This window comes from Taudactylus pleione, unplaced genomic scaffold, assembly GCF_031769625.1.
Source record: "Taudactylus pleione unplaced genomic scaffold, aTauple2 ptg000407l, whole genome shotgun sequence".
NCBI classification, from domain to species: domain Eukaryota; kingdom Metazoa; phylum Chordata; class Amphibia; order Anura; family Myobatrachidae; genus Taudactylus; species Taudactylus pleione.
The window spans coordinates 4,240,579-4,312,667 of record NW_028284809.1 but is presented as its reverse complement, the minus strand read 5'-3'; the positions used below and the strand labels follow the sequence as shown (position 1 = coordinate 4,312,667).

Sequence of the window (72,089 nt, the reverse complement as noted above, 5' to 3'; positions counted from 1 at the left end):
GGACTCGCTGGAGTACCCGGCGTTGCCCGGGATTTTAAGAATGTTTAACACATCATCCTCAAACCAACCTCTCCTTAGGCAGGCCTCACGAAAAGTGTGACAAACTTCCCCATCAACAGTCCTAAGGTCTTCGAAGGAAGTAGGACCTGTAACGGTGTAAAGCAAATTTCGGAGATAGAAGCATTCAAAATTTGTTGGATGTACAGTGTAAACACGGCCAAGAGCTTCTGTTGCTCTGATACCAGGATGACCATCTACAGCGACTCCCTGTTCTCTGCGCAGAAAAACTTTGGGAGAAGCATTCCAGGTGTAATATTTTGGCAGCTCAGAGTACAGCAGGGTCCTTGCAAAGTCATCATTTTGACACAGTTGGAAGAAAGAAGTCAATATTGTTGCGTAATTTGGTATAGTCAGAGAGCTGAGAATGCTGGCAAAGCCTGCTAAAGCTCTCTTTGATAATAAACATTAAGATCATGAAAAAACATGACAACACAAAACGCTTGCTCAGAAGCCCTACCCATATGCTGTGAAAAAAATAGTAGATAAGCTAAATCCTTTTCTAATTCCGTACCTGACCTGTAGAGGGCGAACGCTATGCAAAAATTGTGTTTTTTAATTAATTAAAAATGAACAGTAATTCATTTCGATTTCAAATTTTTTTAGTTGCCTCCACCGTGTTTTAATACGCTCGTATGTAAAATTTCACGATCCTGGCTTGTAAACTGTGGATTTGTATAGAAAGACAGAATGACAGAAGGACAACTGTATCCAGGGCTTACTCTGTGCAGCTATTTTCCACGTACTTCACCAGTTCTATAGTGCAGGACCCGTATATCTAATTTGTTTGCCATTTTAAATGACAGCACAAGGTGGGAGTGGATGGAAGGACCAATCAGTAGCCACCTACTTTGATTGATAGCTCTTCTGCCAATCATGGTTAGGTGGATCTCAGTCTGGGTGAAGTGTTTGTTAAAATGCCAGCAGGGTCCATCATCTCCCAAGACAAAATGGTTCCCCAACATTAGACCCTCACAGTTCCATGGTTAGATGGAGGAGTTTGCACTATTATGCAGAGATCAACGTCAGGTGATGTTGCCCCTTTGCAGCTTGGGAATTCAGAAGTATAAATATGGCTACAATGGTGGCTAGCATTTCTCCATAATCACAGACAGATACCACAGAGGTCGTTACCTGGGCCACCTCCTTCTCCTTGCTGAAGTGTTCCCAGTAGGTGGTGAGCACGAATGCTCCATAGGCTCCGGTCAGCGCGGCCACCAGACTCTCTTCATTGTCCAGATCTGCGGACACGACCTCTGCTCCGGCCTCCCTCAGCTTCACAGCTGCTGGTTTGCTGGTGTCCCGAGTCACTGCCCTGACCGCAAAGACGCCATCTTGTAGTAGAGAGGCAGCCACCGATCCGCCCTGAGCTCCTGCCGGAGAGGGTTATAAGCAAACAGTTTAGTACGGACAATAGATTGTATTTACATCACTTTTCAGTTGGCAGTGTAAGATTTAGTAGACCTTCAAATGTCTGAAGAAATACAGGAAACAGAAAGCAATAAGGGATAAACAGGGCCGGCTCCAGGGGTAGCCGCACCTTATGCCGCCCGGGTGATTGTCCTTCCCCTAGCCCAGTGTTGGCTAACCTTGACACTCCAGCTGTTATGGAACTACATAACCCAGCATGCACTGCTACAGTTTTGCTATTAGGGCATGCTAAAACTGTGGCAGGGCATGCTGGGATATATAGTTCCACAACAGCTGGAGTGTCAAGGTTAGCCAACACTGCCCTAGCCTGTAAATGGGAGTGTGGCCTAATTACCATAGGTCATGCCCCTAAATGACGTTATTTGGTCAGGCTGGGGGGGAGCCCAGCACTCCGTCACTAGCTGGGCTTCCCCAAGCCCTCTCCCGGCACTGAAGGGATGCCGCGCACATGCGCACAGCATCCATTGAAATTCCGGAGACCGGCACCGTCGCACAGCTGCTACGGTGGGGGTACCCAACCTCCCTACCAGACCACCCGCAGGCCATTTCGGCCCACGGGTGGAAAAGCGCCCTCTATGGGGTGGCGGACCCTGTTTGACCGCACTGGTTGAACACCCCAAGAGCTGGCCCTGCGGATAAACAATAAGGAAGCGACAGGATGAATATATCAATTTAGCTGTGAGGTTTAGGCCGCCTATGATAATGCCCACATGCTGTAATCTACAAACCCCAACAATACTTCACAAACTCTGCCTGTGACTACAGTACTTACACTATACCTCTACCCACTGACTGTCCTGCAATTACACTAAACCTCTATTACCCCCTGACTGCCCTGCAATTACACTATACTTCTACTACCCCGACTGCCCTGCAATTACACTATACCTCTACCACCCCCTGACTGCCCTGCAATTACACTATACCTCTACCACCCCCTGACTGCCCTGCAATTACACTATACCTCTACCACCCCCGGACTGCCCTGCAATTACACTATACCTCTACCACCCCCTGACTGCCCTGCAATTACACTATACCTCTACTACCCCCTGACTGCCCTACAATTACACTATGCCTCTACTACCCCGACTGCCCTGCAATTACACTATGCCTCTACTACCCCCTGACTGCCCTGCAATTACACTATACCTCTACCACCCCCTGACTGCCCTGCAATTACACTATACCTCTACTACCCCCTGACTGCCCTGCAATTACTCTATGCCTCTACTACCCCCTGACTGCCCTGCAATTACATTATACCTCTACTACCCCTGACTTCCCTGCAATTACACTATACCTCTACTACCCCGACTGTCCTGCAATTACACTATACCTCTAACCCCTGACTGTCCTGTAATTACACTATACCTCTACTACCCCGACTGTCCTGCAATTACACTATACCTCTACTACCCCCTGACTGCCCTGCAATTACACTATACCTCTACTACCCCCTGACTGCCCTGCAATTACACTATACATCTACCCCGACTGTCCTGCAATTACACTATACCTCTACTACCCCCTGACTGCCCTGCAATTACACTATACCTCTACCACCCCCTGACTGCCCTGCAATTACACTATACCTCTACCACCCCCTGACTGCCCTGCAATTACACTATACCTCTACCACCCCGACTGCCCTGCAATTACACTATACCTCTACCACCCCGACTGCCCTGCAATTACACTATACCTCTACTACCCCCTGACTGCCCTGCAATTACACTATACCTCTACCACCCCCTGACTGCCCTGCAATTACACTATACCTCTACCACCCCCTGACTGCCCTGCAATTACACTATACCTCTACCACCCCGACTGCCCTGCAATTACACTATACCTCTACTACCCCCTGACTGCCCTGCAATTACACTATACCTCTACTACCCCCTGACTGCCCTACATACACTATGCCTCTACTACCCCGACTGCCCTGCAATTACACTATGCCTCTACTACCCCCTGACTGCCCTGCAATTACACTATACCTCTACCACCCCCTGACTGCCCTGCAATTACACTATACCTCTACCACCCCCTGACTGCCCTGCAATTACTTTATGCCTCTACTACCCCCTGACTGCCCTGCAATTACACTATACCTCTACTACCCCGACTGCCCTGCAATTACACTATACCTCTACTACCCCCTGACTGCCCTGCAATTACACTATACCTCTTCTACCCCCTGACTGCCCAGCAATTACATTATACCTCTACTACCCCCTGACTGCCCTGCAATTACACTATACCTCTACTACCCCAACTGCCTTGCAATTACACTACACCTCTACTACCCCCTTACTGCCCTGCAATTACACCATACCTCTACTGCTTCCTGAATGCTCAGTAATTACACTATACCTCTACTACCTCTTGAATACACAGTAATTACACTATACCTCTACTACCCCCTGACTGCCCTGCAATTACACTATACCTCTACTACCCCCTGAATGCCCTGCAATTACACTATATTTCTACTACCCCCTGACTGCCCTGCAATTACACTATACCTCTACTACCCCCTGACTTTCCTGCAATTACACTATACCTCTTCTACCCCCTGACTGCCCTGCAATTACACTATACCTCTACTACCCCCTGAATGCCCTGCAATTACACTATTTCTACTTCAGGGTCCATAGGGGGTCCACAGGGTTGACCTTGGGGTATAGGTTGGGAACCAAATCCGGGCACCACGCAGTTAAAGCTTTTAGCTCCCAGGATGCACTGGGTCCACTCTCCCTATAACCCCACCCCCAAGCCAGAGGCACCTCAGTTTAAGTTGGTGCCCGGCCGGAGTCGGGTCACCGTTAGCGCAGGGGGAGCTGATTAGCAGCCCCTAAGCTTATTTTATTTTTTTAGGGACAAAGTTTTTTTCATAGACTTTGGACTCTTCAGAGCGGCAGCGTCGGACTGTCCATAGGACGTCTAAGCTGCCGCTCCGTCACCCCGCTGGCGCTGAGACGCCAGTACAGATCTGGGGATCTCAGCGGGACCCCAGAGTCTGTACTAGCCGGACTCTGCGGGCGCCCAGGACTGCTGCCGGATCCACGGGGAGCAGGTAAGGTCGCGGATCACCGCTTGCGGTGATCCGCGCATTTCAAATGCAGTCCTGTGCCTCCGGTCTCAGGGGACAGACCGGAGGCGCCGGCAGTGGCGGCGGGCCCCCCATACCCCGTGTGTCCACTAGACCACCAGGGACTTAACGATCGGTGCAGGGAGCCGGCGTCCCGGGGGTTAATAGCCGGCCAGGGGAGGCAGCCTTCCCTGTTACAGCGGCTCCTCCCCTCAGCTCAGCGCGCCTTTCAGTATCCATAGTCTGGCGTCGCTGAGCTGCTTCCTCCGCGGGCCACGCTTCTTCTGAGGTCTCCAGCGGCCATTTTATCTCTGTGGTGCAGCAGAAATCTCTGGAGATGGCAGTGAGTCCAGTCCCCCTGCGTACCTCACCATCAGGTCAGTGTACACAGCGCTGTAGCCTTCCCAGACACTGAATCTGGGCAGTTGAATGCAGTGTAATAGTGCAGTATATTATATGACATGTTTATGTATATATGTATATATCTGCATTGTATGTGACTTATGCTAGTGCTGACTGTACTTTATTCTCTCACCTGTCAGTGTATATCTATCCCTTTTCTTTATCTGCCCTAATACAGCTGTACTTAGGGTGGTTCTGAGACCTCACATTTATATACTTGTTAATATTTGTGTGGTTTGTCACATACTGTTGCGTGCTGCACGTTGCCATATTTTAGATGGAATTGTGTGTTGCATACGCTGAAAATGGGTCCCTGCAGCTATTTTTGGCATCAGTCAGGACCAGTATAGTGCTGCTTAATATTTCCGCCAAGATGGGTCAGATATGTCTGACCAGGAGATAGAGCGTTATACTGCACCCATTTTTACTATCCTGCAAGTCATGTGCTGCAGGTGTTAGTGCGGAGGATTTGACTCATAAAGGGTTCTGTATGTGGCGTCATCTGGTGCCGGCCTCTTTCACGACCCCCTTGGGCGGTTTGTTTTCTCGGGATCCTCTCAATTGCGGATCGCCGGGCGGGCCCCATTGTTGTACCTCACTTGGGGTTACTTCACCATACTGCCCTTTTCATCTCAGGGTATCTCGCAGCTTCTTGCACTCTTCCCCTGTGACACAGACTACCGCTCCCTGCAGGGTTTTTTTTTGCAGTATATGAATTCCCCCTGGTGCCACAATAGTCTGTCATTCCCCTTGCAGGGATTACCACAACAGCCACCCTGGGTGGATGTCGTTTTCTACGAAACGCTAATTGGCGTGGTTGACGCCCTGTGGTTACTTCCCAGTTGGCTCTGCCGTGAACTGGGTACTGTTCGGGGCTCTTTCCCTCTTACACGGGGGGAAGCCTATTTCAGGTATTATTATCCCTGCTTTAGGGCTGGTAGCAGGTCCATTCTGGTTAGAGTGAATGTTGACCTGCACCTGTATCATACACCCTCAGTATTGCGTGCCTTCGGGTTACCTGTTGCTGACTAGCGGGTGGATCGCATAGCGGGACTCTGGCTGTTGCCAGATAGGAGGTGTTACAACAGTGTTTGGCCTCCTGTCCCAAATTCCCTGAGGGCATCACGAGCCCCTCCTGGGGGGGATGGGCGTGTTACTCGTCTGATTACAGACGTTACTACGCCTCCCATTCCTGCGTGGTCGGATTCTTCGGATCCGTAGGTGGTAACTCTGCCTGAAATCAGTATACTTGCTTTCGGGAGTTGTTACCCATCCTACCATGGCTATAGCATGGTTGGTTGATACTATTGCATATTGGGTTGATGCATTTGTAACGTTTTTTCCCCTCCAACACGTCGGGGGTTCAAATGTATTTGGTCGCTCATGTAATATATGCAGTTGTCATAGGTGGACATGCCTATATTGGATACCAGTCTCCTAACTTTCAGAGTTCCGGCTGCGACTGTATCCTCCGTAATACCCTATGGCTGCGCTCTGAGAATGCAGAGGTGCAGATACCATCTTTAGGGTTGATATTGTTTGGTCCTGACCTTGACAAGATTGTAGTAACATTGGCAGTATTACTAACGACAAGTTTACCGCTTTCAGCTATGCACACTACAAGGCCTCAGACTAAGTCTGTTAAGTCTTTTTTGTCCTCTCGGTCAGCCTAAAGGTCTGTTTCTTCGTAGACTGTCGGCATCTACAAGGGCCGACATATCCAGTACCGAGCAGGCCTGGACTGCCAGCCGATCCTGCTTCTGAACCTACGGATATCTCTTCAGTCTGACGGGACAGGCCTACAACTGGGAGATACCGATTTTCTCAGTTCGCCCGGTATTAGTGTCAAGTTGCCGCGGCTACGTGGGTAGGAGGGTACGCCCTCTTTACAAGGGCCTTACAGATCCAGAAAGCTATGCAGTTGTTGCGGTAAGCGGAGCTAATTGGGCCATCCCCACTATCTCAGTGAGGGACTGGTTGTTCTGTTTTCTTTCTGGTGCGGTGGCTGAATGGTCCTCTTTGGCCTGTTCTCTGTCTCAATTCCCTGAACCAGTTCCTAAAGCTACCTGGGCTCAGGAGGAAATCCCTATGCTCCATCATACGATGTTTGGAACCTGGGGACTTTAGGGTATCACTGGATATACAGGACGCGTGCCTACGGGTACTTACAGAGACCTTTCCTCAGCATGGGCTGAGGTTTGCTGTATCACAGCAACACTTACAATTTTTCGGGCTCTGCCTGTTGGGACTGTCCTCAGCCCCACAGGGGTTTACCAGCGTTTTGGATTTTCTGACAGTTCTTCTGTTCAGTATATCCCAATGCTCCTGTACCTGGACGGCCTCCTGCTCTTAGCGGGATCACCGGGGTACTTTACGGCCAGGTCAGGATGACTGTGGCTTCTTCAGGGTGCAGACGTTTAATCAACGGGGAAAAAGTCCTCCCTGCATCCCTCTCTGGGTATTCTTCATCTAGGATCCCTGCTGGGTTCTCAGAATCTGAGAATTCTTCTGGCGTAAGACGGAATCTCCTCTCTTCCATTAGGAGTACATGGTTGTCTGCGCAGTCGACAGATGTCTTTACACTCTGGGATGCATGGTGGAATGGGCTCAGTTCCATTCCAGGCCTTTCCATAATTGGCTCATCTCCAGATGGAATGAGTTTTTTCTGTCGGATAACTGTTCAAACGATGATGCTCTCTCCGGAGGCAAGTCGGTCCCTGTCCGGGTGGCTATGGCCATCTCGTCCAGGGTTTTCTTTGCTAGGGACAGTGTCTGGACCGAATCCTTTTCAGTGCAGTTGGACGTCTGTCGATTCCACCCTGTCAATTAACTTACTCTGGCATAACTCTTGTTTCCCGGTGAACCTGAAAAGGTTCAGTCCGACAGGGTCAGGACAGTGGCTTCCTTTTTAGCAACACTGTTCGTTGGGTGGCAATGACAGGTATGTCACATATTCGGACATAGTCCGAGGGTCTCCTCCCGACCATCTCGGCAGCGTTCATTTCAGGAGCTCTCCATTGGGAAGCGGGAGTCCTCAGCCGTCACGACGTGCATCCCGGGGACTAGTCTCTTCCCCAAGAGAGGTTTCATCTCCTGGTGAGCAGGGGGGGCCCCCCTGAGGTGACCCTCATGGCCTTCTGACTTTATCACACTAGGGTGTTACAGTTCAGCTCTGGGGATTCTGAAGCAAACTTCAGCGACTCTTTGTCGGTGAAGTGGTCCTTCCACTTTGTGTACCTGTGTTCTCCGGTCTCCCTTCTTCCTCGAGGTCTTTGGAAGTGTTTTCAATCGAGACGGAGATGCTTTCCTGCTGGTGGTTCCTGCTTGCCCCAGATGTCAGGGGTACTTGGATCTTCGGAGTCTCTACATCGATACTCCATCCCTGATGCTTCACTGCCCGGACCTGTTGTCTCAGGGTCCTTGGTTTTGCCTTGGACCTGGGTCGTTTGTCTTTGACTGTGTCCTTACAGTGGTCTTACGGCTTCCCTGGCTTTGTCATCGTTGGAATGATTAGAGCACATGGATCAGCTTTTGCTGGGACCTACCACAAACTGTGGCAGCCATAAATCTTATGGTATTGTACCTGTCGATACAATCCTCCGGTGTCCAGGATTTCCAGATATTCTGGCATTCCTTCCGGCTGGCTTGGGTTTCACACTTGGCCTGGTCTTCCTGACAGTGCGGATCTCTACACTGTCAGTATGGTTAAGATATGGAATTGCTTCACTCTGGTATCCAGTTCATCCTTTGGAGTGTTTTCTTGATTATGCCTCCATTTGTCCTCCCTAGGGACTCCTTGGGAGTAAGTAGTGGTTCTTCGTTACCTCCGGGGACAGTCAATGGAACCGCTGGTTGTGATAGCCATTACATGGTCTATTGCTTAGGCTCTCTCTTTCTCTCAGGGTGTTTATATCAACCAGGAGAGTGTCTGAATTGGGAGCGTTCTCATGTAGCTCCCTCTTCTGGAGGGCATCATGTCAGGGTGGGAGTTGCTCTCGCCCTGTGTTTCTTCTTAGTGGTTTTCAGGTTCCATATTATTCTGGAACTTATGGTACGGCCATTCTGTCCCCAGTCCTCTCGGCTGGTGTGGCCTCATTGACTGTGGTCTGGCCTCTTTGGATTTATGTGATCCGTTCAGGTTCCTTACGGAAATCGGACTCCTTATTGGTGGTCTGAGATTTCTGGTTTTCACAGGAAAGGATGGCCGGCCTATAACCAAATGTTGACTTGGATGGCCTCGTAGGTCTTCCTCAGGGGCCTACCCATGGGTAGGCCTTCCTGTTGTTGATGCTTGTTTTTTCTCGGGCCATGTGACCCTCGTGTGCGGCTCGCTGTGGCACCTCGGCTGTTTTGCCTTACTAGGTGGCCACGTGGTCTTCTGTCCACACCTTTTTAAGGTTCTAGGCATTGGTTTCCTTTGCCTCTCAGGATGCTTCCTTTTTGGCGACGGATTCTCCTCTCAGCACAGGAGCGTCCCCACCCTTGGTTGAACTGCTTTGGGACATCCCCAAGGTCAACCCTGTGGACCCCCTATGGACCCTGAAGTAGAAAACAAGAGATATGGTAAGAACTTACCTTTGTTATCTCTGTTTCTACGAAGTCCATAGGGTCCACAGGGCGCCCGCCCTGACGCACCTGGCTTCATATGGGCTGTGTGGCTGGTCACCGGTTTTCCGTCTCCCATTTCGGTGAGTATGGTTATTGAGTGTTCCAGTTTTCTCTCTCTTTTTCTCTCCTCCTCCGGCCTTTGGCTACTTACAAACTGAGGTGCCTCTGGCTTGGGGGTGGGGTTATAGGGAGAGTGGACCCAGTGCATCCTGGGAGCTAAAAGCTTTAACTGCGTGGTGCCCGGATTTGGTTCCCAACCTATACCCCAAGGTCAACCCTGTGGACCCTATGGACTTCGTAGAAACAGAGATAACAAAGGTAAGTTCTTACCATATCTCTTGTTATTTCTACTACCCCCTGACTGCCCTGCAATTACACTATACCTCTACCACCCCCTGACTGCCCTGCAATTACACTATACCTCTACCACCCCCTGACTGCCCTGCAATTACACTATACCTCTACTACCCCGACTGCCCTGCAATTACACTATACCTCTACTACCCCTGACTGTCCTGCAATTACACTATACCTCTAACCCCTGACTGTCCTGTAATTACACTATACCTCTACTACCCCCTGACTGTCCTGCAATTACACTATACCTCTACTACCCCCTGACTGCCCTGCAATTACACTATACCTCTACTACCCCCTGACTGCCCTGCAGTTACACTATACATCTACCCCGACTGTCCTGCAATTACACTATACCTCTACTACCCCCTGACTGCCCTGCAATTACACTATACCTCTACCACCCCCTGACTGCCCTGCAATTACACTATACCTCTACCACCCCCTGACTGCCCTGCAATTACACTATACCTCTACCACCCCGACTGCCCTGCAATTACACTATACCTCTACTACCCCGACTGCCCTGCAATTACACTATACCTCTACTACCCCCTGACTGCCCTGCAATTACACTATACCTCTACCACCCCCTGACTGCCCTGCAATTACACTATACCTCTACCACCCCCTGACTGCCCTGCAATTACACTATACCTCTACCACCCCGACTGCCCTGCAATTACACTATACCTCTACTACCCCCTGACTGCCCTGCAATTACACTATACCTCTACTACCCCCTGACTGCCCTACAATTACACTATGCCTCTACTACCCCGACTGCCCTGCAATTACACTATGCCTCTACTACCCCCTGACTGCCCTGCAATTACACTATACCTCTACCACCCCCTGACTGCCCTGCAATTACACTATACCTCTACTACCCCCTGACTGCCCTGCAATTACTTTATGCCTCTACTACCCCCTGACTGCCCTGCAATTACACTATACCTCTACTACCCCGACTGCCCTGCAATTACACTATACCTCTACTACCCCCTGACTGCCCTGCAATTACACTATACCTCTTCTACCCCGTGACTGCCCAGCAATTACACTAAACCTCTACTATCCCCTGACTGCCCAGCAATTACATTATACCTCTACTACCCCCTGACTGCCCTGCAATTACACTATACCTCTACTACCCCAACTGCCTTGCAATTACACTACACCTCTACTACCCCCTTACTGCCCTGCAATTACACCATACCTCTACTGCTTCCTGAATGCTCAGTAATTACACTATACCTCTACTACCTCTTGAATACACAGTAATTACACTATACCTCTACTACCCCCTGACTGCCCTGCAATTACACTATACCTCTACTACCCCCTGAATGCCCTGCAATTACACTATATTTCTACTACCCCGACTGCCCTGCAATTACACTATACCTCTACTACCCCCTGACTTTCCTGCAATTACACTATACCTCTTCTACCCCCTGACTGCCCTGCAATTACACTATACCTCTACTACCCCCTGAATGCCCTGCAATTACACTATATTTCTACTACCCCCTGACTGCCCTGCAATTACACTATACCTCTACCACCCCCTGACTGCCCTGCAATTACACTATACCTCTACCACCCCCTGACTGCCCTGCAATTACACTATACCTCTACTACCCCCTGACTGCCCTGCAATTACACTATACCTCTACTACCCCCTGACTGTCCTGCAATTACACTATACCTCTTCTACCCCGACTGCCCTGCAATTACACTATACCTCTACTACCCCCTGAATGCCCTGCAATTACACTATATTTCTACTACCCCCTGACTGCCCTGCAATTACACTATACCTCTACCCCCTGACTGCCCTGCAATTACACTATACCTCTACTACCCCCTGACTGCCCTGCAATTACACTATACCTCTACTACCCCCTGACTGCCCTGCAATTACACTATACCTCTACTACCCCCTGACTGCCCTGCAATTACACTATACCTCTACTACCCCCTGACTGCCCTGCAATTACACTATACCTCTACCCCCTGACTGCCCTGCAATTACACTATACCTCTACCCCCTGACTGTCCTGCAATTACACTATACCTCTACTACCCCCTGACTGTCCTGCAATTACACTATTCCTCTACCCCCTGACTGTCCTGCAATTACACTATACCTCTACTACCCCCTGACTGTCCTGCAATTACACTATACCTCTACTACCCCCTGACTGTCCTGCAATTACACTATACCTCTACTACCCCCTGACTGCCCAGCAATTACACTATACCTCTACTACCCCCTGACTGCCCTGCAATTACACTATACCTCTACTACCCCCTGACTGCCCAGCAATTACACTATACCTCTACTACCCCCTGACTGCCATGCAGGCTGTGCTATCCCTTTACCTCCACTCACCTGTGGCTCCAAAGACAACAATCACCTTTTTCTCAGACATGGTGGGCGAGGGTGAGGCTTAGTATTCCCAGAGGTAGCTTTATTCCTGAGCAGCAGACACTGCAGGAATAAAGCAGAGGAACAGGTTATATAAAAGAGCCCAGGTCACCCCCTTCCCTCACTCTCAGCTGCAGCCCAGTCTCATTGTGACTCAGCAATGGCTGCTGGCAGGGGGGAGGGGGGCAGAGCATGGGGAGATAAGGAGACCAGGAAACCAGCCCTTGGCCCCAAGACCTAGCGAGTCCCTGGCACCTCACATGCAGATCAGTCAGCAGCCAGTCACGTTGTCCTGGCAGGAGGAGTCTCATTCCTGAGAAGCTGTGTTGTTCTCCCTTGGCTTATATGTATCCAGTGCATACTTGCTTACTTTAGAAAAAGCATGTCAGGGAGAGTGTGAAAGCAGCACTTATGGGCGCAGCGGTAAAGTGGGCCTGTACTGCTACATCTGAGGGGCGTGTCCTAAACCTGACTTACATCCAAATGTAAATGAGCCCTAAAGCAGTCAGTAAGATCTATTTGTTGATAAAAACACCCTAAAACTTTTCAGAAAATACATGTAACCATAGGGATCATTGTGCCTTATACCCAATGCAGGGAAATTATACCAATGATCCCATTTGAATGTATATACAGTATCTGTTTTTTTGATTATAAAAGTTACATAATGGGGGTAAGGTGCAATCAGGGAGTTTGCTACTATTTCAGGGGGTGTCCCTGACAATGAGGGAGAGTTGGCAAGCGAGATCCAGAGAGGTCAGAGGGCCCTGCTCGCAAGCTTATAGACTTATCAAAGCTTGGGGAGAGATACAGTTGATGGAGATAAAGTACCAACCAATCAGCTCCTGTCAGTTATCTCCCTCGATCATATATGATCCTAAAAGTCATGCTAAGAGATTTATAAAAGTCTGGAGAGAGATAATGGGGTAGGTGTACTTAGGGGACTTTGTAACAAAACAAAACGAAAATCACAAAAAAAAAAAAAAAAAAAAAGCGCCGCTTTTCACTTTGTAATTATCGTATTTATTTATTTTGAAGCCCAGGGATAGCCCTTGCTGTAAAGGGCTGTCCCGACGAGGAGAACTCAAACATATTTTGCATTTGTGCAATAATCGGCATCGGTGTGAGCCGGCCAGGGGGAACAGAGGAGTGTGAGCCGGCCAGGGGGAGCAGAGGAGTGTGAGCCAGCCAGGGGGAGCAGAGGAGTGTGAGCTGGCCAGGGGGAGCAGAGGATTGTGAGCCGGATGGGGGAAACAGGGGAGTGTGAGCTGGCCAGGGGGAGCAGAGGAGTGTGAGCCGGCCAGGGGGAGCAGAGGATTGTGAGCCGGATGGGGGAAACGGGAGTGTGAGCCGGCCAGGGGGAGCAGTGGAGTGTGAGCCGGCCAGGGGGAGCAGTGGAGTGTGAGCCGGCCAGGGGGAGCAGTGGAGTGTGAGCCGGATGGGGGAAACAGGGGAGTGTGATCCGGCCAGGGGGAGCAAAGGAGTGTGATCCGGCCAGGGGGAGCAAAGGAGTGTGAGCCGGCCAGGGGGAGTAAGGGAGTGTGAGCCTGCCAGGGGGAGCAGAGGAGTGTGAGCCGGCCAGGGGGAGCAGAGGAGTGTGAGCCGGCCAGGGGGAGCAAAGGAGTGTGATCCGGCCAGGGGGAGCAAAGGAGTGAGCCGGCCAGGGGGAGTAAGGGAGTGTGAGCCTGCCAGGGGGAGCAGAGGAGTGTGAGCCGGCCAGGGGGAGCAGAGGAGTGTGAGCCGGCCAGGGGGAGCAGAGGAGTGTGAGCCGGACAGGGAGAGCAGAGGAGTGTGAGCCGGACAGGGGGAGCAGAGGAGTGTGAGCCGGACAGGGGGAGCAGAGGAGTGTGAGCCGGCCAGGGGGAGCAGAGGAGTGTGAGCCGGCCAGGGGGAGCAGAGGAGTGTGAGCCGGCCAGGGGGAGCAGAGGAGTGTGAGCCGGACAGGGGGAACAGAGGAGTGTGAGCCGGACAGGGAGAGCAGAGGAGTGTGAGCCGGACAGGGGGAGCAAAGGAGTGTGAGCCTGCCAGGGGGAGCAGAGGAGTGTGAGCCGGCCAGGGGGAGCAGAGGAGTGTGAGCCGGCCAGGGGGAGCAGAGGAGTGTGAGCCGGACAGGGGGAACAGAGGAGTGTGAGCCGGACAGGGGGAGCAAAGGAGTGTGAGCTGGCCAGGGGGAGCAGAGGATTGTGAGCCATATGGGGGAAACAGGGGAGTGTGAGCCGGCCAGGGGGAGCAGAGGAGTGTGAGCCGGACAGGGGGAGCAGAGGAGTGTGAGCCGGACAGGGGGAGCAAAGGAGTGTGAGCTGGCCAGGGGGAGCAGAGGATGTGAGCCGGATGGCAGCTACCTGATGGAGTGGAGAATGTGCAGCCAGTCAGTGCAGCAGAGGAAAGCAGGGAGAGAACATCTCTGGAGAGATCTGAAAATGGCTGTGCACCGACGCTTCCCATCCAACCTGATGGAGCTTGAGAGGTGCTGCAAAGAGGAATGGGCGAAACTGCCCAAAGATAGGTGTGCCAAGCTTGTGGCATCATATTCAAAAAGACTTGAGGCTGTAATTGCTGCCAAAGGTGCATCAACAAAGTATTGAGCAAAGGCTGTGACTACTTATGTACATGTGATTTTTTAGTTGTTGTTTGTTTGTTTGTTTTTATTACATTTGCAAAAATAGCAAAAAAACTTTTTACACGTTGTCATTATGGGGTATTGTGTGTAGAATTTTGAGGACAAAAATGAATTTATTCCATTTTGAAATAAGGCTGTAACATAACAAAATGTGGAAAATGTGAAGCGCTGTGAATACTTTCCAGATGCGGTAAAGTGGACGTGTCCTGCTACATCTGAGGGGCGTGTCATAATATTTACTTAAATCTAAATGTAAACGAGGCCCAATGAAGTTAGTAAGATCTATTTGTTCATGAAAACACACTGATACTTTTTAGAAAATGCATGTAGCCATAGGGATCATTCGGGGCGATTCAATTCAACGCAAATTTAATAGCGCCGGGAGCGAGCTCCTGGAGCTATTCAATTCAGTGCAGTGTGGTCGGAGAATGCCGGTTCTCATGCCTTAACAAGGGTGTTAAGGCGTGGTAACTGGCATTCTCAGACCAAAGTGCCGGGCGCACGGCTGTTAGCGCCGCGTTATGCAGAAAGACAGCCGCGCGCCCGGCCTTTGGTCGGATTTCTCCTCGCATCCCTAGGGGGGCACGAGAAGAAATCCTTAGCCCGCCCAAACAGCGCACTGAATTGAATAACTTCGGGAGCTCGCTCCCGGCCTTATTCAATTCGCGTTGAATTGAAATCGCCCCCAATAACCAATGCAGGGACATTATACTAATAATATAATTTGAATGTATAGATCTCTGTTTTTTGTTTTTGTTTTTAAATATAGCAGCTTCATAATGGGGGTAACGTGCAATCAGGGAGATATCTGGAATCTTTAGGGAGAGACTGTGGATAACCTAAGGTACAGCATACAGTATATTAAACAGGACAGTCAGAGGGTGGTAATTATTATGTATTGTGTGTGTGTGTGTGTGTGTGTGTGTGTGTGTGTGTGTGTGTTTATTGTTACATTGCCGGTTCCCAAGTATATGACAAGAGCCAATGTCTTCCGGGTGTAAACTTAAAATGTCTTTACAGCCCTTCCTCAAAGCCAGCAACGCCATCTTAAGAACACCATTTTCACTCCTGTATCTCCCTCCGCAACACGGAACCTCCTTTCTGTACTACCGCACCTGGGTGCGCCTGCTCCACACTTTATACCAGTCAACCCAACCTCTCCTCCTCTTCTATCACTGTGTGTCCTGCCAGAAAACTAGGACCACAGTGCAGAGCCGGCCCTAACCGGTTTGATGCCCTAGGCAAGATTTTGGGTGGTGCCCCCTAGCACCATCGCTAGTTCTGCCTCTGACCCAGCAACCCCTCTCCCAGCACAGCACCCATCAACCAGCAGTACAGATCACAGCAGCAGCCAGCAACATCCATCACCCCTCACCCATTGTAATCCTCATCCACAGAGATGTAACTAGTCATTTTAGTGTCCTGTGCCAGCAAGAGCATTGGCACACCCAACCCCCTGTTTGTCTCCATGCACGCAGGCCCAAACTACTGGACTCCGCAAAGGTCCATGCCCAGCAGCCCTCCTCCAGTGGTGATTTTTGTTACTGCCCGCTGCCCCCACTGTCTCTGCTCCCCAGTGCCACTGCTGCCGGCTGTATGAGCTGCCGCCCAATCAGAGCTGAGCTAAGAGCTCCGATTGCTTTAGGACAGCTAGAGCAGAGGTGCGTCTGCCTGTCCCAGTCCCATCATTGCTCGCTGTCAAGCCGAGTTGGTCCTAGGCTTAGAATAAATGCCCTAGGCATTTGCCTAATTTGTCTATGCCTAGGGCCTGCTCTTCCACAGTGACTACAACGCCGTTCTGTGCAGTGGATGTACCACTCGGACATGTCATACCCAATATACACAGTAATCAAGAATGCCAGCTTTGTACACTAAGGGGTAAATTGACTAACGGTCAGGTTTGGTTCTAAACCAAACGACAAGGACAGGTATCGACGTCGTGCTTGTGTCTAAAAAATAAATTAATTCACTGTCAGTTTTCAGCGTCAATTGAAAACAGGCGGTGATGTCAGTCGACTTTTTCTGCTCCAAATGGCGTCAGTTCTGATCTTTCAGATCAAAGCCGACGGCAATTAGAATTACAAACACAACGGCAAAGCCGGAAGCTGTCATGAACTCCTCAGGTGCAGTTGAACAATAAGTCACAGAATGTAAAAGCATATTCTGAATGATATTTATTGGGGGGATGACTCAATGGAGGTAAGCTTAATAATGCAGGTACACTTTTAATCACTGGTAACTGGACACTGCAGGAATACTAGGAATGCAGGTTACCCAGGAGTCTTGCAGTAAAACTAGCAGAATCACACAGGGAGACTTTGCAGGTATAAGCGCAGGGTTGTGTATAGATCCCCTTCAGCGACTATATCGGACGTGACATGGAGTGAGGGCGGAAGTGCGGCTTCATGCCCTGCCAGCGCTGTTATTGGTCTGAACTGTAGTATCTGGCCACCAACAGTATAGATTTGTACCCTCGCCACAGGTTACTATTCCCATTCTATGTCCACGTGGATAGTAACTGATGACGTCAGGGTACATCTACTGAAGGGGAACTATCCACAACCATAAGGCGCTGATCGGAGCATGCAGGACAGTGCCTGAAACCACTAATTGGCGTGCTGCAGATCCTTTGCCTTCATCAGTGTTGCCGGTATATCCTTACAGACCTGGACAGCTTGTATCTATTTCATCACACTAACCATTTCTGCATCATGGACTCGGATTACTAATTGTAGATGTGTAACACTGTGGTTGTCGGAAGAGATCTTTGCACCAACCAGCCTTTGCCCCAGAATCCTCCTGATGGCCCTGTTGTTTGTTTAGTTATCTATTAGTTCTTACTTCTTACGCAGTAAAGACACGCTGCTGTCTACAGGGGTTGTGGTTAGATTACCGGGGACGGAATGCCAGCCGTCGGAATCCTGACAAGGGAAGCCCTACCCAGGACTAAAGATAGGCGTCCAAATCCTGATGCCTATTTTTAGCACCATGCCGAAATCCCGACAGCCGGCATCTCGAACAAAGGTAAGCAGGTTTTCTTAGGTCTTAGCCGTGAAGGGGGGAGGGGACGGGGAGGGCTAGGCTATGGGGAGGAGGGGTTAGAGTCCACCCCCCCTCAGGAGAGTTAGGTTTAGGGTGCGGGAAAGGGGAGTTAGGGTTAGACAACACCGGGGGGAGGTTAGGGTTAGACACTAGGGGGGAGGCTAGGGTTTGGCACCACTAAGGCAATGTTAGGGGGCAGAGAGGGGTAGGGATAACATACTTACCACCCCTGTCGGGGTCTTCAGAGATCAGGATTCCGTCTACACTAATCCCCACCAATTGCACTGTGGGTTTCTACTCACAAAATTAGGGACTGTGGGGGCCTTATTCACTAGTGTACACAGCTGCGGATGAAATAGCGATTACGCGCGCAGTTCAACTGCTAATTCATTGCGATTGCTATTCCCTCGCAGCACTACACAGGGACGCCCACTTTACTTACCACACATCCGTCACGTTTAGCAAGACTGCAAAACCATCGGCACAATCGAGTCCCGTCGCAGCCTCACGCACACTCGCACAGGCTCTTACTCAAAAAGAACCTGTCTCAGAAACCGCTAACAACCATGCACCGTATGAGGCCTCAGACTGCGTACGCCATCGCAGTGGATAATTTATGCACTCCCCTGCAATGGCATTGAAACGCACTGGCACACCTGCGTTCGCCTGGCCAATCCCCCCCCGTCAATCACTCTGCGATGGGTCTGCGCAGTCACTGAGATGGCAGTCCCGGTCGCAATGGCTATTTTAAGCACGTGCACTGCGATGCATTCGCAGGACACAACAATCGGGTGACTGCGTGCGTGATGGCAGTTGCATACGGCAGTGTATCAGTCGCTGTTTCTCCTGCCTGTGAGTTCCTTACTGACTCCCAATGGTTGATCAGATACAGTATGAGAAATGTTGTGTCTGCTTTATCTGATCACACCGGCCAGAGAGGACGCTACCAGCTGTGCAATCACTACGTAATACAAGGCATTATAGAGGAACGATAGTCACTGTATATTGATCCTTCTGGCTGTACATACTACCAAGGTGATATTGCTGCTCATCGTTAACCACGGCACATGATGACCATCGCAGGGCCTGATTCAACAGCGTACGCCATGGCATCTGAATTCGCACAGAACGCAGCTGTGAAAATATGCAAATGCCTGCCAAAGCTCAGCCGGCATAAATACGCCCACTGCGGCTTTCTCATTCCGTCCAATGACACTTTTCTGCGTAAACATCGGTAATATCGGCGCCCGTTCGGCAGCATTTACAGCAGGTCTCCTCCTCGCATGCTGAGGGCGCTCATGCTGTGTATGCAGTCGTAGGGGCCAATTTATGCACGCCCATGAAACGGCGTTCAAAACGGACACACGCCTGCGTTTTTTCTTACCACCCCCCTCGTCACCACCCCCAAAACGCTGACAGCCTGTCAATTTCTTCTGTGCATCCGTAATTGCTAGGTGACCGCTGCGCACGCACAGTGCCGCTTATACGCAAGCGTGATGGCAAACAACCGCTCAATGTGCGTCCCTGATCACAATTGCTGCTAAATGAATATACTGTATTTTTTATTTTTTTTCAGTGTGAAATGTATTATTGCATTATGATTTTATTTTTTAATTTACTGCTGTTTAAACTGTTAAATTATCTGTGCATTAGTAGATTTCCATCAGTTCTGTGTAGGCTTCCAACAGGTGCTGCCCGTATTTGTTAATAGGGGAGGCTGGGAGTTGTTGTTCCACAGCCTCGGGAGAGTCACAGGTTGCCTGCTGCCGGGATGGGATACATACGTTATGTCAGCGGTTAAAATGACGACATACAGTATGTCGACGTTCTCTTTATGTCGACAGGGTACATACTGGCATTGCCATAATGTAAACAAATTCACAATGTCAGCATGTAACCCTAATGGTAACGTCGACATTTTAACCCTGTCGACAATAGAACATTTGACATTCTGATGTCGACATAATAAATGTTAACTTACTGAATGCACACCTCTGGGATATAGCATGCCCACTAATTATTATGGAAATGTGTTTCCTCTACGCCCAGCAGTCACTATGTTAATAGCTCCAGTAATGGCTGACACAACTAAGCTATTGTACATAAGGTTGCCGGCTTCTTCCTCAGGGTACCACTAAGCAAAGTGTCCTTCTACAGTACTTCTCACATTGCGTGGTAACAGACAGGGTTTGTGGTGAAGAGTGGGGCTGTTACCTAGGTCTCTTATCTATGTGCCCTATTAATACACTGGCAACGAGTCTTGGGGTGTTTTTTTTTTTTGTTTTACCAGTCATACCAATAGATCCAAACTCTTGCCTGCTCCAGTGAAGGAGAACACTGTGTAATACATACCATGCCAAGCTATAACATACTAATATCTCCCTTTGTCAAGCGTGATATATCTTTCTTAAAGCATCCACCACTAGGTGGCGATAGCACTGCTTATAAAAAGAGGCACAAATTTATTAAAGTTATAATTATCCTTTATTATATACAGTAGCACCAACAAGATTTAGCGCTTTCTCTAGTATTGAGATGAAAAACACACAGCGAACATTGTATACTCTGTAATAATTTGTAACATGGAATTTCAGGCTTGTTCAATATGTTCAGTTTTCTTACCCATTGCTGTGGTTTACATTTTTTACAAGCTTACAGAAAACACAATTTACAGGTCTTTAAAGCCGTCCTTGTTCGCCTCCATCCACTGCTGGAATGTTTTGACATTGGGGTTGAGTTTACGCGTGAGCGCCACATCCCGGTCGGGTTTCATCAGATAGAAACGGAACATATTGGCCATTTCCAGCGCTCCTGGGAAGCCCCGTTTCTCGTACTCCTCAGGGGAAATCTGTAGGCAAAGCAGGCGCAAGAAACAGGGTTAGCAACGGCACAATTTCTGTAGTTCAAGACAGGGACCCTTCATTCTGAGGAACAAGGGCGTATGCTGCGAAATGCGTTGGGTTTGGAAAAGATCCTTTATATGCATATAAATAAATCCTTATCCAGTTTATATCTTGGATATTCTATCTACCTCTCATAGCTACAACATTTCAGGGCAATGGAAAAGTCCCATGATGGAGAAGCCCGGTCCCCAGAGCTTACAATCTAAAGTCAGGTGAGGTGTGGTGGCCTCACTGAACAAGAAGATAGTGTGTCCCAGTAGCTTGCAATCCTTGGGTATAGTCCGACATTAAATTATGTCCAGTATGCAGTTAGTAGCTTTCCATTTTTTTTCTTACCCCTCTTTTAATCTACAGGAGAAATGGGAACAACATGGGACAGTGATGACCGAATGCGGTCCTCGTCCAACACAAAAAGAACTGGATGATGCAAACGTTTGCGCAGAGGAGATAGAGGGCATCAGACAGGGTATAGTTGGGTATAAGTCTTTTTAGTCTAATAACCAGTTTATGATGGAGAATAAGAGCTGTGCAAAGTGACGGTGACAAAAACACGACCAAACTGGGGGGACCCCTTTGTAGGACAGAGACCCTGATAAGTGACAGTACAGTGGCCCCCAGGAATCCAGTAAAACCTATACTCTGAGCACAGGGGGACCCGCTAATAACAACCACACATACAGAAGGTCAGGATTGTCCCAAAGCTGAATATATTGGAGATAAATGGTGCCATCATGGGGAAGATTATTTGCTATACACACACCGTAGACTTCCCAATGGTAACCATGTGGAAAGACAGTGCAGTCTCTTCTAGCCCTGCTGTTGACCAGCCAGGCACTACCTGAGGTCCTGTGTTAGAATCCCCAGTCAGGGCCGCGCACCCGGCTGGTGTTTATTCATTTTCTCTTCCTCAAAGATTTTCTTTACCAGTTTTTTTTCTGCACCCGACACCAGGGTGAGAGGTGGGAATTACTCATTGGGCGGGAATTGAAATTAGCTGCCATGCGCCTGTCTGTACAGAGAAGTGGGCGTGGAGCTCACAGGCCCGATCATTTAATAATTATACTCGCAAGGTCGCCACTGAGCTCTTTCCCGCTCACTGCTGTAGTTCTTCTCAGACAGAGACTGAGCCACAGGTTCTAAACCAGGTAAGTATATATATTTTTGAATGGATCTCCACCCTTTATCATTATTAAAGTCATGATATATCGCATTATGTAATAAGCCTAAAATGTGCACAGACAATGCCGGAGCGGCCTGTTTTATCTATAGCAGCAGCGGGGATCGCCGTGCCGGGTGTCCACCGCTGCGCATGTGCCGGACCTGGGAACTCGCATTCAGCCGGGGAACGGTCTGGTAATAAGATACCCAGTGTGTATTTCTCCGGAACTGAACACTAATTTATATAGCGGCTATTTTTCTTGCTTGGACCTTCAGTTCCATAAATATTCCTTAGTGCGCACCTGGAGCTGCAACTTATTATACAGTATGAACAAGCTCTGTGTCTGGTTTAAACTCTGGACATCGTTACAACGCCAAAAATGACTAATGGCCATTTTTAATATCTGCAGCTTCGTTATATATATTTTAAAGCGCTATACAGATATATACATTTTATAATCTTGTTTATGTTTATATACGTTGTGCGTTTTTTGCTGTTTTATATAGAATCTTTTTATTACATATATAATGTGAATCCAGCGTGTCGTGATGTTCGTTTGAGTATCTGCCATATCACCTTATTACTATTATTATTGTTTGGTTATTTTACATGTTTATGCGATTAAAGTGTTTATTGTGGCCCCTTCAATGAGGGTGATCACCCAGTGCCGCCCTCAGACTGGACAATGTTGGTGTGGACAATGTGCGACTGAAGACAGAACAATAGCTATTATTCAGAGAACCTGCATCAGAGGACGCAGCCACTGGCTTCGGTACGGACAGAGAATGGGGCCGGCACTCTCCCGTTTTCTGGAACGATTGCCGTTGACGTACCCAGAACGCTTGCAGCTCGCCAATCAGGCCATGGCCAACAGGGCACTGCAACCGGAGCCGCAGCACCACCACGAGACATGCACACGGCGGCTCCGGCAGTCTGGTAATAGTGTTACTTATTACCATGCAGCCTGTTGGCCCGCTCCATCCCCTCTACCTAGCGCTGAGATCCATGGTCGCCTCTTCTCTATTTTGTATCAGAGCTGCACTATATGCAACCCCTGCATATTACATACAGCACAACACAATGAAGGATTCCTAGGGCTCTATGCACATTAGAAACAGAAAAATATTTGACATTTATCAGCCACCTAAATTCCGTTACCCCAGCGTCAGGGAGCAGGACACTCACCTTGGTGGCTTTGATGGTCTTGCCAGTGACTTTGGACATTATCGCTGCATATTGTTGCATTGGTAATTTATCTGCACTAAGTCCGATGTTCTTCCCAATGTATTCAGATGGACTCTTCAGGATGCTGAGGACTGCGGGACCCACATCCTCCACTGAGAACCCATCCATCGGCACGTCACACATGGGAATGTCTGGGATGAATAAGACACGCATTACATGAGGAACTGGAATCTGTTCTACTGTACTTATTTCACCCATTAACAAGATCTGGTTATTATATGGCATTTTCACCTTTTGCTAAAAGCCATGAGCCATGAGTAGTCACAGGCTACAACCACTGCACTAGTATCAGCCCTCAATAAGCATCCTCCATTAATGAAGCACTCTGCCTGGGCACCACAGAATTACACTGGGGCAACTAGGTGCTTCTACCCTCCGATACCCTCCGGCTATCCAATGAGCGCAAATGGAGTCCTATTTTAATCACTAACCTGACCTCCTCCAGCATAGACCTGGGGCAAAATTCAAAATGTATTTGCACAAATACTCCCAGGTAGGAATATCCTAAATGTTCTCCTCCACTACCTCTATAACACAACTGAATCATCTCGCTCTGCAAAATTAAATCTCTTTCTTGGGAGGCTGTGCCTATCTAGGAGCCCTGGTGCACCTACACCATACTTATCAAGAAATGACCTTGCTTTGCCCAAACTCTACTGTAAACATCTGTGCCTCCACAAAAACTCAGACACCTTGCTCTCTATACCCATGTACTTTGGAATAGGGTTGGCCATGGACCATCAATGGTTAGCAATTCTCAATGGTTTGATGGTTTAACCATTGATGACGGACCACCAATGGTGTTCATCTTTGGTAGAGGTCCAATGGCGGATGCGTGGCCGTTGACCCTCGATGGTTCAAATGTTTATAGTTTCTTAAGAATGGTCAAAAACTATCGATGCCCCCAATTTTTTTGTTTTGTTTTTTAGCCCTAATCTTCACCCTGACCCTAACCCTCCCCTTGGTGCCTAACCCTAACCGTCTGGGTAAGTGCCTAACCCTCCAGCAAGTGCCTAACCCTAAAAAAAAAAAAAAAAAGTGTTGACCATTTTTGTGTCGATCTTTTTCATGTTGAACTTTTGACCCTGTCGATCTTTTGTACATGGAAAAAAGGGGAAAAGTACTCTCTAGTGTCGGGGCACAATATCTGCCTAAGTGAGTTAAAACTTAACTTTTAATATATATATCGTAAGACTGGGACTAACAAGACATGACAACATAAAACATATAAATCCATTGTTAACAGGAACAGGTAATCAAGTATTATCCTGTGTAGGTAATGCAACAATTAGATATTAATAAAGAGCATTAACAGCATAAAAAATAGATTTCAGACAGACTAGTCATTAATATATGCTGTTATCCTTGCTAAATATAATAGGATAGGTGCATATATAATAGAAAATAAGATAAATCAGCAGATAGATCCTGAAATAAAAACCGGACCAAAACACAGCTATATCAGTATTAGTAACCAGACATTAATGTACATATATGGTATCAGCCCTATCAGCAGTATTGACTGGTACTAATGAGCACGTCACACACAAGAGAAATAAGAGGTGGTACAAAATTAAGTACAATAAATAAAATAGGCAAGCACTGACTTCCTCACTGTGAATAAGAACAAAAAATGTGAGTAAATCATATACACGTATATATGTGCATTGTATGGGAGTCCATCAAATAGGTCCCATGGTACAGAAAAACACAAATGCAGTCGTAGTCAAGGAAAAGGATATCAAATACTCAGATGAGACACAATTATGTAAAATAAGGATAACCAGGTATTAGTGTGTGCAATTATGCACACCATATGAGGTTAATGCACAGAACGTCCACACTTGGGTCTGAGTGATAATGACCCTTTAGAGCACAGTGCAATGTGAAGCAAAATATAGTCAACAGAACACATAAGTGGTTAATATTGTGTCCATCATATATGGCAATGAAAACAGAAGTAAAGATACCACTCACTTAAGGTAAGGGGATGAGTAGCTTCTGTATCCCATGTACCAAGGTATTGAATGGGATATGAGCGAACTCTCCACATATACCATGAGGGTATGAAAAAATGTGTGATAGAGAATGGGCTCTAATTACCTCATTTATGCACCCAGGCTTGATTGCCAGAGGAAATAGAGAAATCTCCAATAAAGTTATAGAAAGCAGTAAATAAGACAGTGTATGTGTCCAATTCCAATTAGGTCTGAAAAAATAATAATAATTATTCTAAGTTGCTGTGAAGTATGGTGTCAGCATCTACAACTATGAGAGGTAAAGGAGAGACAGCGCCGGTGTCTGCAATGTGCGCACCTCACCCCACTGTTATCGGAGACAGCGCAGTGGGAACAATACATGAAGTGGTGCAGCACCGGATGTCCCTAGAAGTGAGACAGGACAGATACCTGTGTGTGTATTGCGGCGGTGGGTCCAGAAAGCGGGAGTCTCCTCGTGCACTCCGGTGGCTCCCTGCTGTCAAGCAGACGCGCGTTTCACCTATGGCTTCGTCAGTCTTACGATATATATATTAAAAGTTAAGTTTTAACTTACTTAGGCAGATATTGTGCCCCGACACTAGAGAGTACTTTTCCCCTTTTTTCCATATAGCTTTATCTTACTCTCAAGGGTGCGCAGCCCTCCTTTCTATTATATTTGAGGATATTCAATCATTGTAACCAGTTCTTCTTATTAGTGGAGTTATATCTGCCTTTGATATGCATCCATAATATTTACTAGTACCAGTGCTTAGAGTTTCCCGTTACCTTTTTCCCTTCACATGCACGATCTTTTGTACATGTCTAACTTTAGTGTGTCTGACTTTTGTCAGTATCGAACTTTTATGCTTGTCTAACTATTAACTGTCTAACATTTGGGGCCAAATGTAATAGGGTGAGAGTTTAGAAAATGTGAGAGTTTACAATAGATAGGCAAAAGAAGAGCAAAGTATTCCTATAACGGGGCACACACGGACTATTCTAACTGAAAAAACAGTAATAAATGACCCATCAAGAGAAATTATATGAATAAATTCAAATATAACTTTTATTTAATACTTATAAAATATATAGGCGAAAATATAATATGTATATAAAATTACAATACATATGTTGTTTACCACTAAACCTTAATGTGTCAGAATGATTGACGTTAAATTCCACACACGTCACTATCCCTTATTATATGTGGGTCGATCTACACCCTATCCACTGTGATACTGGATTGTATTGGTATAGTATACATAGAACATAATGACAATCAATCAAGTGTGAACCACCCTATAGTTCGTGATACCATGGTCTCATTTTGGCTAAGTGAATAGATATATGTACCATGTCACTGTATGCATTTCATATGTTATTCATCCGGATACAGATTGTCGCTGAACATCATCAAGATTGAACTTGATGGATTATCCACATTGTTGCAAGAGTAGGTATTGGGATGTATATTGAACTAGTTAACAACGTTACAATTAGCAGTCTGACGCCAAATAGCGCTCAGAGTAAATATTAAAGCTATAATTATAGCTAGTATGTAATGTCACAAATGATGTTCTAATGCCACATAGCACTCAGAATAAATATTAAAGCTGTGTAAGTAGTTAGCAAACAATGTCACAATTGACACTTTGACGCCAATCAGCGCTCAAAGTAAATGTTAAAGCTGTATATGTAACTCGCTGACAATGTTACTATTATCACTCTAACGCCGTACAGCGCTTAGAGTGTATAATAACATATATAATTGTGCAATCCCCTATTCTTATTAAGAGACATAAAAGTATCTCTCATATTGTAACACATGCAGTAGTTATCAATTATCTCATCCCTTTATGGTTGTTAAATCACCTAAATAGTTACTACATAGGCAGTGTAACTTTGCCCAAACAGTTCATTTATTATCAAGGGATATTCTCTCTCATTCCACTACCCTTGTAATCAATTATGACTTCCTCGTTAGTCTCTGCTGCTAATATTTACAGCCTTATTCTGCCAGGTTCAGTATCTCTTTAATAAGCAGTCACCTCTGTCAACTATGCTAATAAATCTTATCCGCGATTCACATTTTTTTCATGATGTTCACACAAATTTATCACTTTCAGTAGTTTAGTGTGGGGACAGCTGTGTTGATGAATGGTATTAATCTGTCATCTCTTAGGTAATTAACAAACCCCATACATGATTACCACGTCTACTCTTATAGGCAGTGTAATTCTGCCCAAACTATACACTATTCTGATGAGAATAATCTCTCTTGTGTCACTCGTTTTATGTAGTGAAGTGTGATCACCCTGCTAACCTCCACTGTTATAACAGCCGAAGTTGCTCTGCTGGGACCGGCATTCCTCTATTATGCATTCACTCATTTAGCTATGCGCCCCGCAGTTAACACAACACATCGGCGGTTAGTATCACAGTTAATATTCACAGAGGTTCTATTTTAGTTTAACGTGGAAACATACACATTGAATTAAAATTAACAGAGCACGCTATGCATCGCGTGTCTGTACATTCCTAACGCGCGTTTCGCCCATCGGCTTAGTCATAGGAGCTCCTGAGCGCTATTTGGCGTCAGACTGCTAATTGTAACGTTGTTAACTAGTTTATTATACACCCCAATACCTACTCTTGCAACAATGTGGATAATCCATCAAGTTCAATCTTGATGCTGTTCAGCGAAACAATCTGTATCCGGATGAATAACATATGAAATGCATACAGTGACATGGTACATATATCTATTCACTTAGCCAAAATGAGATCATGGTATCACGAACTATAGGGTGGTTCACACTTGATTGATTGTCATTATGTTCTATGTATACTATACCAATACAATCCAGTATCACAGTGGATAGGGTGTAGATCGACCCACATATAATAAGGGATAGTGACGTGTGTGGAATTTAACGTCAATCATTCTGACACATTAAGGTTTAGTGGTAAACAACATATGTATTGTAATTTTATATACATATTATATTTTCGCCTATATATTTTATAAGTATTAAATAAAAGTTATATTTTAATTTATTCATATAATTTCTCTTGATGGGTCATTTATTACTGTTTTTTCAGTTAGAATAGTCCGTGTGTGCCCCGTTATAGGAATACTTTGCTCTTCTTTTGCCTATCTATTGTGATGTTTTATTCCTGGGAGCACCTCCCAATAAATATAAAGATAAGGATGTCAGATATCTAATTTATGATTTGGGAAGGACAATTATAACAATTAGTCTGTGCGGCTATTTTTCTATTGCTATTTAAAATGTGAGAGTTTAGCAGTAAACTCTCACATTGGTTGAGTTTTATCTTCAAAATGGGAAAACATCTGAATGAGATTTTAAATTGTGAGAGTTTTTTAAGTCTAAAAAAACATGCAAGTTCGCTCTGTTACTTTGTTTTTGGACTCTATTACATTGGCAAAGTTTAAAAAGTGTCAGAAACTCTCACTTTTCTAAACTCTCACCCTATTACATTTGGCCCTTGGTGTCAATCTAGACATTGTCAAACTAATTACTGTCTGTCTATAGTCCGGAACCCGTCATCAGGAGTATCAGGCCCATTGTCTTTTCCATGCGGAGCTCACAATCTGCGGCACCAGTATAATATAGTGAACTTTGTGCCATATTTGGTGCTTAGCGCGCACATTGGCCTAATCACTTTGCACGTCATGGCTGCATTAGTACAATACACCGTCCCCATCAATTCTGTCTATTACAAGGCTAACAATTGCCTGTGCTGGTCCTATTCCTACCCGCACACCACCACACGGCAGAATGAATTATCAGTCATTGTTCCAGCTCTATTTGGGGTCTATATAAGCTTAGCAAAATAAATAGCCACAGCGGAACTTGATGATTGTGTCAGACTGTCAATTTTTAATGCTCTACATGCACAAAATACTTCCAAGACGCCTTACCCAGCTCATAGGTCTTCCCGTCCTTGGATTTCTGTGGTCTGCAATTGGTTAGCAGATTCTCGAAGTAGAAGGAGAGTCTCACGCTGGTCATCGGGCAGCAGATGGCTCTAAAATACTCCTCCACCTCTCCTTTACCGTCAAAATGCAGAACCTCCAGCTTCCCTCCCGTCAGCTTCTTTACATCCTCCAAACCACTGTAGACAACGTGCTGGAGGCCCGACTGCTTGCATTGGTCTGCGATCCCCTTGCCCTGGAGCACCAGATGCAGATATAAGTTACTGATCCAGTTAATTTTTTAGTTGCAGACACTGATAGAAATATGCAAACAAAAAGTATGGTGGTCGCTCACATCAGCTTAATGACATTGCACAGGTGCTTGTAAAGGGCGGGGTTTACACTGAACCACAGAAAAAAAGGGAGATTCCCTCCAGCAATATCAACAAAAATACTTGAATCCTACAGGATAATATATATTCAGAGGTATTAGTTACATACATTTGCAAAGATATGAATAAGCGCCAGGCCAGTGTCAAGGCTCCTCTATATTGGCGAAAGTATAGACTAGCCTTGACATTGGCCTGGCGCTTATTCATATATTTGCAAATGTATGTAACTAATACCTCTGAATATATATTATCATGTAGGATTCAAGTATTTTTGTGGATATTGCTGCAGTGTGCTGGAGGGCAAATTCCCTTTTTTTTCTGTGGTTCACTGATAGAAATATGGTCAGGAGGGGAGTTGTGCAGAAGTAAAACCAGGGAGAAAACAGTCCTGTGTATTTTTTTTTGGGGGGGGGGAGATACATATCAGACACGCCAACCTGCCCCAACCTGGCAGATATCATAAAAAAAAAAAAAAAAATTGTAAATGGCTACTGATAACCAAAAGTTCCCCTCAGAATTGGGTAACCCCCTCAACTCTCTACCGACTAACTCAATTTCCTAGTAACAAACAGCGGGAATGGTGGGATCGCAGCAAGTATTGGAGAAATCAGCTGTAATCCCTCCTTCATACATCTGAGGCAAACCTAATATTTGCGCTTAATACCTGAAAACATAAGCTGCAAATATACAATGATAAATGGGCCACTAAGGTTCACCCAGTAAGTAGACACTGGACCTGCAACATGACGTCCTTGGAAATTCTATTTAAATGTTAAAGACAATATAGAATGAAAGCAGCCCCCAGAGCTTCCTCCCGGCGAACTGTGCCAATGATTATGGGTGCCACCAGTGACTGCTCTCTGCTTGAGGGTGCCCTTGGAAAGTGGAGGGGGGTTCACCTAGGCTGACCACTCACTTTTTGTTAATACAATAAATCTCCCCCAGCAAAGGAAAGGGTTGTCTGATGAGGCACAACAATGTTTAATGTTGCATAAAATGTGTTGGGTAGGAAATGTCTACATGTTCAGAAAGCAACCTGCAAATATGGACAGACGGGTTTTTTTTGTTGAAAACTAACCCTAATCACAGCCTAACTCCATATGTCAACATGGTTACTGACAATATTTTGAACAGGTCAACATTGTGGATGTTGACATAGTATTTGTCAACATCTTAAAAGCGTTGACATCCTGAATGCCGACAATCAGAACATTCTGGTGTTGAAATTTTGATAGTAGACATGTTGACGGTAGTCTGCATAAAGGGCCCGATTTAGAGGCTAGCCCGCATAAAGGGCCCGATTTAGAGGCTAGCCCGCATAAAGGGCCCGATTTAGAGGCTAGCCCGCATAAAGGGCCCGATTTAGAGGCTAGCCCGCATAAAGGGCCTGATTTAGAGGCGCACACACTGCCACAGTTGAGAGGTTTTACCGCTAATGTGCAAAAGTCTAGGAAACCCTAAGTGTAAATGCGCTAACCAAGGTGTGCTATTGCGTACACCAATTGCGCAGTTGCACAGTCTACGGTGCCTGAAAGTGGTCTCGTCAGCACTTTTACTCCCCGTCGCACGCTGCTGCACAAGGGGAAGGCTGAGATTAGCATTTGCATATTTCCGCAACCCCTGCTGAGGCAGCTGTTGTACTAACGAATGCATTAGTGCCCATCTCTCTCCCTGAATCAGGCCCAAAATCCCCTCCAAGATAGAACAACCGAGTACTGAGTTTTGGCTCTAGAATACAGCCCTGTAGAAGAGTTATGGGGTGTGTGATCTGGCACCCGGCTTTAAGAAACAGTTGCAGACAGCTGCCCTGTTTGCTATATAGAAGGAGTGTGCTATTAAACAGGAGGACAGTACACTTTAAAGAGGTGGAAAAAAAAAAATCTGAACTAAAATTGGGTCTGTGCAATTATGCTGCCAATCGGATGGTAACGAAGATTTATTCTCAGTGTCTTCATTTAGCAAAAACTCCTCTTATACATTTACAATGGTTCTACTCCTATTGACGTTGCCTTTGGGTGGGCAATTAAAGGATTGGACACGGTAGTAAGTTTTGGCAACCCCAAAAAAAAAAAAAAAAAGTCTCACTTCTGACCGCAGTGCTTACCTGGATCACCTCCTTCTCCTTGCTGAAGTGTTCCCAGAAGTTGGTGACCACAAATGCTCCATGGGCTCCGGTCAATGCAGCCGCCAGACTTTTTTGATTGTCCAGATCTGCGGACACGACCTCCGCTCCGGCCTGTTTCAGCTTCGCAGCTGCGGGTTTGCTGGTGTCCCGAGTCACCGCCCTGACCGCAAAGACGCCATCTTGTAGTAGAGCAGCAGCCACTGATCCGCCCTGAGCTCCTGTGAAAAGGTAACCGGATTCAGGTGAGGGAGAGGAGACCTTCACAGCAGGAGAAGCCAATTCCGAAAATATAAACACATTAAAGTGGACACATCTATGCATGGAGGCAGCCAGTTCATTATTCAGTCTATTTACTAGTTCCTAAAGAGTAGACAGGCTGCATTCTAAAGGCCCCCATACAATCGTGCAATCTGCAATCGATTGAAAAAGGGAAAGATTTTTATACACAATCGATTAGCAATTGATTACAGCAATCGTGCAATTTGCAATGTATGGGGGCCTTTATTACAGTTGACTCTGCTCCCAAAATGGGCCAACCAAGTGTGTTTTTTTTGGCTTACGAGTTCCCTGACATGCATGCCATATGGGACTTAGTAGTAGCTGGCTGGTCACCATGTAGTGTGTCCATCTCCCCATCATCTGCATGATGTACAGGCATAAATTAATAATTTACATATCCTTACCCACAATTCATAGAGATAATGTGTATTTCCTTTACATTTTGGTTTTGTATAGGCATTTCTTGCTTTTTAGGAGGTTGAGAAACTTGTGCCTTTTTTAATATATATATATATATATATATATATATATATATATATATATATATATATATATATATATATATATATATTAGGGGTGTGCACCGGCCACTTTTCGTGTTTTGTGTTTTGGTTTTGGATCTGGATCTTTCTTCGTGTTTTGGATCTGGATTGGTTTTGCCAAAACCACCCTTCCGTGTTTTGGGTTCTGGGTTTTGTGTTTTGGATCTGTATTTTTTTGAAAAAAAGCATAAAAACAGCTAAAATCACAGAATTTGTAGGTTTTTCTGCTCCTATGCTATTATTAACCTCAATAACCTTAATTTCCACTCATTTCCAGTCTATTCTGAACACCTCACACCTCACAATAGTGTTTTTATGTCCAAAAGGTTGCACCGAGGTAGCTGGATGACTATGCTAAGCGACACGAGTGGGCGGCACAAACACGTGACCCATCTAGGAGTGACACTGCAGTGGCAGACAGGATGGCAGTTAGAAAAACTAGGCCCCAAACTGTACATAATGCAAAGAAAAAAAGAGGTGCAAGATGGAATTGTCCTTGGGCCCTCCCACCCACCCTTATGTTGTATAAACAGGACATGCACACTTTAACAAATCAATCATTTCAGCGCCAGGGTCTGCCACACAACTGTGGCTGAAATGATTGGTTCGTTTGGGCCCCCACAAAACAAGCTGGCAATTAATGTGTCCCTGCACAAACTGGCTCTACGGAGGCAAGATGTCATCCTCATCCTCCTCATCCACCGATTCCTCACCCTCTTCAGTGTGTACATCCTCATCCTCACAAAGTATTAACTCGTCCCCACTTGAATCCACCACCACAGGTCCCTCTGTACGTTCTGGAGGCTGGTCTCCCTGGAAGAGCTGATAATTCATTTTGATGAACATCATCTTCTCCACATTCTGTGGAAGCAACCTCCTACGCCTTTCGCTGACAAGGTTCCCGGCTGCACTAAACACTCTTTCGGAGTACACACTGGAGGGGGGGCAACTCAGGTAAAATAGAGCCAGTTTGTACAGGGGCCTCCAAATTGCCTCTTTTTCCTGCCAGTACAGGTATGGACTGTCTGACATGCCTACTTGGATGCTGTCACCGATGTAATCCTCCACCATTCTGTCAATGGTGACAGTATCATATGCAGTGACAGTAGACATGTCAGAAATTGTTGCCAGGTCCTTCAGTCCGGACCAGATGTCCAAACTTGGTCCTGCCTGCCCTGCATCACCGCCAGCGGGTTGCTTAGGATACCTAAGTTTTTTCCTGGCAGCCCCAGTTGCGGGAGAAAATGAAGAAGGAGCCGTTGACGTGTCACGTTCCGCTTCAGCTGACAGTGTGTTCACCAGCAGGTCTTTGCACCTCTGCAGGCTTGTGTCGGCCGGAAAGAGAGACACCACATAGGCTTTAAACCTAGGATCGAGCACGGTGGCCAAAATGTAGTGGTCTGATTTCAACAGATTGACCACCCTGGAATCCTGGCAAAGCGAATGAAGGGCTTCATCCACAAGTCCCACATGCCGAGCGGAATCGCTCCGTCTTAGCTCCTCCTTCACTTTCTCCAGCTGCTTCTGCAAAAGCCTGATGAGGGGAATGACCTGACTCAAGCTGGCAGTGTCTGAACTGACTTCACGTGTGGCAAGTTCGAAGGGCTGAAGAACCTTGCACAACACGGAAATCATTCTCCACTGCGCTTGAGTCAGGTGCATACCCCCTCCTTTGCCTATGTCATAGGTGGATGTATAGGCTTGTATGGCCTTTTGCTGCTCCTCCATCCTCTGAAGCATATAGAGGGTTGAGTTCCACCGCGTCACAACCTCTTGCTTCAGGTGATGGCGGGGCAGGTTCAAGAGTGTTTGCTGGCGCTCCAGTCTTCGGCACGCAGTCGCTGAATGGCGAAAGTGGCCAGAAATTTTTCGGGCCACCCAAAGCGTCTCCTGCACGCCCCTGTCGCTTTTCAGAAAATTCTGCACCACCAAGTTTATTGTGTGAGCAAAACATGGGACGTGCTGGAATTTGCCCAGATGTAATGCCCGCACAATATTGGTGGCGTTGTCAGATATCACAAATCCCCAGGAGAGTCTAAGTGGGGTAAGCCACTGGGCGATGATTTCCCTCAGTTTCTCTAAGAGGTTGTCGGCGGTGTGCCTCTTACTGAAACCGGTGATACACAGCGTAGCCTGCCTTGTAACGAGCTGGCGTTTCTGAGATGCTGCTACTGGTGACGCTGCTGCTGTTGCTGCGTAAGGTGATACATCTACCCAGTGGGCTGTCACAGTCATATAGTCCTTAGTCTGCCCTGTTCCACTTGTCCACATGTCCGTGGTTAAGTGGACATTGTGTACAACGGCATTTTTCAGGACACTGAGGACACTTTTTCTGACGTTTCTGTACAGTCTCGGTATCGCCTGCCTAGTGAAGTGGAATCTAGACGGGATTTGGAACCGGGGACACACTACCTCCATCAATTGTCTAAATCCCACTGCACTAATGGCGGATACCGGACGCACGTCTAACACCAACATAGCAGTCAAGGCCTCAGTTATACGTTTTGCTTCAGGATGACTGCTGTCGTACTTCATCCTCCTCGCTAAGGACTGTTGGAGGGTCAATTGTTTAGTAAAAGTAGTGGTGTTCCTACTTCCTCTCTGGGATGATGAACGACTCCCAGCAGCAGCAGCAACAGCAGCAGCGGCAGCAGTAGGCGTAGCAATGCAGGATCCTCCGGAGGAATCCCGGATAGGAGAGTCAGTCATGCCAGTGATATGGCCTGCAGGACTACTTCCGATCCTGACTAAGGAGGAAATTGACGAGGAGGGAGTTGACGGTGTGGTTTGCAGGCGCTTGGATACAACAGGACAACGGGATTTAGGTGTCCCTGGACTGCTTACGGTCTGAGCCAAAGTTTCTGAACTTGACAGTAACTTTTTATGAACGCGCTGCAGGTGCCGTATAAGGGAGGATGTTCCTAGGTGGTTGACGTCCCTACCCCTACTTATTTCACCTTTACATATGGTACATATGGCAAGACAGTTGTTGTCCGGATTTGGATAGAAATATTGCCAGACCAAAGAGGTGGAATGTTTGGTCTTCTGCCCAGGCATGACCGTGATGGGCTTTTTCATCCCACGGACAACAACTGTCTCCCCCGGAGCCTGATTTAAACAAACCACATCACCATCAGAATCCTCCTCGCCAACTTCCTCCTCAGCGCCAGCTACACCAGTATCCTCATCCTGTTGTACTTCAACAGTGACATCTTCAATTTGCATATCAGCAAGTGGACTGTGGGTGCTCCTTTCAGCACTTGCAGGGGGCGTGCAAATGGTGGAAAGAGCCACCTCTTCCCGTCCAGTGCTGGGAAGGTCAGGCATCGCAACCACCACCACACTTGGACTCTCCTTGGGGATTTGTGATATCTTCTTAGAAAGCACAGTTCTTCGCTGTGCTTTTGCCAGCTTAACTCTTTTGATTTTTTTAGTGGGAGGAGTGCTTCCATCGTCATGTGAAGCTGAACCACTAGTCATGAACATACTAGGGATCGACCTTAGCCGTTCCTTGCCACTCCGTGTCGTAAATGGCATATTGGCAAGTTTACGTTTCTCTTCAGCTGATTTAAATGTCTTTTTCAAGGTCATTTTCCTGAACTTTGCCATTTGGGATTGTATGTGCCCTCTACTATGACATTGGGCATCGGCCTTGGCAGACGACGTTGATGGCATGTTATCGTCTATGTCATGACTAGTGGCAGCAGCTTCAGCACTAGGAGGAAGTGGTTCTTGATCTTTCTCTATTTTATTTTTATCGGAGAAAGTTTGGTCCTCCATTTATGTTATATCGATTTGATATATACGTGCGGCTAAACACAGAAAATAATTTTTTTTTTGGTTTGGACTGGAGTGTACTTTGTGGGTTACAGCACCCTTTAACGGTCAAGCCAGCCGGCCCTTTACTTATGACACAGGCGCACTCTTGGCACTACTTTGTTGATGCACGTGCGGCTACTGCGCACACAATTCACAAACACAGAAAATAATTTTTTTTTGGTTTGGACTGGAGTGTACTTTGGGGGTTACAGCACCCTTTAACGGTCAAGCCAGCCGGCCCTTTACTTATGACACAGGCGCACGCTTGGCACTACTTTGTTGATGCACGTGCGGCTACTGCGCACACAATTCACAAACACAGAAAATAATTTTTTTTTGGTTTGGACTGGAGTGTACTTTCGGGGGTTACAGCACCCTTTAACGGTCAAGCCAGCCGGCCCTTTACTTATGACACAGGCGCACTCTTGGCACTACTTTGTTGATGCACGTGCGGCTACTGCGCACACAATTCACAAACACAGAAAATAATTTTTTTTTAGGTTTGGACTGGAGTGTACTTTCGGGGGTTACAGCACCCTTAACGGTCAAGCCAGCCGGCCCTTTACTTATGACACAGGCGCACGCTTGGCACTACTTTGTTGATGCACGTGCGGCTACTGCGCACACAATTCACAAACACAGAAAATAATTTTTTTTTGGTTTGGACTGGAGTGTACTTTCGGAGGTTACAGCACCCTTTAACGGTCAAGCCAGCCGGCCCTTTACTTATGACACAGGCGCACGCTTGGCACTACTTTGTTGATGCACGTGCGGCTACTGCGCACACAATTCACAAACACAGAAAATAATTTTTTTTTAGGTTTGGACTGGAGTGTACTTTCGGGGGTTACAGCACCCTTAACGGTCAAGCCAGCCGGCCCTTTACTTATGACACAGGCGCACGCTTGGCACTACTTTGTTGATGCACGTGCGGCTACTGCGCACACAATTCACAAACACAGAAAATAATTTTTTTTTTGGTTTGGACTGGAGTGTACTTTCGGGGGTTACAGCACCCTTAACGGTCAAGCCAGCCGGCCCTTTACTTATGACACAGGCGCACGCTTGGCACTACTTTGTTGATGCACGTGCGGCTACTGCGCACACAATTCACAAACACAGAAAATAATTTTTTTTTAGGTTTGGACTGGAGTGTACTTTCGGGGGTTACAGCACCCTTAACGGTCAAGCCAGCCGGCCCTTTACTTATGACACAGGCGCACGCTTGGCACTACTTTGTTGATGCACGTGCGGCTACTGCGCACACAATTCACAAACACAGAAAATAATTTTTTTTTTGGTTTGGACTGGAGTGTACTTTCGGGGGTTACAGCACCCTTAACGGTCAAGCCAGCCGGCCCTTTACTTATGACACAGGCGCACGCTTGGCACTACTTTGTTGATGCACGTGCGGCTACTGCGCACACAATTCACAAACACAGAAAATAATTTTTTTTTGGTTTGGACTGGAGTGTACTTTCAGGGGTTACAGCACCCTTTAACGGTCAAGCCAGCCGGCCCTTTACTTATGACACAGGCGCACGCTTGGCACTACTTTGTTGATGCACGTGCGGCTACTGCGCACACAATTCACAAACACAGAAAATAATTTTTTTTTGGTTTGGACTGGAGTGTACTTTCGGGGGTTACAGCACCCTTTAACGGTCAAGCCAGCCGGCCCTTTACTTATGACACAGGCGCACTCTTGGCACTACTTTGTTGATGCACGTGCGGCTACTGCGCACACAATTCACAAACACAGAAAATAATTTTTTTTTAGGTTTGGACTGGAGTGTACTTTCGGGGGTTACAGCACCCTTAACGGTCAAGCCAGCCGGCCCTTTACTTATGACACAGGCGCACGCTTGGCACTACTTTGTTGATGCACGTGCGGCTACTGCGCACACAATTCACAAACACAGAAAATAATTTTTTTTTGGTTTGGACTGGAGTGTACTTTCGGAGGTTACAGCACCCTTTAACGGTCAAGCCAGCCGGCCCTTTACTTATGACACAGGCGCACGCTTGGCACTACTTTGTTGATGCACGTGCGGCTACTGCGCACACAATTCACAAACACAGAAAATAATTTTTTTTTAGGTTTGGACTGGAGTGTGCTTTCGGGGGTTACAGCACCCTTAACGGTCAAGCCAGCCGGCCCTTTACTTATGACACAGGCGCACGCTTGGCACTACTTTGTTGATGCACGTGCGGCTACTGCGCACACAATTCACAAACACAGAAAATAATTTTTTTTTTGGTTTGGACTGGAGTGTACTTTCGGGGGTTACAGCACCCTTAACGGTCAAGCCAGCCGGCCCTTTACTTATGACACAGGCGCACGTTTGGCACTACTTTGTTGATGCACGTGCGGCTACTGCGCACACAATTCACAAACACAGAAAATAATTTTTTTTTTGGTTTGGACTGGAGTGTACTTTCGGGGGTTACAGCACCCTTAACGGTCAAGCCAGCCGGCCCTTTACTTATGACACAGGCGCACGTTTGGCACTACTTTGTTGATGCACGTGCGGCTACTGCGCACACAATTCACAAACACAGAAAATAATTTTTTTTTTGGTTTGGACTGGAGTGTACTTTCGGGGGTTACAGCACCCTTAACGGTCAAGCCAGCCGGCCCTTTACTTATGACACAGGCGCACGCTTGGCACTACTTTGTTGATGCACGTGCGGCTACTGCGCACACAATTCACAAACACAGAAAATAATTTTTTTTTGGTTTGGACTGGAGTGTACTTTCGGGGGTTACAGCACCCTTTAACGGTCAAGCCAGCCGGCCCTTTACTTATGACACAGGCGCACGCTTGGCACTACTTTGTTGATGCACGTGCGGCTACTGCGCACACAATTCACAAACACAGAAAATATATTATTTTTTTAGCACTTGGGGGGAGCACCCCTGATGGACAGAGCACCCCCTGGACAACACTACAGCACCCCTTTAGGACTGGGACACTGCACAGGACTTTGGAGTGGACACAGCCCCTATGGAGAACTGACTGCACAACACAGTCCAGCCAGCCCCTATGGACTTTGAAGTAGTGGACACAGCCCCTATTAACAACAGCAGCACAGCACAACACAGCCAGCCCCTATGGACTTTGAAGTAGTGGACAACAGCAGCACTACACTACACTACACTACACAGCACTAACTCCCACCCTCCCTCTTCACTGTCCACAGCCGAGTGAGAAAATGGCGCCGACGCGGGTACCTTATATAGGATCCAAAACCCGCGAGACTCGGAAGGCGGGATGATGACGTTTTGCCTCGATGTCAGATCCGAGTCAGGCGGGAAAAGTCGAGCCTGACTCGGATCGGACTCGGATCGGGGGGGCTCGGGGGGGTTCGGATTTCAGAAATCCGAACCCGCTCACCCCTAATATATATATATATATATATATATATATATATGAACATACACACACACAGGTTCAAGCGACTAGCGTGTTAGAAGACGTGCGTGATCTTGTGACCACTCTTATGCGTATAAAGTGCAAACGTGCAGATTCAATTAGTTACAGTGCTAATATAAATAACTATAATTTACGTAAATCAAACCAATGTGTGGAAAGTGCTTCCGATGCGGTGAATCAAATAAAAAATTAATATGTGAATATAAAAGTAAAATAACAATTTATTCCTACACTTGATTAACAATATAAAAAGGACACAAGAAAATATACCTATAATGTTCTCAATTCTATATTAACCCTCCATGGGATGCAATCTATTTCTCATTCAAGATGTAGCAAAGTGCCGTGCAAAAGATGCCATGAAAAAAAAACCCCAAAAAACACATACAATAGTCTTTAGAAATGTACACATGCACTTAATTAAGCAGCAATGGATAAAAGCAAATTAATGAAGGAAGTAGACTAAAACCGGTCTACTTCCGTTCCGTTTGGCATGGGCGCCGCCATCTTGCCTCCAGCCATGTGATTTGCTCGCCCAATCCTAGTTTGTCACATGCTCTCTCTGGCCAGTCACTGCACAGCACTTGGTATTTAGGGAGGTTCAGAGCCTCACTTCATTGCCAGTGCAACGTGTTTCCCAGCAAGCATAGCTGAGAGAGAGTTCCCTGTGCTCACCACCTGTTACCTGTGATACGCTACCTGCTTGTCTGCTCCAACCCTGCTGGACTACCCTGCACCCTCCATTACCTTCCCCTTGCCTGAGTACCTGAGTCTGCTGTTCACCCTGCACCTTGCCTCCACTGACACTCTGCTGGATATTTCTTCCTCAGTCAGCACTCTTCATTAATCAGTCACTACCTGGACAGTTCCCCTTGTCTGCCACTACCTGGACATTTTCTATTAACCAGTCACTACTTGGACATTTTCCATTGCCTGTCACTAATTGGACTTTTTCCTGTTTGCCTCACTACAGCTCCCAAGTGCACTTTAGTGCTATACCCGGACTTTCTGTTTTACCACATTCATGGCTGTTAAGCCACTCATTAAAAACTCCACATTTACTTTTAAACCTGCTTCAGTGTCTGCTCCTGTTACCACCCCAAAACCAGAACCTCACACAACCAGAACTCCTAATGAGAAAAATAAAACAAATGTTGGCAGAAGTGATTTCATCGTGGGCGAAGCCGCAGGCAACAGCTAGTAGACCAATAAGCCTGGTTAAGTTATCTGCCATGTGGGCTGACCTCCATCGCACATCGGCACCATAGATTCTGCCAATAAGATGTCCATATAGAGCCAATATAGCGATAACTACAGGTCCTAGTAGGAAACCTAGATGTAGAACCATTATTGAAACTTTGAATAAGAATGCAGCCTAATCACCAGGTGCCAGCCGTGACATCGGTGAGGTATGAGGCACAGGCTCTGTGTAGGATTCTGATGTAGTTAAATAGGAAACAATCTGTGAACACAGAGCATGATGGGAGTCACATTTCCTGTTTTCAAAAATCATAAATGTCAGTAGCAATCAGCCCCCCCCCCCAGACATTGTAATAAGACACACAAGTGTCACACCAATGATTATGAGATTGTGTAGGGCAGTTGTATAGCCACCCAAGGTGTGTTATGCTGCACTGTGTTCCCTGCATCCAAAACACTGATCTGCACGAACTCTAATTGCACTTTATTATTCTATTGTTGCTGGTACATCATTAAGAGAACAAGCCAAGTAATACCTTTTTTCGTAGGGGCATCTTACACTTTTCCATTTAAAAAAAGAAGAGGTATCTATGCATTAAAATTATGGACTTCTTTAGGGTCAGACATTTCAAGGGCCAGATCTTTAAGAACTGGGATTGTGCTGAGAATTAGGGACAGTTGTCATTAATGCCTCCACCACAGAAGTGAAGTGTGTAATGGTTAGCATTACTGCCTCACAGCACTGGGGTCGTGGGTTCAATTCCCACTTCGGCCCTAACTGTGTGGAGTTTGTATATTCTCCCCCCCCAAAAAAAAATTTTTTTTATACTGGTAGGTTAATTGGCTCCTAACAATAATTAACCCTAGTGTGTATGTGTGTGCGCATGTGGTAGGGAATATAGATTGTAAGCTCTGCTCAGGGCAGGGACTGATGTGAATGGGCAAATATTCTCTCTGCAAAGCGCTGCGGAATATGTGTGCGCTATATAAATAACTGGTAATAATAATAAATAAAGTAACTGTATTAAGAGTGTGGAGAATTTAAACAAACAGACAAAGATCCCACTGAGCTCTGTGCAGTCTGTATGTCGCTCACCTGTCGCTCCAAAGACCACGATCACTTTCCTTGCAGCCATGTTGAAGAAGTAGCTGTGAGGAGAACAGAGGAGAAGTTTATATAAAGCGTCTCAGTTTTCTCTATAACCCCGCCTTATCCCGGTGACTCACAGAAGGAGCGAGGGCCTACTCTGGGCAGTTTTGACAGAACAAAAAGGAAAAAAAAAAAGGGAGGAGGCTATTTAGGGGTCTATTTACTAAGCAGTGTTAGAGACAGAGTGAAAAGTGATAAGGTACCAGCCAATCAGCTCCCAACTGTCATTTTGCAAACACAGCCTGTGAGATGGCAGCTAGGAGCTGATTGGCTGGTACCTTATCTTTTTACTTTGTCTCCTAACACTGCTTAGTAAATAGACTCCTCTATTTGGTTTGCAGTAAGTGCTTTCTCCAGGCCCGTACATGCCCCATTGGGTGTAGCCCTTGTTAGGAGGCAGAGCAGCCAATTCAAGTTTTTTCTTCCTTCATTAACCACTTAATGAAAGTGGTTTTTCCAGAAAAAAAAAAAGTAAAAATTGTCAGATCGGATTAAGGGCCTGGTTCAGCAAGGATCGCAGATGCGATTGTGTACGCAGTCAGCCGATTGTTGCGCACTGCGCATGCGTCAAAGCCGCAGTGCGCGAAGGTCCACTGCGATCGCAGTGGCTACGCAGACCCATCGCAGAGTGACTGACAGGAAGTACAGTTTGTGGGTGGTGACGGGGGGGTGGGCGGAGAAACGCAGGCGCGCCAGCATGCTTGAACGCCATTACAGGGGCGTGCATAACTAAGCTCCTGTGATGGCGTATGGAGCCTGAACTCTAGATACCGACAGGAAGTTTAGCAGCTTGTGAGTGAGGCCAGCTCAATCATAACTGTGCGTATGGGTCCGATGTTACCGATGTTTTCATAGACTTGCAAAGGTATTGCGGACGTAAGTAATGGGACGTGGGCGGCTTTATACACTGGTGGGCGGCTTAGTATAGTGCTGCCATTTCATTGCATAATTTCGCAGCGGCTGGGTGTATGCCTGTGCAATCCTTGCTGAATCAGGTCCTAAATTAATAATCGCTATTTAATCCCGTTTTGATAGAATTTTATTAACAAATATGCAGATTTGTTAATAAAAAAATTATACAGAATAAGGGATAAATAGCTATTATTAACATAATTTGGTACTTCCGTATCATTGCGGCCCCCTGCTGGATGTGTGTTGAAGATACAAAAGTAGCGTAAACGTCAGGAAATACTATTCGGACCCTTGCGGGCTCACTGCGCTCGCCACACTGCGGGCGTGGTGGCTTGCTTCGCTCGCCACATGGATTTATTCCCCCTCCATGCCCACTTGGATGGTAGGGAATGACGTTTGACACAAGTTTATAAGCCAGTGTCCAACGTCATTCCCTACCATCCAACGTCATTCCCTACCATCCAAGTGGGCATGGAGGGGGAATAAATCCATGTGGCGAGCGAAGCAAGCCACCACGCCCGCAGCGTGGCGAGCGCAGCGAGCCCACAAGGGTCCGAATAGTATTTCCTGAAGTTTACGATACTTCCGTATATTCACTGAATAGTGAAGATACGCAAGTAGGGTAACCAGGGGCCGCAAAGATACGGAAGTACCCATAATTCGATAATTTAAAATAAAAAAACATTTTGGTTAAAAATAGTTGAATACAATTAAGAAAAATTAAAAAAAACAACCTTTACAGCGCGACGGTGCATTACCATCGTACAGGAACAATCAGGGCCAGATTAACAATGGGGCGGATGGAGCTACAGCTCCAGGCCTCCACATAAAAATAGGCCCATTGTCATGACAACATGATGATGACTGGCCATCTGCTCTCCACACGCTCAGCTATAAATCATAAGTAGTAAAATTGTATTTCTATTTACCTCACAAAATGAAGCATTTTTTTATTTTACATATTTAGGGAGACATTGGGGCTGAGAGTATAGCGGTGTACACGCCCACACGGCACTGGCCACACCCACACAGCACTGGTCACGCCTCCTCTGATTCTCATAATAGGCCTTTGTTCATTTTCAGCTCCAGGCCCATGTGGCCCTCAATCCGGCTCTGGGAACAATCCAGTGGTTCCGCATGCGCCAGTAGGACATTAGCACAGCCACTGCTGGGCCAGCAAGGAGGGCGGGTGGCTGCATATGTGTCCCGAATTATAAGGATAATATGGCAAATATATATATATATATATATATATATATAGTGACTGATGCCATGCTTTATGTGTGGCTATGACAGCAGCATGTATAATAAATGTAATATTATATTACACAGTGTTTTTTTCCCTATAAATAAAAGTAGCGGTTCTCACCTACACTGCAGAGGGTCCGGGTGGCCGAGCTAGAGCCTCTCTGCTGTATAAAGTAGCAGGAACAGGAGAGCCTGGGGATACAAGTTCCAGGTCAGAGGGTTTAGGAGGTATAACTAACAATGAGCTACACTAATGGGAAACACTTAGGAATAAATGGGGGGAGGGGCTGGGCTGGGCTGAGGTGAGTCCAGTCACAGACCTCACAGTGCTGCATAGGGGAAATGTAGGAGGATTTAGGGCTCTCACACCCATATCTGTAGAATGTATGGAAAGATATCGCTGCTGTGTCTGATATAACATAATGCAGGCTTAGGGCCTGATTCACTGGGGGCCGCAGCAGCGATGTTGGATGGAAGCGGCCGATGTTTTCAGTCTGCGCGTGAGTCTGATAGTGACCGCACAAAGATCCAGGCAATTTTGGTGATCGCTTCTGGGAAATAACAGGGAGGTGGCTAGCCAGTTGCAGTCTAGCAGTGGTCAAAAGACGTGGTTGCACCGACCCCGGCAGCCATGTTCAGATGGAGAAATTACACCTGTCATAGTGAAAGATGCAATCTCTAAATGTGCGACCTATGGTCTTAATACGCACAGCGGTGGATTAGCGCTGCAGCCGTTCGGTGTCTGTGTAGGAAGCTGCAATCGTGCGCACCTGGTAACCCCGCCCCCCTGCTTTACAATGGCGGTAATCTCGCCATTGTATAGCGGGAGGTGGGGCTGCAATGGCATAGATCGGGCTGTCACACCCCCGCACCACCAATAATCGATGCCGCAATGCCGCATGCTGCTCCGACCTGGCTGCCCCCTCTCCTAGAACAATTCCGACCTTCCAAAACCATCCTGAAAACAGCACGTGTGGCGCGTACACACTACACAATACTCGTTTTATTCCAAACCATCCTCTCAACTCCAAACCGTCTGTTTAATACAATATTCCAGGGGAACCATCCGCCGGCTAAATCTGCAATGTGTAGCCCATAGGCTGCAGCCGGTTACCTCCATCTTTGGATGGCGGTAGCTATGGGAGCCGATATGTTGGTAAATATGGCAGCATCACATCCCCCATAGAAACCTATGGCGGACGCGGCTGCCAGCGGGAATGAAGGGATCGCAGCAGGAATTGGAGATAGCTGCCGCAGTCCCTTTGTCATACATTCGGGAGATGCTAAATATTTGCGGTTACCCCCAGAAAAACTGGTGTTTTCAGGGGATAAGCCATAAATATTTATTGATAACGGGCCGTATAGCCTTGTACAGGCCGAGTATTGTATAGTGTGTGCCCAGCTTAAGAATAGAGCTACATATAGGTTCATCAAATAATGATTAGTGTTAGCTGCCTGCTAGGGTCTAAGGAGGGAACAGGGGGCTGCGATTGTGTGAGAACTCAGACTGTTATCATTTCATAGTCACTTGATACATATCTGCAACAATATCCGTCCCACAAGTAGATGGGCTGGGTTGGGAGTAACTTTCAGCCATGAGTTGCTTTCTCACAAGGCGGCATAATAATGCGTACATATGTTTGCAGCGGTTATATGGGAAAAAGCGCAATGAAACTGACATGCACTTAAGCAACGCTTTAGTGATTTGTTTTAGGATGACGTTAACCCTGCGCATTTCACATGTTCCTCATTAGGGTGTGAGAAATAGGTTTTGCCGCGTTTTACAATTTTATTATCTAGATTTATGCTGGTACAGTAAGTCTTTGCTGTGTGTAGGGATCGTTCTATCGGTTGCCTCTGTCCCTTCCTTATACATGAGAATATATCTCCGCAATATATATAATCTGCTGACTTCTGCAGTAAGATTGTGCAGGGTCCATGGGTTATGGGTTAAACACTAAAGTCTTCAGGTGACTTGAAGTTGGCTGTTTGCGAATGCACTGCTGATGCTGACAGGTGCTCTCGCGTACGTATTAAGGGTTTGTTTATGTGTTTTATCAGTATTATTATGTAGAAATTATAATTTTGAAGTCACAGGTTTAGGTTTATGAGATGACTGACATGATCATTTTAAGTAAATATTAATATTTTCTGCAAACAGCCAGATACACATATACAGATACAACAAGTGCTAAATATAACACGAGGACAGACTGGTGAATGGGATTTTCACTTCTATCCAGGGATCCTTAATGAACACCCCTGCAATGATCTTTAATGTCCACTAGGGGGTCTACTTGTCCACCAACTGCATTTCATGGCGAATGCCCCCTTCACAATCTTTGGACATTGTCCTACCCATAGTATAAGCATTCCTCACGTATGGGGGAGATGTTTGAGACCATCTAGAGAGGATAAGTGGAGGTGTTGACCATAGCAACCAATCAGCTTCTAGCTATAATTTATCTAGTACATGCTATAAAATGACAGAATCTGATTGGTTAATATGGACACACCTCCACTTGTCCTCTTAAGAAGGTTTGATAATTCTGTCCCATTGTTCTTTGGGTCAGAAAAGATGCAGGTTGGTCACAGTACAACTTCCAACCACTGTATTCATTTACAGTAGGCATCATGGGAACAAGGGCAGGGGCGTAACAATAGCCCCGCAGACCCCGGGGAGTGGTGGCTTGGGGGCAGTGTTTATGCAGATTCCATGCGGTCTAGCAGATAAAAAAATGTCCCTCCAAAAATGGAGGTCACCTAGGAGGAGACATATGCTAAAGGTCCAAGTTGACCTGTCATGGAAATACAGCGCCTAGTGTTACCCGGAATTGCTGGGAACGCTGGCGCCGCCAGGAAAGATGCAGAAAGCTGCATCTTCTGCCATGAAATCCCTGACAATGAGCAGGTAATTTAAATGTAATTAGAAGCCTTAGTGTGGGGCATAAAATGGTGTCAGGGGCATAACTGTATGTGACATAATGTGTAATGGGCATTACAGTGTGTGGCCCGCAGGCTGATGCCCCTCTCCCCACAAAACCAGACACTCCTGCACAACTTAGATGCGGTACTTAGAGAGTTTGCACATTTATGGGTCATAAATCCCCTTTTCTGTGTCACATTTCTCCCCATCCTAAAATAGAATTACTGCAGAAATGTGAGAGGTTTTATAGAATATTCAAAAATGAAAGATGAGGCCGCTGAGATTATGTTATATCTCTGTTCTCGGTTTGCATCAATGTGTATCCTGGTGAGTCTGCTGCCAGCTGCAGAACTGGTTGTAGGAGTCTTGCAATAGTAATTTGTTCAGTTTAAGTTACCATGAAATATCCAGCATCGGGGCCACATCCTCCACCGTGAACCTGAAATGGATTCAGTATGATTGACTGCATGGCCGGCGGTTCAAATCCCGACAGCGGCATCCCGGCGTCAGTGAAAATCCTGATCGTCCCAAGGTAAGTATTTCCTACCCTATTCTACCCCCTAACCCTCCCTTAGGGGTGCCTAACCCTAACCTCCCCCCCAAGTGTCTAACCCTAATCCCCCCTCTATGTGCCTAAACCTAACCCCACCTTCCTTGCCGCCTAAACCTAAGTCCCCCGGGGGGGTGCCTAACCCTAACCTCCCCCCGGGGGTGCCTAACCCTAAACCTCCCTTCCCCTAGCCTATCCCTAAACTCCCGGGTGGGTGCCTAACCCTAAGTCCCCCCCGGGAACCCTAAACCTAACCGGACAGCCCCCCCGCGGCTGTCCGTGCCCGGCGCCCGGCTTACCTTTGATCGGTAAGCCGGGTGTCGGGCTCCCGGCGTAGGTAAAATGACAAGCGTCGGGATTTTGATGCCTGTCAGTTAACCCCTTGCCGGGATTAGTCAGGAAGCCGACGGTCGGGATTCCGTCCTTCGGCTTCCCGACTGCATCCCCCTGAAATATTGGCTGAGTAAAGTCATGGACAAGGAGTATAGGTGGCAAAGGAAGCATGGTAAAAAGATGTAATTTTTAATTTTAGTTGCAAAATCGGTTATTACAAAAAAATCATTTGGTATTTAGAGTATAAATGTGGAAAGTCATATAACACAACACTTTATGTAGCTTCTCCATCGTCTACAGAAGGGTGTCCACCAGTCACAGGCATTTAAATTTGTCCTTGTTCTCCTCCATCCACTGCTGGAACTTCTTGACTTTGGGGTTGAGTTTGTGGGTGATCTCCACGTCCCGGTCGGGTTTCATCATGTAGAATCGGAACATATTGGCCAATTCCTTCGCTCCTGGGATATCGCATTTCTCAAAGTCATCAGGATGGATCTGAAGACACAAAACCATATGAGGATAAATTAGTTTGCTCTTGTGAAGGATACTAAGAAATAATATATGTCGGCACAAAAAAAGTTTTTCTTGATGTTCGGCCTCTGTATCATCATCCAATTTGGCCACAAAGAAAGTTGAACAAGATCTGCTCCTTTGAAGCTTGTGTGGAAGACAAATGTATACACAGGCCCACAGTGGTCATCTTCCAACTGCATTTACCAACATATCCAATGACGATCTGGACAATTTCAGCTGATCATTATTGGGCAGTTTAAAGAGACTGCAAACTAACTCTTCATGGCCTCCATAAATGTTTATTAGGCCAAATCTATTTAACTGAGACTTTAACAGAGGACACGACCAAGCAACAAGCACAAGACCAAGCAACTAGGATAGATAACGCAACAGGACACTCACCTTGCCGTCTTTGATGGTCTTCCCGGTGACCTTGGACATTATTGCTGCATATTGTTCTGCCGTCAGCTTCTCTGCGCTAAGCCCAATGTTCTTCCCTTTGTAGTGTGATGGAGACTTTAAGATGGTGACAATGGCAGGGCCCAGATCTGCCACAGATATTCCATCCAGGGGTACATCGCCCACTGGCAGGCCTTTAAACAAGACATGATGAACGAATGAGAAACCTTTATACAACATACAATACTGGTTTAACAGATTCTAAGTATTATCCTGTCTTGGCACTATTCCTGAAGTTCATCTAACTTTCCGCCTCACTCCTCTATAGGTGCATGTCTACATTCTGCACTTGGGATCTTCCCTTGAAAATAGGGATCACAGGATCTGCTGAAATTGTGCATTGTGTAATATGTATAAAGTCCTATCACTTTAGGAATATTAATTTCGGTCATATTTGTTTTTATCCTAAAAGGCTGCTCGGTTTAGCCTCATGTATGTCATGAATTAATCTTGAGAGTGAGGGGGCATCAATACTGTCTATTACATGTGTCACTGTTGTGTGCTTCAATATATGTGTATTACTGCACATATATGTGCGCGTGTATCCGCATTAAATGCGCCTGGTTGATGCAAACAGTCATCCCATTGAGAGCTACGGGATCAAAGTCTGACTTGGCCACACACGAAGCCAAGCAAAATGGAATTACAATCACAAAAACAAATAAAACATATCTAAAAGGAGTGCAGTATAAATATTGGAAATCATAGTGACAAAAACACACAAAGATATTGAGTAATATGGAGTTTGGATCACTCGCAACAATAACTAACACGTTCACTGCCATATAACACAATGTCTGCACAAGATAATAACCAAACACAAAGCCTTGGGAAGAATATTGACTTTTACAGGTTTACATTTGTTTACAGTGTTGAAAACCATTATAGGAAAGAGGTATCAAACCTTGAAGGTGTTACCCATGGCAACCAATCAGATTCTAGCTATTCTTTTACATAATGCACTAGATAAATGATAGATTGAATCTGATTGGCCTCTATGGCCAATAGCTCTACTGGTCTTCTCCCTTAGAAGGTTTGATAAATCTCCCTCTTCGTTCTCTGTGTATACGTAACTACTGAAAGATTTGTCACTTTCTTGGACAGTTTTATTAATATTGTTTGTAGAATTCATCTTCATTATTGTTCATTATATCTATTTAATGTGCTATCTTCTGTTTTGATTCAATTATATCACAGTCAGCGCTACTGTAACCCTAACGGTGAACCTATACAAAGCCGATTGTCCTTTCTGAAACGTGACAAAAAGTCAGAAGTTTTGCGTCTATGGCTCGGTGAGATGCGGAGATCAGATTGCCGGCTGATCATTATAGAGGGCGATGTGTGACTGAGTGTAAGTATGGAGTGCCAGTCTCTCGTTCAGGCAGCCAATCATTTTATTTTATTTTCCCAAAAACATTTCTACTGTAATTATCTGCCCTCCTACAACACTTTATTGTGGATTGTGCAAGAAAAATTGAGTAAAAAAAGTTGTTTTTAAGTTTTTGTTGTTGTTTTTTTTGTGGCAAAAAAAAAATTGAGTAGTTTTTCAGATAAACTTTTTTTTTTAGAAGTAAAAATTCTGATGAGCCATTTTTTAGGCAAATTGTCGTTTAAAATCTGATCATAAAATAATTTTACCCTCTGGAGCAGCTGTTTTCTTCTCACTGTACATAAGTTGTGTGTGTTGCAGTCATTATGTGCTGCTGTGGATATTGCTCTTGAAGTAACTGGAAAGGGCACCACTTGTCCTGATTTGCAAGTTGTGCAGGATTTGGGGCCTGTTACAGAGATTTTTGCTAATCTGATCGTATCCATTCTGTGATCCCTTACGCAGCTGGTGTGCGAAAATACGCTAATGCCGTAGCCGCCTGCCGAATGTATAGAGACTCCCTTCGGCAGCCTAGCAGGTCCAAGCAGGTGCGTACAAACACGCGTCGGTCGTCGCAGATCCTTCAATAATCGACTAGAATGGCTGTGAGAACTGAGGTCACTGGCGCCATGTTTTCTGCTTACGGGATCGCAGTAGTATACTGAGACACGCCCCAAAAATGGTTGAGGCACGCTTGCGTTTTTGCAGCCACTCCCTGTAACCTCCCCCCAAACAGTCCCTGATTGTAAATTACTTTGTGCAGAAATCCTCACTGCGAGCGACATCGCTAAGGTACCTTGGCGCATACGCAGAGCCACCGTGGAACATGCGAAGATGACAATCGCTCAACTGCGTAAATATCGGCCCTACGTACATCTCTGGATCAGGCTCCTGGTGCTTCACTGGAGATAAAAGTTGTTTGTTGTTTTTTTTTTTTTTTTTTAAATTTACATAAATCTAAGGGAAATTTTTGCCTTCTTTCCTAGGGGGTCTATTCATCATTGGGGGCATTGCGCCAACGCAGGGACAGCTGCTCTGAAAAGCAGATGCCCCCGCGATCAGTAACATTGCTACTTCTAACTTACCTGTCCCTGTCACCAGCTTCTGCGCATGTGTATAGCCGCCACGGAGGCAGTGAGTAGGTGGCGGAGGGATCCCTCTTCACATACCCGGAACTCTCCCCCCATAGAAAGGATCGGGGCTACGAGAACAAACAACATCTGAAGAATGGCGTTTGTTCTCACAGGCAAACTTCAAAAACTTTACGTTTTCAGAGCTTGCTGAATATTAGATGGTCCTACGGGACCCCTGATGATGAATGGTAACCTAAATATGCAGAAGCTAGCATTTCCGCATGTGTTATAGGCCATGTATTACATCCCCCAGTTGCATGGCGCGTAGGATTGCCGGACACACACACAGCATCTCCCCCTCGTACATAGAGTGTAGGTCTCCCCATCTTTGCATTTTTTCGGCTTGAACTCGTCCAGCAGGTTCTCATAGTAGAAGGAAAGCCTGACGCTGGTCATGTGACACTCCAAGCGCCTGAAATACTCCTCCACCTCGCCTTTACAGTCAAAGTGCGGAACATGGAGGTGTCCCCCCGTGGCCTTCTTCACGTTCTCCAATCCACTGTAGACCACGAGCTCCAGGCCCAGGCGCTTACACAGATCCGCCACCAGCTTCCCCTGGAACACAAGAAGGTCTACTTCAATATGGACACTCGTCATCTGGATCATCCAGTCACCAGCATGTAAAACACAACTGTAGTAAATAAAAGGGATTTTTCAACCTTCAGCCAACACTATATTGGCGTGACTGCGCCATCTTGCAACTTTTAGTCTATATGTTGCCCCCACACCCAGCGCGCGCACACACACTCACACACACACACTTTACTGTGCCGTTTAGTGATGTGTTTATATGGTATACAATCAGGAAGCCGGCTGCTGGAATCCCGGCAGCCGGCTTCCCGACTGCTTTATCCCGCCGTGGGATAAATGACCGGCATCTATATCTAGACGCCGCTCATTTCCCCGACGCCGGGAGACCGGCACTCGGCATCCCGATCAAGTGGATGCCGGGCGCCGCGAGCGGACAGCCGCGTGAGGGTTAGATTTAGGGCACCCGGGGGGGGCTTTGGGTTAGGCACCCACCCGGGAGGGTTAGGCTAGGGGGAGGGAGGGTTAGGGTTAAGCACCCCGGGGGGGGACTTAGGGTTAGCACCACCCTGGGGGACTTAGGTTAAGGTAGCGGGGAAGAAGGGGGTTAGGGTTAAGCACTTAGAGGGGGGATTAGGGTTAGGCACCCCTAAGGAGGGTTAGGGTTAGGGGGGTTAGGTTAGATTAGTTGATGCTTAACTTAGGACGATCGGGATTTCCAGCGCTGTCGGGCTTCCACTGCCGGGCTCTGCTGTTTTGTCTTGCTGCCGCTGCCAGGAATCGAACTCCCGGCCATGTGGCAGCCGGGATTTCATACCGATTCCGTTTATATGATATGGGGTGTTTTTTTTATTGTTATAATATATGACCCAGCCAGAGGCTCTTTATAGCATTAAAGGCCCACATAACCTCTTAAAAAAACCTCAGGGGTACATGCACAGCAAAAATATAGAGGTATACCTTTTTTTAATGAGAGAATAAGGAGTGTATTTACTAAACGTCGATTGTAATAGATTTTGATCAATTTAAAATCAATCAAAATCGATGTTATGTTTCTGCGGCTAAATCACACATTTACTAATACCATACCTCCCTACTGTCCTGTTTTCAACGGGACAGTCCCGTTTTTCAGCCGCAGGCCGTAGTGTCCTGCGGGAGGTTGGGGACACTCTGGCACTGCCGCAGTTCTGCTCTAAGCAGGGAGCAGCGGTGCCGTGAAGCTAAGTGGATGCCGCACGCATGCGTGCGACATCCATTTAGTGCAGGGAGAGAGCTGGAGAGAGCCCAGCAGCTTCGCCCCCAGCATGACGTAAAAAGGAGGTGTGACTTGCGGGCACATCCCATAAATTGCATCATCAGAGGGTGTTGCCTCCTCACGGGAGGGGGGGGGGGGCATGGCCAAATACCCTATCAGGCAGGGTCCTTACTTCGGGATCAGAGAAGTTGGGAGGTATGCTAAAAAAAATTAATAAAAAATTGTCTGTTAGTAAATGTTTGATTTAACCTCAGAAACATAGACCCTTTTTACACTGCGGCGCCACCCTGCACCGTTCACAACGGTCTGCAGTGGACGCTTGGAGTTGAAGCCGGCCAATCAGGTCGCATGCGGCATCGTGACCCGGATTACACCATTAACACTGCAGAGTGACACGGGAACGACCCGTGGCCCACCCTGAAGGCTACCTGAGTTGGATTCCCCAGTCACTGGACCCGGGGGGTGAATCCGTTTACAGTGACAAAATTGATGTGCAACAACCTGGGATTTTCATGTCAGTGTAAAAGGGGTATTAGTAAATATACCCCCAAGACATATTAAAAAAATATTATTTCAGCTTCCACTGATGCAAGCGATGATAAACTATACGTGGGTTCCTAGACACCGGGTGCGGCACTAACTGATCCCCTGTGCACGCCGGAGTAGTGCACGCTCGAAAGGGGGCATGACCTCAGTCATTAGGCCACACACCCCTGGGGGGTCACCCCATTTTGGGTGGGTGACCATATGTCACGTTCCCGTCCTCGTCACTCTTGGGACTTGCCCAGCGATCCAGGAACTGCTGGGTAGCCCCCAGCCTCCCTGAGCACAGTGTGTGCGAGGGTCACCCATCACCTCGCTGCAGCGATGCTTGGTGACACCATCTGAGGGAGTGACACCAAAATAGCTGAGCAGCTGTCTTATTCTGGTGTCACCCCCTCTAATGGTATCACCCGGTGTGGCCCGCACCCCCCTAGTGATCTCACTGTTCCCAGATGAATGATCAGCGGTCATGTGAGGACTTGTTATGAATTAGATCCTAACTTTGGTTTATGAATAATCGTAAGTTAATATTTGACCTGGGGTAAAAGTTTGTAGTAGAAGGAAACCATTTAACTGAAAGTTAATATTCTTTATTTAGTATTTATTTATTTTTTTTTATTTTTTTTTTAAATGTGACCAGGGTATTAGAATTACCCCAGTTCAAGGATGACTAAAACTAGCCCAACTTGAATGGGTGTAGTAGGTATGGTACCTCCCAACTTCTAGAACCGCCGCATGACCGGTGGTTCAAATCCCGACAGCGGCAGCCCGGCAAGGGTGAAGGTCCCGATCGTCCCTAAGGTAAGTATCGCTAACCTAATTCTACCCCCTAACCCTCCCTTAGGGGTGCCTAACCCTAACCTCCCCCCCCCCCAAGTGCCTAACCCTAACCCCCCTCTAAGTGCCTAAACCTAACCCCCCTTCCCTGCTGCCTAAACCTAACCCCCCCCCCCCGGGGGTGCCTAATCCTAACCTCCCCTTCCCTTAGCCTAAACCTAACCTTCCTGGGGGGGTGCCTAACCCTAAGTCCCCCCGGGAGCCCTAACACCCCCCCCACCATGGCTGTCCACGCCCAGCATACCTTCGTTCGGTATGCCGGGCGTCGGTCTTCAGGCGTATGGTTAATGGCAGGCATCCCAGCTGTATACCGATTTATCAGCTGCAGTGGATCTGGGTGACAATATACTCACCACGTACCCCAAACATAGCTGATGGAGGCCATGGGGGCATGATAAATGGGGGTAGGTACAGTGGGGCAAATTTCAAAACCAAAATGCTGCCATACCCTACAGCACCCAATCCACTGATATTTATCATTCTTCTAGTTTAGGAAATTAAATGTCTCATTTGATGCTATTGGCTATAGTACCCGTGGGCCAGTCCTTTGCGTTTCATAACGGTGCTTAATTATACTGATTCGGTTTATACCGAATAACAATTTGGGGAAATTTGCTTTTTTTTTTCTTTTTAATTGAGGCATAACGTTACATACAGAATTGTAATATAAAACAATGAGGTATTGCATATTCAATGATGGAGGAACAAATAACATTCATTGAAATTTCAATAATAAACCATTAAGACAGTGGAATTAGAGGTACATACACACACACATACATAGAAGTGCCATGGGAAGGTCTGGCCATATAATCCATTGGTCAACAGAAAACAAACAAATAAGTGGATGGTGGGATCCTGTGCAGCGTCCCGAGTAAGATACCGGAGCCGCCTGGCGCAAACGCGCATGAATTCTGGGCCTGGGTCATTACGGATCGCTATTGCAATCGCGGCTGCGATTACGCACACACAGTTCTGCTGCGATAATATGCTAATGACTGCAATCGCACAGCCAGCATTGAGACACCCACTACCGCTATCTCACAGCCGTAATACCTCGCAGTCCTGCGTACACATCGGGAACATCGAGTAACATCGTCCCCTCGCGCCCAATTATAACAGGTCTGACCTTACTCAGAAATTGATAACCTCGTCGCACGCAGTAAGTACACAAACTGCGTATGCCGGCCCAGTAGCTAATTTATGCACGCCCAAGTAACGGCGTTCAAATGGGCAGACGCCTGAGTTTCGCCGACCACTCTCCTGTCACCATCCCCAAACACGGACATCACTCACTCTGCGGTGGCTCTGTATCTCTGTGAGTGATCGCAATGCTAACTCACGCACGCACACTGCGATGATACGCATGTGCAGTACGCAACAATCGGCCGTCTACGTACGCTATCGCAATAGCGATCCATGCTGAATCAGGCCCTGTAAGCGGTAAAGTATAAGGTTCCGGAAATTTGCTTTTATAACACATGAGTTATGGCTGGACATCATTCAAACTAGACCCAAGCCGTCTTGTAGTGACAATATGACCACAAGGTGGAGCTGTGACAATATGACCACAAAGTGGAGCTGTTCTATACCTATAGATCAGGGGTACCACCAACAGGTCATGCTTTGTGGATTTTTTTTAAATTCATGCACAGGTGAGTTATTCTATTTGGCTGGGTCAGCAATTATATTCCACCTGCTTCCACAGATAGAAATCCTGAAAACATGACCTGTTGGGAAAACTTGTGAGTTGAGGTTGAGAATCACTGCTATAGATTACATCTTATTCGACACCTGCAGAGAAAGCAACAAAGCAGCTTCCATTCATTAATGTACATTTAATTATTTTATTTTTTTACGGCTATTATGCATGACACCACAGCATTGACTGTAGTCTTTACCTGGGTGCATTCCTTGTTCTTATCGGGATGGCCCCAGGCATTGGTGACCACGAAAGTCCCATAAGCTCCGGTCAGGGCGGCCACCAGGCTCTCTTCCTTGTCCATATCCGCGCACACGACCTCCGCTCCGGCCTTTTTCAGCTTCACAGCTGCTGGTTTGCTGGTGTCCCGAGTCACCGCCCTGACCGCAAAGCAGCCATCTTGTAGTAGGGCATCGGCTACTGATCCGCCCTGAGCTCCTGCGGGAGACAGTAGCCTAGGTATAGTGACTGTGCATAAATCAGGCAGCCCTACAGCTCACCCATCACTGCAGTGGGTATAAGGGAAACGTGTGTATTATAAGGAGTCACACACCACGACTGTCCTTTATTTTACAATTTACCTCAGAGTTTCTATCCGCCTGCACCTGTGAGTTACATACAGTATATAACCACAAATCTCCTCTACTGCTCCTGCAACCCATATAATGTACAGCAGCCGGGACATTATCCCATATAAATTATAAAAGCGGGATCAGTATGGGAGACACGGAAATGCGAGTGAGGAGAGGAATGAGAGCTGCAGAGGTTTTCTTATAAAAGCCGACAACTTCCTCATCCCGGGCCGTGGAACTGTGTAGTACACTGCAGTGTCGGGTCCGGTCTTAAGATCTACAGTAAAAAGGTAGACAATGTCTAGGTCAGGGGTCAGGGAACTTTTTTACCTTTTACCCCAAAATATATTTAGATACGCCGACGTTACCCCCTTGATTTGAAAGGAAGGAAATCATATAGTAGTGCCCCCATATAATGCCCCTGTAGTAGTGCCCCCATAGTTATGCCCGTGTAGTAGTGCCCCCATATAATGCCCCTGTAGTCGTGCCCCCATATAATGCCCCTGTAGTAGTACCCCCATATAATGCCCCTGTAGTAGTGCCCCCATATAATGCCCCTGTAGTGCCCCCATAGTTATTCCCCTGTAGTAGTGCCCCCATAGTTATGCCCCTGTAGTAGTGCCCCCATATAATGCCCCTGTAGAAGTGCCCCCATAGTTATGCCCCTGTAGTAGTGCCCCCATATAATGCCCCTGTAGTGCCGCTTGTACAAAAAAAAAATACCTTAATCCCCGCTCCTGCATCCGCCGCCGTCCTGTCCGCCCGGCTGCTCCTCGGAACTATGGGAGAGACGTCATGACGTCTCACCCATACTGTGCATGGAGAGAGCCGGAAGCTGGAGTTGAGAAGAGAACTCCAGCCACCGGCTAACGCGGCGCTGCAGGCAGGGCCGCAACTAGGGGGGGGCTGGAGGTGCACGTGCACCGGGTGAGCCGCTGTACCTGGTGCCAGTGACCTCCAGCCCGGCGCTGCAGAGAGGCTCCAAGCCGGACGTCCGCTGGTAATATTTATTACCAGCGGGCGCCCGGCTCCTTCTCTGCAGCGACGCGGTGTAGCCGGAGGCTGGAGTTCTCTCCCGAACTCCAGCTTCCGGCTCTCCCCACAGGCACTATGGGGGAGACGTCATGACATCTCCCCCATAGTTCCAAGGAGCAGCCGGCGGACCGGACGCGACGCTGGATGCAGGAGCGGGGTTCAAGGTAAGTATTTTTTTTTTTTAATAAGCTGCACTACAGGGGCATTATTATGGGGGCAGGGGCATTACCACAGGGGCATTACTATGGGGGCATAGGCAATAAGGGGCATTAATAATGGGGCATGAGCACTACAGGGGCATTACTATTGGGGCATGGGCACTACAGGGGCATTACCACAGGGGCATTACTGTGAGGGCATGAGCACTACAGGGGCATTACTGTAAGGGCACTACAGGGATATTACTATGGGGGCATGGGCAATACAGGGGCATTACTATGAGAGCATGGGCACTACAGGGGCATTACTATGAAAGCATGGGCACTACAGGGGCATTAATATGGGAGCATGGGCACTACAGGGGCATTACTGTATGGTGGGCACTACAGGGGCATTACTACATTACTATGGGGGTATTAACATATGGGCATTACTATGGGGGCATTACAATATGGGCACTACTGCAGGGGGAATTACATGGGGGGCGCCAAATTACTGTCTTGCCCCTGGTGACAAAAATCCTAGTTTCGGCCCTGCTGCAGGGAAGGAGCCGGGTGCCCGCTGATAATAACATCTCAGCGGACGTCCGGCTTAGAGCCTCCCTGCGGCACAGCCGGGCATGCATATGAATCATTCTATATTATACCTATATGCATGCCTGGCTGTCCGTCCATTACCACCAGGAATTTCATTTCCCGACCACTGGTCTAGATAGACACCAGATGTTAGACAGTCAATAGGTCTACAGGGACAAATTGTCAACAGGGTCAAAAATGTCGACATGAAAATGGTTGACACATGATTTATTTATTTTTGTTAAGGTTAGGCACTTACCGGAGGGTTAGGCACTTACCCCAACGGTTAGGGTTAGGCACCAGGAGGGAGGGTTAGGCACTTACCAGAGGATTAGGTACAAAAGGGAGGGTTAGGGTTAGGCACCAGGAGGGAGGGTTAGGCACTTACCAGAGGATTAGGTACAAAAGGGAGGGTTAGGGCTAGGCACCAGGAGGGAGGGTTAGAGTTAGGCACCAAGCGGAGGGTTAGGGTGAAGAATAGGGTTAGAGAAAAGTGTCCCGCGGTGGGTGCGCGCAGAGCGGCAGTACCCATTAAGACGCATGGTCTCAGAATTGTATTGTAAACGTATTGGGCATTCCTGGGTGGGGCCTGGGAGGCGGCTATACAGATGTACGAAGATGGAACGCCTTATGGGCGTGTCATGGGTGTGTCCTTGGAATGATTGCGAATTCAGACTCTTAATCGCTCATATTTGATCCCATGCTCTGACATCTGCACCCGGCGGTATTTCTGCGTCTAAAGGCACGCGCACAGAACGCTGCAGTATACAGCTCTGATCCATTGCAGACTTGTACACAGTGGGCCTGATCCAGCAGAGGACGCACTAGCTATCGCAGCTGCTAACATGGTAGCTGTAATGTGGCAATGCAGCCGGAGGCGTCACACATTCCTGATCCCAGCTGCGTTCAGAATGCAACATCGCATCACCTGTGTATCCATCGGCCGGCTGAGTGACCCGTGGGGTGACGCAAGCCGGCCGCTGCAGGTGCTAAAGAGAGGCCATAAAATCTCCGCCAGCCAACAGAGATCCTGGCCTCGCCACTCCTCCACAGCAGCGGCGACACGCCTCCATTTTGGGAAACAGAGGCCATTGTCGCCCCCCTCCCCATTCCCAAATGGCAGTAGACTGTCAATCACTGACAGCCTGCTGCCGAACTGGGAGCCTGATTCAGAGCCGGACGCTGAATCAGGGCGTTTTTTCTTTTTTTTTGGTGCGGCCCTCTGGCTCTTAACGTCGGGAACGCCTCTGTTTGGCCAGCCAACCCCCCCTGCCCGCCTCCAAAATGGTGCGAGCTGTCGATCAAAATCGCCAGCCGTCCCCTTTTGGTGCGAGACCCGGAGCGACGGAGAGCCCGTCGCTAGCTGGGTCTCGCGCATGCGCACATCGGAGCTGGCTCCGGGGTGCGCAGTGGCCAAACATCGACCCGCTCGCGAGCGCATAGCGCTTACGAGCGGGTCTGAATCAGGCCCTGGGAGCGATATCGCAGACCCTCACTGGACATGCGCAGTATGGGACTGGCGCGTGGGCCGATTCTGGAACATGGGGAATCTACGTAGAAAGCTTCCCTGCGTACTCTGCTGAATCAGGCCCACTGATCACAAGAGCTTGCTATCTATTTGGTGAATTGTCACAGCAGTGTGAGAAGAACATAAACTGGGAATAAGCCAAAGCCTTATGGAGGAATTCAGGTTACTCAGGGACCTCGCCCTACGCTCACAATACTGACATGGGAAGATGCCAGCTGCATGCTAGAGCCAATCCGAAATACTAATCCCACTTTAGTTCTATGTTTTACTAGTATGATCAAGAGCCAAAAACTATGTTTGCAAACTTACTTGGCGCATACTCTGGCATGTTGGAGGGGGTTTGAGGGGTACGGCTGGCTACAATCCCCCAGGCAAAGATTCAGAGGCGGCCCTAGCCAATTTGGTGCCCTAGGCAAAATTTTGTCTGGTGCCCCCTAGCAGATAATCCCACCAGCAAACTAAGGGCTCAATCCAATTAGATGCGATGTACCCGGGTGTGCGAGTCATCGCGACAGTGGCCATGCTTGACGGCCGCCCGGATTCGCCTGAAAGTGCTCGCTATCAGTGGCGAGTCGGGCTGCGAAGGGTGCGATGTGCCGTGCCATTGTAACGGCACATCGCACCTAATTGTATCGAGCCCTAAGTGTTTATACGCGGATGTAGTTATATTGCCGTCAGGCGGGATGCCGCCGGCCGTCCATATACCGACGCCGGAATCCCGCTGCCTGACATAATGCTGATGCCGATATATCCTGAAGGAGAACAGGATACTGGCATCCCGAACGCCAGACTCCCGAACGTCCACACCCACGTAAGTATGTTAGTTTCCCCGGGGTGTGGGGAGGGTTTAGGTTTAGGCACTACCGGGCAGAGATTAGGGATAGGCACCCCCCGTGGAGGATTAGGGTTAGACTACGGGGAGGGGGGTTAGGGTTAGGCACCCCTGGGGGGAGGTTATGGTTAGGGTCCACTGGGGGGATGTTAGGGTTAGGCACCACTAAGAGAGGGTTAGGGGGGGAGGGGGGGGCTAGGTTACTTACGTCCCCTGTCGGTATCTTCAGTGATCTGGCTTCGGTCTATTCAGCCGCCGGCATATCATACTGATCATATATATATATATATATATATATATATATATATATATACATATATATATATATATATATATACACACACACACATACACATATACAGTATACATATACACACATATATATTTTATACTTTTATACACATTACACATACATACACACCATATATATATATACTATATATATATATATATAGTTCACATAGGACCCAGGCCCTGATTCAGAGCCGGACGCTCTGAATCAGGGCCGGGCTGTTTTCTTTTTTGAACGGCCTCCTGGCCGCTCGCATAAGCTGTGGGTCACCCACAGCTTATGCGAGCGGCCAAAAAGATGGTCGCGATGGTCAAGACCATCGCAACCATCGGGCTTGCGACGAGACCCTTGTGGTAGGGTCTCGTCTGCCGCAAGCCTGGAGTGCTTTTGGCTCTATCAGAGCCAAAAACACTCCCACTGACATCACTAGTGATGTCAGTGGGGCCGGACCCAGGCGGTAGGCGTTCCCATGGGAACGCCTCCGTCTGGGCAACCACGCCCCTGGCACGCCCACCAAAGGGGGTGTGCTGTCAATCACCATCGACAGCACGCCCCCTTTGGTGCGAGACCCCGAGCGACGGCTTCCCCGTCGCTCGCCGGGTCTCGCGCATGCGCACGACGGAGCAGCCTCCGTCGTGCGCATGTGCATTTGGGTAACATCGACCCGCTTGCAAGCGTACAGCGCTCGCGAGCGGGTCTGAATGAGACCCCCAGTGCCTTTAAATTTAATTAGTAAAAAAATTAATAAACTATCTGTCTTACCTTTTCTGGCAGAAAGACTGCATGGTCAGCTGCCCAGCACTTCTCTGCGGCGCTGGCGGCTGTCACTGATGTCAGCGGCAGCGAGGTGCGCGTGCGCAGCACCGGAGATCGGATCAATATAGTGATCCGATATGTGGCAGGGGGCTCAATCAGAGAGGAGGGCATGGGGATAGTTACCCCCTGCGTTCCCCCCGTAAACCAGCTCTGGGGGCAGCGTCGCGGAGGGGGCAGCAGCAGAGCCCTGGAATGCCCCTAGGCATTCCAGTCGCCCCCTAGGCATTTGCTTAGAATGCCTATGCCTAGGGCCGGCTCTGCAAAGATTGGAGGTCACAGAGTACATAACATCTGCTGAGCTGCTTTGCTTTCACTGTGTACACGGATTTCTATAGAAGCGCTGTGTGACGCAGCCTTTGCAGGGGAACAGAACCAATCACAGGCTGAGGGGCAGGGCTGGCGCCAGGATTAGGGGAACCTAGGGCACCATGGCTCAGCGGGCATCTATAATACAGATTGGGTTACATAACATAGGTACAATAGGCCTAATTCCAGGGATGGACGCAGAAGCACCTGCAGCTGCGTCTATTGGTGTTTGTCCGTCTGCGGCTTTATGCAAATGCCGATACACAGTATTTCCCTTGTGTACATTCGTGCGCCCAAATGTGCATCACTTACATGCGGTAATACAGTTTGGGACGTCCTTAGACGCCACCTTGGGGCGTGCCATCGTAACATACCCATGAGACTGACCATCTCCGAATGTGCGCTAAGACACCTCCCAGGAACGCCACTACATTTCCAATGTACATTTCTCCCTGTTTGTATCTGAAATTACAGCTGCGACTCTGTACAGACGCAATCAGGGCGTTTTGCAAACTAGACCAATGCACAGTCGCATAAAATTGCCCCACTATGTCCGACACCACTGTGTTTATATTCTGACAATACAAATTATAGTGACAGTAATGCACCTTATGATTTACAGTACAATTACTGTCTGTTCCCAGAAACTCAATGTTATATTTCCCTGTATGAATGGACCTCGAGGAAATGATCATACATCCCCCTGCTGCAGCAGGCATCTGTACATCATACACATAATAGAAATCCTATGCTGTATACATAATATTAGCATTAATACACAGAGAATGATGCAAGTCCTTCAGCTAATACAGTGCATCCGGAAAGTATTTACAGCGCGTCACTTTTTCCACATATTGTTATGTTGCAGCCTTATTCCAAAATGGAATAAATCAATTTTTGTCCTCAAAATTCTACACACAATACCCCATAATGACTATGTGTAAAATGTTTTTTTTTTAGGTTTTAGCAAATTTAGTAAAATTAAAAAAACTAAGAAATCACATGTACATAAGTATTCACAGCCTTTGCTATGAAGCTCAAAATTGAGCTCAGGTGCATCCTGTTTCCACTGATCATCCTTGAGATGTTCCTACAGCTTAATTGGAGTCTACCTGTGGTTGAAAGGTATACACCTGTCTATATAAGGTCCCACACTTGACAGTGCATGTCAGAGCACAAACCAAGCATGAAGTCGATGAAAATCTGCTCTTGAGTTCAGACTGGCGCTGGTTCATCTTTCAGCAGGACAACGATCCTAAGCACACAGCCAGGATATCAAAGGAGTGGCTTCAGGGCAACTCTGTGAATGTCCTTGATTGGCCCAGCCAGAGCCCAGACTTGAATCCTATTAGACATCTCTGGAGAGATCTGAAAATGGCTGTGCACCGACGCTTCCCATCCAACCTGATGGAGCTTGAGAGGTGCTGCAAAGAGGAATGGGCGAAACTGTCCAAAGATAGGTGTGCCAAGCTGGTGCATCATATTCAAAAATACTTGAGGCTGTAATTTCTGCCAAAGGTGCATCAACAAAATATTGAGCAAAGGCTGTGAATACTTATGTACATGTGATTTCTTAGATTTATTTTTTTTAATTAAATTTGCAAAAATCTCTAAAAAACTTCTTACACGTTGTCATTATGGGGTATTGTGTGTAGAATTTTGAGGAGAAAAATAAATTTATTCCATTTTGGAATAAGGCTGTAACATCACAAAATGTGTAAAAAGTGAAGCGCTGTGAATACTTTCCGGATGCACTGTATATACCTTTATTTGTACCCAATCCCCCCCACAACTAGCAGGAGGTCACATATGTGGGACACACTCAGTTCAGCAGGTACTCACTGCCCTCTCCCCTGTGCCCTATGTTAGGGAGACGTTAGAGTGTAAGCTATGTGCTGTAAGGTGGTCAGATGGATGTCAGCTGATTGGACAAGCCATGGTAGTCATCCAGCCAGGCGCTACCTTATACCTGCAGATTGCATTCCATATTCTCCAGACATGAAGACCAGGCGGGTCCCCTTTACAGTTATACTAGTTGGGAAGCATTGGGTGAAAAAGCCTCCCTAGACCTTACCATCCATAGTTATCCAACAGGTGACCTTTTAAAGGGTAAATCAATATACTATATGTAGCACAGTGCTCAGTTTTACACAGATTCTGAAATATTGCCCTGTTTAAATACAGTGGGTGAGATGTATCAAACCTTCGATAAAGGTAAAGTGGAGCAGTTGCCCATAGCAACCAGCTTCTAGTTATAATTTATCTAGTCGTCTATAAAATGGCAGTTAGAAGCTGATTGGTTGCTATGGGCAACTTCTCCACTCTGTCTCTCTCGAAGGTTTGCTACATCTCCCCAGGTGTGAGGGATTATCTTCTACCCCATATCCAGCTTGCAGTCAATGAAAAACAGCTACAGGGGTAAATTAAAAAGAAGCTAGATGGAATCTCTGAAAATATCCCTTCAAACACGCAATGATATCACCGCTCATATAGCTTTGCATTTGAATGCATTACCATGTTACCTATGAGACTGCAAGCTGCTCTTACTCTCCCTACCCATCTTAAAGTGATGCAAGACAAAAAAAAAAAAGGAGTATGAGTAAGAAAAAAATTGATCATATAAAGATTTTGCAAGGACACAGGACTAGAGCTCCCAGTAAGTAGTGTGAGAAGAAGATGTATGCAGGGGGGAAGATACATATTCCAGTGAGAGTAGTAATCAACTCACCTGTGGCTCCAAAGACCACGATAATCTTTTTCCCGGCCATGGTGAATTTAGCTGGAGATGATCAGATAAGATAAACCCAGAGGAGAGAGTGATATTTATATAAAGGCCCTGGACACCCCGCCTTCTCTGCCCACCTGGAACCCAATCCCTGTGACTCAGGTAGTGCAAACAATTCTCTCATCCAAGAGACTAAGCCTGGCCTTGAATGCTTTGTTTTTATACAGTAATGAACAATTATTTAGTGATTCCTGTGCACACAGACAGGGTGCAGTCCTAAACGTGGAAGCCGGCCAGCCAATAGCAAACTCTGCGCTTAAGACCTGAGTACAATCTTCCCATAGCAAAAGTTAACAAGAGGTGCCAGGGGAGCTGGCCAAAGCAAAGTTTGAAAGTTTTTCACCCAAAGAAACATAATACATAGAATTATATATGATAACAACAATACTATAAAGCAAAGAATAGTTCTAATGAAACAATGTGTAGTATTAACATGATTTAGCAAGTTAGAAAATAATACTTTAATCTCCCTTGAATTGCTATTGAAGACATACATGATGTCTGTGCCCAAGATAACAGTGAAGGCTGAGTATTGCCGAGTCTGTACAATAATGATCCCCTATAAATTATAGTAAATAACGTTCATTTATGTGTAAAGCGCCAGCACAAACAGTAATAAAGTCGGCAAGTATGGCTGAGAACCAGGACAGGGCAGTGGGCCCGAGTCACTATGGATCTCTAATACAGCATACGCACGCAGTTCAGTGCGATAGTATGCTAATCCATAGCGATCGCAATGCTGCCACAGCACTACATAAGGACGCCCACTTTATTTTCCACGCACATCTGTAATAGTTAGCAAGACAGTGAAAACATCGGTACAATCAAGTACCATCGGAGCCATGCGCATGTCAGACCCAGCTCAGAAACTGCAAAACGTCCTGCACGCTATGAGACCTCAGGCTGCGTATAGAATCGCAGTGGATAATTTATGCACACCAATGCAACAGCGTTCAAACGCACTGGCACGCCTGCGTTCAGCCGACCACCCCCCCGGTCACCACCCCCCAAACGGCACTTCCTGTCAATCACTCTGTGATGGGTCTGCGTCGATCGCAGCTGCTTGTTTGCGCACTGAGGGCCTGAATCAGACCCGCTCGCTATGCGCTCACAAGCGGGTCAATGGTGGCCCAGTGCGCATGCGCACGACGGAGCCGGCTCCATCGTGCGCATGCGCCAGACCCGGATAGCGACGGCCAAACCGTCGCTCCGGGTCTCGCTCCAAAGGGGGCGTGCTGTCGATGTTGAGTGACAGCTCGCCCCTTTGGTGGGCGGGCCGGGGGAGTGGCTGCCCAAACGGAGGCGTTTCCATGTGAACGCCTCCGTTTGTGGGCGGCCCCACTGACATCACGAGTGATGTCAGTGGGAGAGATTTCGGCTCTGTTAGAGCCGAAATCTCTTGGGGCTTGCGGCCATGAGACCCTACCACAAGGGTCTCGTCGCAAGACCGATGGCGGCCTGGAGGACGTTTTGAAAAAAAAAAAGACCGGCCCTGATTCAGAGCGAGCGCTCTGTCTGAGCGTCCGGCTCTGAATCAGGGCCTGAGATGCATGCGCAGTACGCAAAAATCTGCCGATGGCGTGCATATAAGCAACTGCAAGGCCCAGTGTCTTGAAGACCCAGGGATTGTAGTGTTTGTAGGAGAAGACAGAGGTTAGCAGTGTCTTAAGCAGCAGAGAGATCCAGGAGAATTATGAATTATTAACAGTTATTTCTATAGCGCACACATATTCACTTATGTATTTTATAATGTTGTAGTGGTAATAATAAATAATATGATTTGATATTCCACAGCGCTTACAAGAAAATACATTTACATCAGTACCAGTACTTTTTTCCCTATCACATGGGCACACATACACACACTAACTAATCTACCAGTATATTTTAGAAAACGCACACAAACACAGGGAGAACATACAAACTCCACACAGTTAGGGTTTTGGCATACCAAGACTTCACTGCTGTGAGGTAGTAATGCTAACCACTCTGTCATAATTAGGAGTGAGCAATGGCCTTTAGATTTGGACATATTACCCCTTTCACACCAAGCCTCTAACCCAGGATATTGCCGGAGCAACCCGGGTCCTGGTTTGGTGTGAAAGGGTCGACCTGGGTTGTGTGTCCCGGAATCTCGACCCTGGTTGAGACCAGGGTTATACCCAGGACAGGTACGGATACGCTGCAGTCTGAAAGGGGGACTCAGGTTATGATTAAAAACTGCTGATTGGCTGTGGTCGCAGAGGCCCGCCTCAAGGGAGTGAGTGACATACAGGGAAGACGCAGGTGCTGACCGGGGAATAACTTTGGTTCAAGGTGCAGTGGTAGAGCGGTCTGAGCTGCAGTGACATGGCTTGAAACCGTTTACATTGACCTGGTTCAGACCCGCGATTTTGGTCTGAAAGTGCTATAAGTCACTCACCACCTTGGTCAGTGCAGTCTCAGTGGATTGTTAACGAAGCCTGATTAAAGAGACTCCAAAACGTTGTGTGAGGCAGGGAAGGGTGTCTACGCCCAAATCGTGCGTGCTCCCGCGCATCCTCAGCGACATCGCCCGTTGGACCGGCTGCAGGTCCGACGGGCAACGTCAGATGTCGCACGCGGCATCGGAGAGTGTGTATGCACTTGCCGATGCCGGGGCGCATCGCTAACGAGGCCGGTACACACTAGACTAAGACATTGTCTAGGGTGTACCCACCTTTAGATGAGTATAGATGAACATCTGGAGAAGCTTGGAGGGGCATGGAAGCTGACAGATGGGACAGTAGCCAAGAGAGAGTTTGGGTCAGAATTTGTTCTCTCCAGAATAGGAGTAATCATTGCATGCAGGTATAATGTTGGATATATGTCAGTAAAGAGAGCGAGATTACAGATTATGGGGCCTATTCATTAAACGTAAAAATTCAATGGAGATAATTAGCTTTAGAACTCTCATGGAGTTCTAGCTAATTATAGGTGGAATTCATCATTCCACCTCTCCATAAGTATCTATTCCGAAAAGCTGTCATTTTTGCGATGACAGCTTTTCGGGAAATAGATACTTTTCCCTGCCTACACTACCTTATCGCATCTGGAAACAGTGCTGCGCATGCGCTGTTACATCTGTAAAACCAGCGCATGCGTAGCACTGCCTACAGATGCGTTAAGTTTCGTACCCCCCTCCGCTCACCTTCCCAGCCCCCGACTTACCTGTCCGCGCAGCAGCCTCCGGCTCCGTCCTGCTGGTCTGTCATGTGGTTTCCCAGCAGACCACATGACAGATTAGAAAAAAAAATAAAAAAATTTTCTTTTTCTAAACTTTCTTGTGCTCTGCTGGGGAGCACACATGACAGACCAGCAGGACGGAGCCTGAGGACGGAGCAGAGCGCCGGAGGGACTCGTCGGGGGACCTGCACACGCGGATACAGGTAAGTGGATTCTGCTATTCGCCACCTCACAGTGGCGAATAGTAACTGCATCAAATTCCGAAAATTGATAATTCTCGGAATTTGATGAATACCATAATTTCCACTTCCCCATACTAATGTATGGGGAGTGTGGAAATTAACGCAGGGGAACTTAGCAAGGAGATATCTGTGATATCTCCTGTGTTAAGTCTGTTCATGAATACCAAAATAACGTTATTTAAGGAAAATGTCCTTAAAAACGTTATTTTAGTGTTGATGAATAGGCCCCTATATCTGATTCTGATCCTAGGACACATACTAGTCTAGTGATACATTGGAAATGTATCTATCTACAGCCGTGGCCAAAAGTTTTGAGAATGACACAAGTATTGGTTTTCACAAAGTTTGCTGCTTCAGTGTTATTAGACCTGTTTGTCAGATGTTACTGTGGTATACTGAAGTAATATTACAAGCATTTCATAAGTGTCAAACGCTTTTATTGACAATTACATTAAGTTTATGCAAAGAGTCAATATTTGCAGTGTTGACCCTTCTTTTTTAAGACCTCTGCAATTCGCCCTGGCATGCTGTCAATCAACTTCTGGACCACATACTGACTGATGGCCGCACATTCTTACCTGATCAGTGCTTGGAGTTTGTCAGAATTTGTGGGTTTTTATTTGTCCACCCGCCTCTTGAGGATTGACCACAAGTTCTCAATGGGATTAAGGTCTGGGGAGTTCCTGGCCATGGAACCAAAATTTCGATGTTTTGTTCCCCGAGCCACTTAGTTATCACTGTTGCCTTATGGTAAGATGCTCCATCATGCTGGAAAAGGCATTGTTCATCACCAAACTGTTCTTGCATAGTTGGGAGAAGTTACTCTTGGAGGATGTTTTGGTACCATTCTTTATGGCTGTGTTCTTTGGCAAAATTGTGAGTGATCCCACTCCCTTGGCTGAGAAGCAACCCCACACATGAATGGTCTCAGGATGCTTTACTGTTCTCATGCAAATATTGACTCTTTGCATAAACTTAATGTAATTGTCAATAAAAGCCTTTGACACTTATGAAATGCTGTAATTTTACTTCAGTATACCACAGTAACATCGGACGAAAAGGTCTAAAAACACTGAAGCAGCAAACTTTGTGAAAACCAATACTTGTGTCATTCTCAAAACTTCTGGCCATGGCTGTATATGTGTTTATATGTTTGGAGATGTATCTATGTTTATTTGACACTTCTCCAATTCTCTGGATTTAGAACTAGAAATTCCATTTCATGGCTCCAATCCTGACATTCTCAGTGATAGTATAGCCTCCCACCTACAGGATCCTGATTATATAGGGACAGGTCTGTCTGCGGTATAAGCGGGGGTCTCCTGTGTAAAGTCATTGCCGATTGATGCAGGTCTCACCAGAGACTCTTTCCGGATATAATTCTCTGTGTCCCCCTTGCAATGGTTTTGCCGCCTGGGGGTAAATTTACTAAAATTCGAGATTGCAATCTCGGGTGAGTTTAGGCATATTTTTAATCTCGCAAATTTACTAAAGATAAACTCGGGTGAGTTTGGGAGAGAGTTATTTAATCTCACTCGTAAAACTCAGGTGAGATCGCAAACTCGAATCTACTCACCATCGGGCAAATTCGGAGTACTTTTCTTGAAAAAGATGCAGTTTGCAAATTTACTAATATTACAATCTCAGGTGAGATTACAGGAAACTCGCAGAGAAATTGAAGTTTCAAACACTCCACCTCCTGAGCTGCGCGTTTGACAGAAACATACACAGATCAGTGTGATTTGTGTATGTTTCTGCGTGTGTATTTAATGTACAGTGTTTATATAAAAAAAAAATGTAGGGCCCCCCCAAAAGCCATAACCAGCCCCGGACTTGTCAGCTGGTCCTGGTTCCAAAAATTATGGGGAACAAAATGAGTAGGGTTCCACCGTAATTTAGGAATCAGCACCAGGCTGTAGGGCCAGTCCTGGTTTTAAATATAAGGGGGGGAATGCGTAGGGGTCCCCCTATATTTAAAACAGCACCGGCCCAAATCGGCCGGGCTGTAATGCCACAGAGATCCTATTATCGGGGCTCCGTGGCCAAAGCATTATCAGCCCAAGCCGGTCAGGCCAAGCCGGGGATCTCAGGGGAAGTGGGGACCCCCCCAAGAAGGGGTTCCCCCCCCCCCGAAACCCCAGGTTTGGTCTGAAGCCCAGGGCTCTTCTCTGCACCCATAGAGTGTTGGGAATGGGGGTGATAAAGTGTAAAATCAAATAAAATTATTGTATTTTACAGTGGAACTACTGGTGCCAGCATGCCTTCCCTTTGGCACTTGTGGAACTACAAGTGCCAGCAGGCTGCCAGCACCCGTAGCCCACTGTAAAATAAATAGTTAAATAAAGACAAAACATACACACCGTACCTAATAAAACTTTATTGCATACACCTACCCATTCACACATACTTACCTGCTTCCAGATGTGTCTGTTGCCATCTGAAGTAGAATCTGTGTGCCTGGCCCTGCAAAAAAGAATCTATACTCACCTAGATCCTGGCGCTGATCTCCGTAGCATCTAGGGTCTTGGTAAAACAAATAAACAAGTTACCCAAACCAGACCGGACATTTTATGTCATTTTAATTATTTCACATTTCATTAACACTTATTGATTTATCCTTACACATCTATACTTTTCACTTCACTATCACCTTTTTTCCCCTTTTCGTGTGATGCCCTGGGGATGGTCCTTGGCTGGAATTTTTTTGGGTACCCTGCTTCTCTTACGTGAACCCCTTAATGTTAGGGACGCCAGTATAGAGGAGCCTTGACGATTGGCCTGGCGCTTATTCATATATTTGCAAATGTATGGAACTAATACCTCTGAATCTCTATTTTATGTAGGATTTAAGTATTTTTTGTTGATTTTGCTACAGTGTGCTGGAAGGCAAATCCCTTTTTTTCCTGTGTTCAGTGTAAACCCCGCCCTTTACAAGCACCTGTGCTAAGTCATTAATCTGATCTGAGCAACCATCATACTTTTTGTTTGGAGTATAGATAATGCTTTGGCCACGGAGTCCCGGTAATAGGGTCTCCGGGTTGTGGCATTACAGCCCAGCCATTTTGGGTCCGGTGCTGGTTTTAAATATAGGGGGACCCCTACGCAATTTTTTTCCCTCTATATTTAAAACCAGGACTGGCCCTGCAGTCTGGTGCTGGTTCCTAAATTTATGGTGGAACCCTACTAATTTTGTTCCCCGTAATTTTTGGAACCAGGA

General features: G+C 47.0%; 3 protein-coding genes across 5 annotated transcripts in view; all 3 read right to left on the bottom strand.

Annotated features, from left to right (window-relative positions):
* Positions 1-12,692, bottom strand: part of LOC148506395 (nmrA-like family domain-containing protein 1) — a 22,540-nt gene extending 9,848 nt beyond the window's left edge. Inside the window, exons 1-2 of one of the 2 annotated variants that reach the window (XM_088446933.1) lie at positions 12,351-12,692; positions 1,192-1,430 (exon numbers count right to left, since the gene is read on the bottom strand). In XM_088446933.1, the coding sequence (XP_088303059.1) occupies positions 1,192-1,430; positions 12,351-12,390 (279 nt within the window). In that variant the 5' untranslated portion in view covers positions 12,391-12,692. Of the gene's footprint in view, positions 1-1,191; positions 1,431-9,562; positions 10,332-12,350 lie in introns of those variants that run through there. The other variant, XM_088446932.1, reaches the window with a different exon arrangement.
* A 7,823-nt stretch (positions 12,693-20,515) lies between these two features.
* LOC148506394 (nmrA-like family domain-containing protein 1) lies at positions 20,516-44,583 on the bottom strand. 2 transcript variants are annotated; one of them, XM_088446860.1, is made up of 6 exons: positions 44,500-44,583; positions 42,165-42,217; positions 31,771-32,009; positions 29,281-29,530; positions 23,296-23,486; positions 20,516-20,896 (listed from the first exon to the last, which is right to left on the bottom strand). In XM_088446860.1, the coding sequence occupies exons 2-6, from the start codon at positions 42,202-42,204 to the stop codon at positions 20,717-20,719; spliced, it is 900 nt and encodes a 299-aa protein (XP_088302986.1). In that variant the 5' UTR covers positions 42,205-42,217; positions 44,500-44,583; the 3' UTR covers positions 20,516-20,716. The 2 variants fall into 2 exon arrangements, with proteins under 2 accessions (XP_088302986.1, XP_088302987.1); XM_088446861.1 differs by lacking the exon at positions 44,500-44,583 and adding an exon at positions 42,296-42,316.
* Positions 44,584-48,502: 3,919 nt separating this feature from the next.
* Positions 48,503-65,417, bottom strand: LOC148506393 (nmrA-like family domain-containing protein 1). The gene is made up of 5 exons (XM_088446862.1): positions 65,370-65,417; positions 56,726-56,964; positions 51,967-52,216; positions 49,103-49,293; positions 48,503-48,682 (listed from the first exon to the last, which is right to left on the bottom strand). The coding sequence occupies exons 1-5, from the start codon at positions 65,407-65,409 to the stop codon at positions 48,503-48,505; spliced, it is 900 nt and encodes a 299-aa protein (XP_088302988.1). The 5' UTR covers positions 65,410-65,417.
* Positions 65,418-72,089: the final 6,672 nt, after the last annotated feature.

Coding starts and splice junctions, on each gene's coding strand:
- LOC148506394 (XM_088446860.1), bottom strand. CDS start 42,204: ATGGCTGCAAGGAAAGTGATCGTGGTCTTTGGAGCGACAG. Junction 32,010..42,164: donor CGTGGTCTTTGGAGCGACAG/GTGAGCGACATA, acceptor ACCTTTTCACAG/GAGCTCAGGGCGGATCAGTG. Junction 23,487..29,280: donor CGGGAAGACCTATGAGCTGG/GTAAGGCGTCTT, acceptor TATTCATCCCAG/ACATTCCCATGTGTGACGTG.
- LOC148506393 (XM_088446862.1), bottom strand. CDS start 65,409: ATGGCCGGGAAAAAGATTATCGTGGTCTTTGGAGCCACAG. Junction 56,965..65,369: donor CGTGGTCTTTGGAGCCACAG/GTGAGTTGATTA, acceptor TGTCTCCCGCAG/GAGCTCAGGGCGGATCAGTA. Junction 49,294..51,966: donor TGGGGAGACCTACACTCTAT/GTACGAGGGGGA, acceptor TCTTGTTTAAAG/GCCTGCCAGTGGGCGATGTA.